Source organism: Peromyscus maniculatus, chromosome 1, assembly GCF_049852395.1.
Source record: "Peromyscus maniculatus bairdii isolate BWxNUB_F1_BW_parent chromosome 1, HU_Pman_BW_mat_3.1, whole genome shotgun sequence".
NCBI lineage: Eukaryota > Metazoa > Chordata > Mammalia > Rodentia > Cricetidae > Peromyscus > Peromyscus maniculatus.
In genome coordinates, this window is record NC_134852.1 from 170,557,958 (window position 1) to 170,625,989 (window position 68,032).

The 68,032-nt window shown below is 40.8% G+C and overlaps 2 protein-coding genes across 4 annotated transcripts; both read left to right on the forward strand.

Annotated features, from left to right (window-relative positions):
- The first annotated feature begins 8,886 nt into the window (after window positions 1–8,886).
- Window positions 8,887–44,003, forward strand: Carnmt1 (carnosine N-methyltransferase 1). 3 transcript variants are annotated; one of them, XM_016003886.3, is made up of 8 exons: window positions 8,887–9,263; window positions 16,422–16,617; window positions 17,566–17,729; window positions 28,374–28,514; window positions 29,570–29,748; window positions 31,598–31,711; window positions 40,400–40,503; window positions 41,211–44,003. In XM_016003886.3, exons 1-8 carry the CDS (start codon window positions 9,061–9,063, stop codon window positions 41,310–41,312), a joined length of 1,203 nt encoding a protein of 400 aa, XP_015859372.2. In that variant the 5' UTR covers window positions 8,887–9,060; the 3' UTR covers window positions 41,313–44,003. The 3 variants fall into 3 exon arrangements, with proteins under 3 accessions (XP_015859372.2, XP_015859371.1, XP_076417104.1); XM_016003885.3 differs by lacking the exon at window positions 8,887–9,263 and adding an exon at window positions 9,315–9,489; XM_076560989.1 differs by lacking the exon at window positions 8,887–9,263 and adding an exon at window positions 14,181–14,205.
- A 10,160-nt stretch (window positions 44,004–54,163) lies between these two features.
- Window positions 54,164–59,491, forward strand: C1H9orf40 (chromosome 1 C9orf40 homolog). The gene is made up of 2 exons (XM_006985417.4): window positions 54,164–54,645; window positions 58,284–59,491. Exons 1-2 carry the CDS (start codon window positions 54,298–54,300, stop codon window positions 58,437–58,439), a joined length of 504 nt encoding a protein of 167 aa, XP_006985479.2. The 5' UTR covers window positions 54,164–54,297; the 3' UTR covers window positions 58,440–59,491.
- Window positions 59,492–68,032: the final 8,541 nt, after the last annotated feature.

Here is a 68,032-nt window from a genome sequence, read left to right on the forward strand (position 1 = left end):
GGAATCAACAACATACCCACTCCTAAAATCCCAGCCCCACCCCAACTTTACAAGATGACTGGGCTTTGATTGCTAAGCTTTGGGTAATTTGCCATGCAGCAAACTAATAACACAACCTACTCCAGATTGCCAGCTGAAGCTGCTTTGAGTTCCTGCCTCCCTCAGCCAAAGAAATTCTGAAGAACATATGAACAGTATTCAGATCACTGGGGATGGGTCTTGTGCCTTAATACAGTTCAAAAGCCCAACAGTTGATAACAGTATGCAGCCAGTTACAGACCTCTGCTTCAACTGGGACTGTGGATATTTATCATGTAATTATACACCACACTTCATTCTGAGGGTTAAGACCAGCCTTCAAGGATAGAAGCTAAGTCAGAGTTTTCCCACACTAGGAAACCAATCTGTGTCCCTTCTACCTCTCTAAGAGAGAGACAGCCAAGAAAGATTACCTTGCTGTTCAGTTTCTGTCTTGGCCTTATTGTCCTATGACAGACGGAGGTGTTTGCTGTGGATGTGTCATTGGCCATGGGAACAATTGACTACTTCCACCATGCTCTACTGCCATGATTAGACTGAAGGCTAACTGATGACTCGGTCATGATAAATTCTTTCAAGAACTGTGCAACAGTGTTTTCCAAGTGTCTGTAAAGGTTCCTTTGTGTGCAGAGGAAACAAGGAAGATAGTGTCATGCTTGGCTCTATCTGATCCTTGTCAGCCCACACACATGGTCCAGAGACACTGAATGTGCAACACTGAAGCTAGGAAACAACTTGGCAGAAGGCAGAGCATCTTTTTCTGCCTCTCTTTCTTATCTTTTCCATGAACAGGCAAGTAGCTTCATGTAGCAGTTACACTATAACACACTAATACTGGTTTTTAATCTTATTGCAAAGATCCTGACTGCCAGTTGGTAATGGAATCTATCTAATATCCCAATTCCCTAGTAATTCTCTTCAGTTTCTGTGTCTCTTCACAAACAGAACCTCAACCAAATCCTTGTATTTTTACCTTAAAAGTCTCATCATATTCCAACTTTCACACTTGACCTCCGCCTTTGACCAGGTAACCATCCTATATCTCATCCCTTACCTAATCAGTATCAGCAGCCTCTTAACAAATAGTTCCATTGGTAATCTTCTGCCAGGTCAGTCCTAGCTGCAAGATTTTTGTTACTACATTGTAGGGTGCTTTGTGCTTCTTGCTTGATTGGAAGCCTGCCATTGCTGGCAACACACCGCTCCTCTCCTCTCCTCACTGGGAAGGTTGTCACTTCTGTAGTGCAGTTGCTGAAAATGGATACCTTCGGTCTAATCCTGAAACGACCTCAGATAAACTCAAACTACTGGCATCCCATGAAACAGACTAGTCCTCTTCCAGAGTGTCATAACCATTAAAGAAAAAGAAAGGCTGGTGCTGTGGAATGCTCTGTATGGCAAATGTGTTGCTCTGATTGGTTAGTAAATAAAACACTGATTGGCCAGTAGGCAGGCAGGAGGAAGCATAGGCGGGACAAGGAGGAGATGAATTCTGGGAAGTGGAAGGCTGAATCAGAGTCACTGCCAGCCACCACCAGGACAAGCAGCATATGAAGATGCCGGTAAGCCACGAGCCACATGGCAAGGTATAGATTTATGGAAATGGATTAATTTAAGCTATAAGAACAGTTAGCAAGAAGCCTGCCACGGCCATACAGTTTATAAGCAATATAAGTCTCTGTGTTTACTTGGTTGGGGCTGATTGGCTGTGGGACTGGCGGGTGACAGAGATTTGTCCTGACTATGGGCCAGGCAGGAAAACTCTAGCTACAGGCTGGGGACCTGTCCCTGACTGGAGAACACTAGAGAGACATGGCAACTATATACAATGCCAGGGAAAATAGCTTGACTGGAAATAAGCTTTGTAGCTTAGTTTAGTGTACAAGTTTCTTGTTTTGATAATTGTGCTATGATCATGCTCTGTGTTAGTATTAGAGGGTACTGGGTGAAAACTGCCATTGCATGTTGGACATATGTAATGTGTTTCTTGATTATAAGGGATCACAATTAAAAACCTGTTGAGTCTCAGAAGAGACTTTAGACTTTTGAATAGTGTTGGGGATGTTAAAGGCTGTGGGGGCTTTGGAAATTGGAACAGTTCATTTTGCATTATGAGATAGTCATGAGGTTATAAGGTCCACGGGCAAAATGTTGTGATTTGAATGTGAAATGTACCTTCCACAAGCTCACGTGTTTGAAAACTGGGTCCCCAGATGGTGATGTTCTTTTGGGAGGTTGAGGACCCGTAGGTGGAGCCTTGCTAGAGGAAGTAGAACATTGGAGGTGGGCCTTTACATTTTAGAGCTGGGCTCCACTTCCTGTTCACTCTCTGCTTCCTGACTTCCTTGCAGTGTGACCATCTGCTCCTCCCCCTCCTGCCATGATGCACTGCACCTCGCTGGAACTGTAAGCCAAAATAACCCCAGCACACCACGAAAAGAAGGCACTAGGTGGAAAGTCAGGAGAACTCCGTGCTACGTACTCTTTCAACTTTTCTCAAGTTGAGTTCTTTCAAAGTGTGGATGGAAAAAGCAGATGACAACAGATACAACTGCCTCAAATGCTAATCGGGTGTATTGGCTTAGTGCCAAGAGAAAGGGAGAGAAGGGAGGAGAGAGAAACAGAATTAGCCTGGTAGCTGCCATGAGATGAGAAGACAATACTTCCATCAGCCCCAAGGTACACGAATCATACCAGTATCTTGAGGCACTGAGGTAAGGTTTGGCTCAGAAAATTCCTTATAGATACTTAGATACTTTCTGTTTTTTCATTTTGTTTTGTTTTTTTTAGTTTTAGTTTTTTTATTTTATTAAGAATTTTTTTTTATTCATTTTACATGCCAATCACAGACACCCCTCTCTTCCCACTTCCCGCCCCTCCCTACCTACCCCCTCCTCACAACCCACTCTCCATTCCCTCCTCCAAAAAGGTAAGGCCTCCCATGGGAGTCAGCAGAGCCTGGCACATTCAGTAGAGGCACGTCCAAGCCCTTCCTCCCTGCATCAAAGCTGTGCAAGGTGTCCCACCATAGGCAATGGGCTTCAGAAAGCCAGCTTATGCACCAGGGATGGATCCTCATCCTACTGCCAGGGGATACTTTCTCTGTTGCTCAGGTGGGAAAACAGTGATGTGTTCCAACCCTACAAGGAAATGGCTGATTTATTGCTGGGAACATAATTTCCATCTGTGACACCTTCAACTACAGAAATCCTAGTTTTCCAGATTGGAACATTGGATGTCCAGTTTCCTAAAATGAAGAAGAATCTGCCCCTCTGAGGAACAACCAAGAAAAGGAAACAGCAGGAAGATGACTCTACCTGGTGCTAGCCTCCCCCAACAGTGTGTACCTTCCCATCTTCCTGCTTTTCTTCCCTACTTACACATAATTGACACCCATATCCTGTTGTTCTACTTCCTAAGATTAGACACACTTGCTTTTCTTTGTTTCACTTTGACACCATGGCTTGTATGTACACAGTTGTGTCTGGGTACTGGTTTCTTGTAAGACTATAATCATCTACTTAAGGTCCATATGATTATTTCCTGGAGACCTATCCACAGTCCCACAGTGTATTCTCATTATTTTAAGGCCCAAGTATGACATCCTCAGCATAGAGCCCATGACTAAAATGAAGAACTATGTGCAAAGCCAGCTAGCTGCAAGTCAAAGACAGCACACAGAGTCTACCAAAAGGCACACTTGAGCTGCCTATCTTAGCTACATCCCCTGCTCTTAGTCCTTCACACTCACAACCATGGACCACTCTTAATATGTTTACCAGCTGTGCCACTTTGTCATTCAAAAGCATGAATACAACATACAGTATGTTGTATTGAAGATTTTTATTTTTGAGGGGTTGGGAATTTAACGCAGTTGTAGAGCGCTTGTCTAGCAAGCACACAGCTCTGGGTTTGGTCCTCAGCTCTGAAAAAAACCTTTTTTTTTTTTTATTCCCTATCTTGCAACATGTGCCAGTTGGCCTTGAAAGCAGCATTCTCCTATCTCAGCCTCCTGAATGCTGGGCAATATGTATAACCATGCCTGCTCATAAGGTTCCAGAAAAGAACAGACATTCTATTGGGAATTGAGCTAAAGGCCATTTGTGTTATATTCTGGCAAACAATCTGACTTCGTTCCACACATTCTAAAAATTTGAGTGAGGCAGAATGAAAGAAAAAAAAACAAACAAACCAGAAAACCAAAGCCAAAACAAAACAAAGGGCTAGGCCGTTTATCAGAGGAAATCTGAACACACTATAACACCCAGGGTGCAGTATGTTTACTGCAAATTGTCTTGAAAGAAAAACAACTCAGAATAGTTTCTTTGTGCTTTACCCATTTATTATGTTTGCTTTCATCTGCTGAAGAACATTTGGCTTCTTTTTGGCTCCTGGCTTTAGATTTGTTACATACAGGTCTAAGTAAATATAGCATATTGTACTGACATTACACATGCTTTTGTGAACACATGTGTTTTCATTCTCCAGTGTTTTCATTCTCCAGGATGAGCATCTATGCACATGAACACTGGGCTGCATGGTAAGTGTGTGTTTGGTTTTGTAAGAAATTACTAGAGCCTTTGCTGAACAGTTCTCCACACAGCCTTAGACGGACTAGGTCCCACCCCTTTCTTAATTGTATTTCTTTTCTAAAAATAAATATTTTATGTATATGTGCCTGAGTGTATATGTGTCAGAGATCAGACAAGGTCATTGGATTCCCTGTAACTGAGGTTACAGACAGTTGTAAGCACCGCGGGTTCTGGGAACTAAACTCAGATCCTCGGCAAGAGCAGAATATGCTCTTAACTACCGAGCCATCTCTCCAATCCTTCCCTGTCATTCTTATGACTAATGAGCCTTCTGGGAAGTCAGCATCCTCAAATAAGTCTCATCTCTGTTCCTGCTCCCTAGAAACAAGATGGTCTTCAGTAGTTTAGCCCGGTGTGTCATATGGCCCAGGATATAAAAGCCCGGTGGTCTGTTTTCCATGGCTCTCAGCTGTGATGTAGATGACACATGCACAAATGAGACTCCAGCATCCCTGAGCCTTGGCAGGACCAGCTCATAATGAATTCCAGGCTTCCACTGACCCTTGCTGCCCATCTGTACCTAATGAATCTGCTTCATGTAGCTAATAGATGCAAGTTTTCTGTCTCAGTAGATGCAGGGTTTGGAAACCATCACACATCACACTTCTCTGCCCCTTCTCAGAGCAGGCAGGCCCTGTCACTCCACATTCTCTTCAGCAACAGACACATGAAGGCGCTTTAAATGCTTACTGACCAGCTCTGTCCAACAATGGAGGAAGGGAGCATAGCTGATTTTCGGTTGTTCCTGGACATGACCTTGACTGTGCATTTTTTTTGGTTGTTGTTGTTCCTGGACATGACCTTCTGATGGAAACATTCCATAGCCCTCAGCCCTCATGGTTGGTTTCATGTTTTGAGAAGATGTTCACAGTGGAAAAATCATTGCAAACAAGTTATCTTAAGGAAGTCTTAAGGGGAAATTTTTTTTTCAGCTTGTTGTAAGCCACCATGTGGGTTCTGGGAACTAAATTCAGGTCCTCAGCAAGAGCAGAAAATACTCTTAACCACTGAGCCATCTCTTCAGTCCTCCATTACCCGTGGTTCTTATGAATGATGATACTACTGGGAACTCAACATCTGGAAATAAGTCTGGTTGCTTTAGCTGGAAAGAAAAGTCTTTTTAAAGAAAGTTGAAGATGTATTCTAAAAAGCTCTGAGAAGAGGTAAGAAAACACATTTATTGAGATAATAGGTCAAGCTTGTCTCAATCTAGCTCATTCATTTATCCCAGCGACACTAAAAAAGATAGTGTCCATTCTACAAATAATTCAAGTGAAGTAAATTTTCAAACTAGCTGTAGAATTAAGTGACAACATGAAAAGGAGAAACCCTACTTCCAGCAGCTCCTGGTGGCCTTCAGCTCAAAAGTGTAAAAAACAGGAGACAATCAACACAGTCAGGAAAAAGACAGAAAGAAAGGGAATAAGAGAAGAATCTCAGACTTGAGGTTTATGTGTCCAGAGCAGGAAAATGGATCCGTCTGAATCTGTTTCTTTACCTGTCAAGGGAAGGTAATGGCACCTCCTTCACAAAACTGAAATAATGAAATAGGAGGAAACTGTTTGAAAAATGGTAAGTGTTAGATTATATCATGTTCTAATCTAAGTACAGTCAGAGTCATAAGGAGGACTGACAATATGTAGGCATGCATCTCGGGTAAGTAAGACAGTGCCAGGAAGTTGCTGGTATGGCTCCATGCTGATCCCTAGGTTTCCTTATGTGCAAATTACTGCTGTTTTTACACTCCTGCACCTTAGTAATACAGATCCTTAAACATTGTATGTAGCAGGAATCTTAAAAGATCTTATTAATTAAATCAAACCTAAGGCCAGTTTTTGGGGTGAATGCTGGAAGATCAGAGAAGCAGAACAAGCCACAGCTACCTCACCTCCAGTTCCTCAGCTGATTCTGTTTCCTCAGACTGGAAGCCTCTGTGTCCTCATCCAAATGGGTCTCAGCTGAACTGCTGCTCCAAAGCCTAAAAGCTTAACCAGCCAAATGCTTCTAGTTTCTGGTCCTCACGCCTTATAATTGTATTTTAACAGAGAGTAGATATCCTTTACATAAAGAATTTCAAAATGTTCACTATATTTCCCAAGATATTGAAAAGTAGGTAAGTGATTGTCTTTACCAATGACATTCTGGACCGTGTCAATTAGGCCGTTCTGGCCTATGTCAATATTATGATATATGTTATTTGTGTGTGTGTGTGTGTGTGTGTGTGTGTGTGTGTGTGTGCTCGTGCACGCACACACATGCAGAATTAGCAATGTCTAATAGTATAAGGAGTTACACATAATTTCCAAACACCAGTGTTTAAGAAAAATGGGAATTAGATAGAAATCTGGAAGAAGGAGCAAGGAATTGGTGGATTGTGTCTGGAGAAGGTGACTGGGATAAAGACATGGTATTTGTACTCCTTTGCATTCTTCATTAGAAGTTGGAGCCATACCTTAGTGTGTTACTCTTAAGAAACACACTGAAGACAGGGTGTGGTGGTTCAGGTCTGTCATCCCAGCACATAGGAGGCAGCAGCAGGTGGATCTTTGAGGGCTTCTGTTTGTTTGTTTTTAGTTTTTCCAGATAGGGTTTCTTTGTGTATCATTGACTGTCATGGAACTGGCTCTGTAGACCAGGCTGGCCTTGAACTCACAGAGATCTTTTTGCCTCTGCCTCCTGGGGACTGGGATTAAAGGCGTGCGCCACCGTTCTCACATCACTTCCTTATGGTTACATATGACCATGACCTAGTGGAGACCAGCTAAGATACAGTGAGCTGTATGCATTCTGGGCAAGACTCAGGCTCTCCTAGATTACAAGTTTGAGCTGGTATATGCCAAGCATGCCTTTGTATGTGGGTGAGGGCATGGAGGAAGAAGAGCTTTCTGGAGCCCAAGATAATACAACTGCCCCAGAGAAGGGTTAAAAGGCTGGAAGATAGTGCAGAAGGAGAGGATGCAGGTGAAGGGTATCAGCTCATGTGCTGAAATTTTACACTTCATGTTTGGGAATTTGTTTCCCCTATTTTTAGAGAATTGTCTCTGGTAATCCTAAACTGTCAATAGAGGTAATGTTTTCATTAAAAAAAAAATAGAGGGATGGAGAGATGGCTCAGCAGTTAATAGTGCTTCCTGTTCTCCCAGAGGTGGTAGTTTGGTTCCCAGTACTCACATCTGCTTGTAACTCGAGCTCCAGGGCAGTTCAGAGGCCTCTTCTGGCCTCTGTAAGCACTCTTGCACATGTGGCATTACGCCTACCCCACATACATATAAAACTAAAATCACATATTTTAAAATACACTAAAATTTTAGAGAATTCTCATGTAAACTGTAAGCTTAACATACAAATAAAACTTTTAGCATTGCTTTCATTCCAATTAAATCATGAAAATACGAAGCTAGTTAATTTTCAATGTATCTTTTCAACAAAGTTTGAGATTGTTGAGCGTGCTTAACTTCTGAATAAAGTATTTTCTTTTTACTATTATTTTGTAAAACTGATTTGTTATATGATGTACCTAATTCACCAGAAAGAATTATTTTCTAAGAATAACATTAAGTGCAGGTAGGGGCAGCTGTTTTAATCCCGAGTCCAGAGAGAAATGAAGCGGAAAGCAAATAAAGGAAAGTTAAACAAAAGAGAGGAAGCGATCAGACCCAGGGCGGCCAAGGGTCACTGCTGGATCCCGGACTGTTAATGGTTTCCACAAACATCTGCAGCCATCGAAAAGCGATGAGGGCCTTTTGTATTTATATGTTTCGTGTTTTGGGTCTTGTTATAGTGCTACACAGGCGGCCTCGGCTTCCAGAGTAGCCGAGATTACAGAAGGTTGCCTCTATACCAGACTGCGGTTAGGACTTGTCATAGGTCGCTAACCACAGATGTGTGTGTGCCTCCTAGCATCATGAGTTTAAAAGAGGATCGCAAGACCTTTTTGAGTTTCTGAAGTTAAGACATTCGAAATCAATTTAAGGAAGTCTTTTTCTTTCTCTTTCTGGTCCCTTCTAGCCTCCGAGTCCGCCCTACTCCATCCAGCCAGTCAGGCTCGTAGCCCCCACCCGCCCGGACCTCACAGGTGCCCGCCGCTCGAGCCCCGCCCCACCGAGGAGCTCCTCCTCCACCTGGCCCTAAGCCCCGCCCTCCGAGCGTCACCGTACGTCAGCGCGTCGTAGCGGAAGCCCGGCAGCGAATGAGCGCGGGCGGCCGCGGCCTTGGCCTCGTTGTCAGCGCGTGCGCGCCGAGTGCGCGAGTCCCCGAAACCCTGGCGGAGCGCAGCGCGAATGGAGGCCTGAGGGCGGCGGGGGCGGGGCGCGCCGCGAGCGGGGGCCGTGGCCGCGGCGGGCGCCGTCTAGAGGAGGCCCGGCCGTCCGCCGCCACGCACTCGGGCGCGGGGAGACGCAGGCGGGTCAGACCGTGGGCCGCGGCGGCGATGCAGCGACGGCGGCGCGCTCCGCCCGCGTCTCCGCCGGCCCAGGACGGCGGGCGCGGCGAGGAGGTGGAGGTGCAGTTCTCCGCCGGGCGTTTGGGCTCGCCCGCGCCTGCCGGGGCCCCCGCGCGCGCCACCGCCGAGGACGAGGAGCGGCTGGAGCGCGAGCACTTCTGGAAGGTCATCAACGCGTTCCGCTACTACGGGTAAGGCGCGCCCTCAGCCCGCCCGCCCGCAGGCAGCCAGCCTCGTGGCGGCTTCGCGGAGCCCACGGTCACCTGCGCGCAGTCCTAGGGCACGGCTCCCCCACTTTCCCCGGAGCCGCCGGGAAGAGCGTGCACTTTCTGTAGAGAACTGAACGGTGCTGCCGAGCGGCTCTCACCGGATGGGGAAGGGGAGAAGTGGTCCCGGAATCCCAAAATGTGCCGCTTGGTAAGGGAAAGAGAGCAGGCACCGGACGTAGTCTGCGAGTAAGTGTGGAATTCCTTTCGTGGGCTAGGCATGGTTGGAGAACCCTTAAGTGTGCTCCCCAGTCGTAATTCAACTTCCTAACTTTAATGTTTCGTCTAGATAGGTGTTTAGATAGCCTAATCAGAGTGTGTAAATGCAGGTCTATATGGGTTTTAGTGCACTTGGGTTTTCGGGGAAAGAGAATACGTTTATTCGGATAAGTGATAGAGTCCACTGGTAGCAATATTCTGAACCTGTAGTTGGAACCAGAGAGACAGACATGACCCCTTGTCCAGGTCAAACCATCGTAGACGGGACCCTCGTGCTATTAGTATTATAGTTATTTGTATATGTAATTCTTTGCCCAGCTGTGACCCCCTTCAAGGGCAGGGAGTGAGTCTTATTTTTATGTCACAGCACTTGGCAATATTGTTGAAGCTCTATTTTTAACGAATAAAACATTGTAGCAAAAAAAGGAGACTCCTATGCAGCCCTCACCAGTTTTGGCCAGTGGTCACATTACTTTGTTACTTGTTTGAATTGAGTAGGAGCTGATGGTTACATTGTGGCTGGTGTGACAGGAGCCTGAAACCCAAGGTCTCAAGCGTTCCCATTGGGAGCACTACTGCTTAGCTACACTTCTAGACTCAGGACAGACTTGGTTCTTGGATCAAAGATTTTGATGAAATAATTTACTAATTAAACTGAGAAGGAGGTGGTTATATTGTCATAGTGACATATTTTACTATTGAAAAATGTAGAGAGTTTGGGAAACACCTCGGCATATAGTAGACTCATTTAACTTAAGTAATTGTATTCAGTTTCAATATATTGGAGCCAAGAATTGGTGCTTATTACTAGGTATTGGAGGGGTCCTTAGCCTGAGGGAGAGAGGACCTTTGACCTGGAATGAGTGTTGCAATATAGAAAAGAATGCTGTGTGCATCTTCTAATTGTAACATGGTTCCCCACCCTTTCATCTCTCTTTAGCAGTTGAATGTGGGATTGGGGGAATTTTCATTAAAGTCCCCCCCCCCACACACACACACAGGGTTTCTCTGTGTAGTTTTGGTGCCTGTCCTGGATTTTGCTCTGTAGACCAGGCTGGCCTCGACCTCACAGAGATCCCCCTGCCTCTGCCTCCCGAGTGCTGGGATTATAGGTGTGAGTCACCACTGCCTGGCTTAAAGTTTTTCCTTATTTGTATGTACTGTCTGTGTGAAACACTTCAAATATCTGTAAAAGTAGTGTAGCATAAGTATATGGTTTTTAAAATGTCACTTAGAGGTGTGGGGTAATAAGCCAGCATTGTGTTGCTTTCCAGCATTTTTTGACAGTCTGGCTTTGGAGTGTCTATACTGCAGCCACTACTCACATCTGATAGATATAAACATAAATTAATTAAAAGTTAGAATTGAGCTGGGCGGTGGTGGTGCACATTCTTAATCCGAGCACTTGGGAGGCAGAGGCAGGTGGATCTCAGTGAGTTTGAGGCCAGCCTGGGCTACATAGTGAATTCTAGGACAGCCAGGACTGTTACACAGAGAAAGCCTGTCTCAAAAAGTCAAGGAGAAAAAAAAAGTTAGAATTGAGTTGCTCAGTCTCACTAGCCATAATATCAAGTGCTCCACTACCTGTTGCTAGTGTACCATATTAGAGTGTATGGGTAGTAGTCTTTTCTTCATCAGAGAGTTCTGACAGCCAGTCCTGTTCTAGACTCCTAGCACATTTTGGAGGGCTTACTTTTACCACTGTTATAGTGAATAGAAAACTTAGATTAAAGGTCACAGGGCAAGAAATGCCCTTTGGCTCCTGAGTATACCAAAGAATCTGGTGTTTGAAGACATTCTTTAAAAGCAGAGTGCCATTAAAGTTTCTGCATTTGGCCAAAGAGGTCTTTACAGATGTTCAATTTTGCACACATGAGCAGTATGTGAACCAAGGGGCTGGGATGGCTGCTCTAGAAGGCTACAAAATGACCAAATAGCTAGTGGGCCTTAGCTTATAGTTTCCATGATAGCTAAGTTACCCCAATTGTAGCATCATAGGATCAGACTGCTTTCAGCTCTGGCAAAATACCCGCCCCCATGTTTTCTTTTGTTTGTTTGTTTCTTTTCTAATTTTGTGTGTGTGAGGGCATTTCTAGGGTTTGTACATAAATATAGGCTGTACCTCATGAAGCTACACACCCTCAGCCCAAACCCATTAAGAATTTCCCAAAGTGGCTTGTTTCTGGCAGCTCTGAAGACAGCTAGATCACTGGGGTTAAGGAATGTGCTTCTTTTTATCCAGCTCTGTGCAGTTACCTGAGCTGTCTGAGTAAACACAGCTTACTAATAACTAATAAGTAAATATAGCTCACCTCCCTGCTGCCAAGGTGATATATAGTCTATGAAAAACCAAAAGCAACAGCATGCCTAGCATTGGTTTTTGTCGTTGTTCTTACTGAAATGTGGAGATTTGGAAGTGGCAAAGATGGAAGTTATACCTAGAAGAATTGCTAACAGGGGGAGGGTTGGGGAGACCTGAGGGGGAGATAGCATACATCTAGCAGCAATATTCCTCAGTAGTGAGCCCTTCAGTACTCTTTAGCCATAATGGGGCCTGTGCTCTGTGGGGCTGAGAAAAGTCATTTGGAGATGATAATTTCTTATTTGAATGTTAGCTTTTAAGAAAGGGGACACATGCTACCAAAACTGGTTTGGTGTTTTTGGTTGTGGGTTTTGAGGTGTGGTGTAAGATGACGGGACAGCCATTGCCTAGGAATACTAGGAAGAAAGTTTGAGCTGCTCACAGTGAATTTTAAATTGTTGCCACGCTGCTATTTGCCTGACTTTATGCTAAGGCAACTTTAGAACTATATAGATAGTGATAAAAAAAATCTTCCTGAACATCATTTTGTAGCATGAATCTTAAAGAGTCTTATTAATAAAATCAAACCTGAGCCAGGTATTGGGGTGAATGCTGGAAGATCAGAGAAGCAGAACAAGCCACAGCTACCTCGCCTCACCAGTTCCTCAGCTGGTCCTGTTTCCTCAGATTGGAAGCCTCTGAGTCCTCATCCAGAATGAATCTCAGCTGAACTGTGCTGCTCAAAGCCTGAAAGCTTAACCAGCCAAATGCTTCTAGTTTCTGGTCTTCACGCCTTATATATCTTTTTGCTTTCTGCCATCACTCCCTGGGATTAAAGGCTCACTTCTTGGGATTAAAGGTGTGTGTCACCATGCCTGGCTGTTTCTAATGTGGCCTTGAACTCACAGATCCAGAAGGATTTCTACCTCTGGAATGCTAGGATTAAAGGTATGAGTGCCACCATTTTCTAGTCTTTGTATCTAGTGGCTGTTCTGTCTCTGACCCTATATTTTGGGGAACACAATACCACCACATCATTTTGTACTTATCCCTTCAGATCTGATAATACTGCTTTGGGAAATTTATACCCACCTTTTTTTTTTCCCCCCTAAACAATCTATTGCCATAAGTGAATCTCCCAAGTTAAGCAATTTACTTGCAAGGACTAAAAACTAAAAAGAGTGGGAAGTTCAAGGGTATGAATCACATTTGATGAAGTCCTTCTTGCTAGTGGAGAATCCATAGATCCTTGAGGCAGTATAGGACATCACATGGTAGAAGAAACTGGGCATCCTCAGGGTCTCCTTTCTTTTTCTTCTAAAGCCACACTCCCGTCAGATTAGGGTGCTACCCTTCAGGTACTATTTAATTATTTCCCAGAAGTCCTACCTTCAGATACTGTAGTTGGCTTACATTTCCAACCACTTTATACCTCACAATGAGGATTAAATTTTAATGTGCATTTTTTTTGTGGCTACTTGCAAACCATAGTAAATACAGACAGTTGAGAACACAAAAGTGTTCATTACTCAATGCCCAGAAGTTAGGAAATAGTTTAGTAAATTTTGGTTGCATAAAGTAGAATGAATGTTAAACAGTCGTTTTATATTTGAGAACATATATCCAACCTGACAAAAATACTTTCTGTAAGGGCAAAGAATTACAAATGCTTCTCAAACTTTGAGGTGTGTCTGAATCATATGTGAGTCTTAGTTAAAAGGCAGATGTCAACTCAGCAGGACATGGGTCTGTCCTGATGTACATTCCTAGCCATTTCCAACAAGAAGTCTGCTGTTACATTTTGAGTAGCTGTTACATGAAAGCAAGCCAGTCGTCAGGCGGGGGTGGCGCACTCCTTTAATCCCAGCACTTGGGAGGCAGAGGTAGATGGATCTCTGTGAGTTCAAGGCCAGCCTGGTCTATGGAGTAAGTTCCAGGACAGGCTCCAAAGCTACACAGAGAAACCCTGTCTCAAAAAATTCCGGGGGTGGGGGTGGGGCAAGCAAGCAAGCCAGGTACAGAAAGGTAGATACCTCATGTTATGTGTGGAATCAAAACAGTCACAGATAGAACAGAATGGTAGTCAACCACCAGATGGGAGTGGAGGAGTGAAAATGTAGGGGTAAATATCACTTTATATTCCATAAATGCATGTAACTAGAATTTGTGAATTCAGTCATGAATGAATTTGTCTTAAACAGCTACAAGATGGGTAATATGTGAAAGGTTAGAAATAGTTCCTTCTAGAAGAGGGATTGCTATTTCTCTTCCCCTGAGCAGTTTTACTTTTCTACGTTTTGCAGGGGAGGGTGATATTTCTACTGTGGATTTGTTAATATGAAGAAAGTAAGTATGCCTGCTATGTTTTGTATGCTGTATTAGTCAGACTTTGTCACTGTGATAAACCCCAGTGTAACCAACTTGAGGGAGGGCAAATGTATTTAGATACACAGGTTTCACCTGGCTGTGCGGAAAGATGACTGAGCAGAGCAGCTGATCTGACAGCCAGCAAGCAGAAAGAATAAGGCTCTGGACAAGATGCCCAAAAGTGTGTGTCCCCTTGCCCCTGTGACCTGTCACATCCAGCTACCTCTTAGAGTTTCTAGAACCTCCCCCAGAAAGTGCTACTAATTAGGAACATAGTTTTCTCTTTTTTAAGGAAAAGAGCTTCATATTCAAATCACAACAAATGCTTATTATATTCACTAAGTTTTCATATCCAGTGAAGGCTAATTGAATGAACAGAGGACTATAAATGATGCCTATCTTGTGGGTTTTGTGGAGATTTATTCTAACCAGTCCATGTTATGTGCATGTTGGGCAGTTACTAAATTTCAATAAATGATACTTCCATGATCGTTATTTTTACCTTGTTTCATCAAGACACTTTGGGTGTAAAAGGATCACATAGTAGTAACAGACTTGAGGACAGTCATACTGTCCCCAGTGTAAAAAAAAAGCCATTGTCAGTGCAACCACTGCCCAGGTGGCCTCTTACATCATCCTCAGGGCCTCCCTACCCGAGTGCCATACATGCTTTTAGAAACTTGACTGTGGCATGTGTGTGCAGCCAGAGCTGCTTCCGTGCTTCATTGCTCTTCACAAAGTATTTACATTTTATTTTACAGAAGTACTTGTTTTATTTGTAAATAATTTTTATAGTATGTGCATACACACACACACACACACACACACACACACACACACACACACACACACCACTTTCTCTCTCTCTGTCCCATTCCTTTTCCTTAGAGGGGGTGTTCCTGAAACTTCATTTCCTTGCATGCTTGCTTGGTTCCTAAACAGTGTGTTTAATGTTATATAAAATGGAGTTGTATAGCATGTGTTCTTTAATTTGCTGTTTCAACAAATATTTATGTTCTTGATTTTTGTCTGTATTATAGTTGTAGCTGTACTTTGTTCATTTCCCGCCATTCCACTGTATAACTATAATTTCTGCATCCTGACCACTGATAATGGGCTTTCTGTGGTTTGTGGAGTTTTACATGTGTTATTTGACAGCTTTGTGGTGAAGATGGCTTGTGTTTCTTGACTATGTGTAGGAGTATAATTTCTAGATCATAGGGCAGATAAAACATTAAGCTTTACAAAGGATGTTATTTTGTAAAGTGGTTGTACTCAATTCTGCATTCACTATTAGTGTATAAATGTTCTGGTTTTTCCACAATTTCACCAACATTTGATCTAGTTGGATTTCTAGATTTTTGCCAGTTTGGTTGATGTAAAATGACACTTAGCTGTGAGTATGTATTTAGCTTCTAAAAATGAGACTCTGCTGAATAAGCAATCTCTGAAGTAACCATTCAGCTTAGGAAACCTTTGGAATGCAAATTGTGAATATTACATTTGAAACTCATTTGCTTAATACTTTCATATTGTATGCTTTATATTTTTCAAAATTCAACTTGACTGGCTTTTAGATTCAAAACATATTTTCTACTCTATATTATTACTATTTTGATTCTGGGGATTTGACCTAGATTCAACCTAGGATTCAAGCATGCTGGGCAAGTACTTTGTTACTGAACTATATACCCAGACCATTTTAATGTACTTTTACAGCAACATGTTACTACTCCATAATATAGGAATCTAAGCCATCCTCCAGTTTTGCCCAAAATGTTTAATTTGAAAATTTAAATTATTAAAAATAATTATAAATTAATCTTTATGTTTCCTCTTAGTGCACATGTCTGCTTTTACCATTTTGTTGTTGTTGATTGCTCTGAGAAGTATTTCTTATGAAGTGAAAACAGAAACTTTTTTTTGTTTGTTTGTCTTTTTGAGACAGGGTTTCTCTGTGTAGTTTTGGTGCCTGTCCTGGATCTCGCTCTGTAGACTAGGCTGGCTTTTTTTTTTTTTTTACCAGAAACTTTATAAGTTTATATCCTTCAAAAATCAAAGGATAGTAAATAAGAGCAGTGTCCCGCATAACTAGGGAATAGTTATGTAGGATGACAGTCTTAAAATGAGGTTGGCCTCTGGTGAGAGAATTCTTTTTGGCTATGAAAATAAAACACTTTTTCTGTTTTATTTAGGACCAGTATGCACGAACGAGTGAACCGAACAGAAAGACAGTTTCGATCACTTCCAGATAACCAGCAGAAACTGCTTCCTCAGTTTCCTCTCCACTTGGACAAGATCCGGAAATGCATTGACCATAATCAGGAGATACTGCTGACCATTGTGAATGATTGCATACATATGTTTGAAAATAAAGAATATGGAGAAGATGTATGTGAACCTTGTTCTGTCTCTTTTCATTTTAGGGTAACCATCTGTATGTCCAGGTCTTGCAGGTCATCCACTTTACTGAGAGGATGTTTTCATGTGATGAAGCTAGAGGAACAGTATGCTAGAGATAGCATTTGTTCACTGTTTTTTTAAGCACCTAGATAATTGTTGATGCTTTCACATGGTGTTTTGCATGTTAGAGTATATAAGAGACTTAAATTCCTTAAGACTTTACTAGCTATATTAAGTTAATTTCCATTGTTGCTTTTTCAGTATCTTCTATTTGTTGATATTCATCTTCCACTTTAAAATAAAAATATTTTCACTTAAATCTCATGTGACTGGCAGTAATAGAAACTGAAGTCTCTTTGTATCCCGTGGTAGATACAATTTGGCCAGTCCAGTGTGAGCCATCCCTGCTGCCCATGAATGAGCTGGAGGGGTTTTCTTCCCTCTCTTGGAGGGTGGAATGTTCTGTCTCCATAAGCAGTTCCGTGCTGGTCCTTTCCCGAGGAAGAACTGCTTCACTTTGTGGTCGTTTTATGATTAGTGGATCTTCCGCTATTGAGGGTAGAAGTGACAGCACCAAACTTTTTTTTTTTTAAGATTTATTTGTTTATTATGTATGGTGTTCTGCTTACATGGATGCCTGCAGGCCAGAAGAGAACACCAGATCTCATTACAGATGGTTGTGAGCCACCATGTGGGTGCTGGGAATTGAACTCAGGACCTCTGTAAGAGCAGTCAGTGCTCTTAACCTCTGAGCCATCTCTCCAGTCCCAAGAGAGCACCAAACTTTTTTCATGTAGGGTCTCAAGCTGCACTTCAGTCCCTTGAGAGGCTAATAATTATCCACTGACTCACCTATATCTTAGTAGATGCATTTAACCATATTCAAAATTGATGCTCAGAAAATAATTCTTTTTTTCCCCCCTTCCTTTTAAACAGGGCAATGGAAAGATTATGCCAGCATCTACATTTGACATGGATAAGTTAAAGTCTACATTGAAACAGTTTGTAAGAGACTGGAGTGAAACTGGGAAAACAGAAAGGGATGCCTGCTATAAGCCAATCATAAAAGAAATTTTAAAAAACTTTCCAAAAGAGAGATGGTAAATACTACTGCACTTCTAACCCCTTTCTTTAAGGCGTATAAGCACTTAGCTACAACATTTCATTGTGATTCATTTTCATAGCCACTCTGGGCCTGCATGTTTTTGCGTGTGTGAGAGATCTATTTGTTCCTGGATGTTTCAGTTGTGTGAGGTTGGAGTTTTTATGTTCAGTAACATTTGCTCTAGTAATTACGAGAAATTTGAAACTAAAATTAGAACAAATATTCATAGTCCATAATACACACTGCTTTATAAGTTTTTTTTTTTTTATTTTTATAACAAAGCAATAGTGATAGATTTTACTTTATCTCAATGAGGGATCTATCCCATAGAGAAGTCATTAACCTTTTTGAATGTAGAACCTTTGGGTATTCTGAAGCTCAGGGTCTGATTTTCAGACTAACATTTATAAATAAATAAATGCATAGGGCTATAAAGAACCAGTTATTTTGAAGCAGTTACTGAAGTCTTTAAAAAGCAAACTTGTGGAGGGATGGGGTGGTGCATGTTACACTACATGAGGGCCTGTGCAGGCTCTTTATAGACTCTGAGCTGGGAGACCCTGTCCTGTCTCAAAAATAAGGTGGGAAGCAACTGAGGAAGACAGATAAATTTTTAGTGCAACACACACACACATACACACAGAGACAGACAGACAGACAGTCATATAAACAAAATAAATAATGTATCTTAATTAAAGCAAACACTGTGTTGTTGCATACTTTTTATAATGTATTGATTAGATACAGCCTGGCAGTGGGTATAAGTACTATATTATGAAAATGCTAAATAGCTTGTACATTATTTTGATAAAAATGTGATTCCTATTGGTGATAAAGTCACAGATATTCCTACACCTACTATTGCTCATTGCCTGCATTTTGTAATTGAGGACAAATATCAATTAACGATTATTGCAGTTAGAATCTGTTGGGGGCTGGAGAGATGGTTCAGCAGTTAGAACGTGTACTTAATGCTCTTATAGAGGACTCAAGTTGAGTTTCCAGCTGAACGTTATCAGGCAGCTCACAATCACCTGTAATTCCAGCTCCGAAGGATCTAATCGATGCCCTCCCTGGACCCTGTGGGTGTCACATGCTCATCTCCACACACAGACACAAACATATACATATAATTTAAAGTAAACCATTTAAAAAAAATAACAGAGTAAAATCTAATTCTCATGCTCATAAGTCCAGTGAATTTTGTCCTCAGACCCTGAGATTCTTAGGTCCCTGTGTTCAGAACTCCTCAGTTTGATATATCCTTTGAGGAATGTCAGTACCCGTGTTTCTTCTTTCTTTCTTTGAACTTTTAATTTTGGAATAACTTCAAAATTATGGTTCATGAATTGTACAACCGCCTTCCATATACTCTTTTCCAAAATTCATCAAGTTTTGGCATTTTACATCGCTGTATCATTCCCACCTTCTCTTCCTCCATCTTCCAGCACATGGATGTCTAAAACCATACTCTTAAAATCATTGTGAATCCATTTGAGACTTCAGTTAGTACTTGCCGTGTTTTCTTACTGCTTAAAAATTCAGTTTTAGTCTTCAGGGTCTCACTGTGTAGCCCTGGGTGGCCTAGAACTTTTGGCTGACCTGGATCACTGAGATTCATCTGCATCTGCTCCTGAGTCTGGGATTAAAAGTGTGTGCCACCACACAGGTGTAGAGTTTATTCTTAAGTCTGTTCCCTTTCAGTTACCAGATTCAGGAAATTGACCCTTGAACACATTATGGAGCCGAATAGTATATACTCAGATTTCATAATTGCCCTGGTAGTCTCCTTATAACATTTCCAGTCCATTCTAGAATCCAGTGCACTGGTGGTTCTTATGTGAAGCATCTGTGAAGTGATGGTCTTTCTAACCTTCACAGTTGGAGACTGCTTTCCACTAAAAAGAAGACACTTCTTCTCTCTCCTCTGCATATATTTATTCAATGAGTATTGTATTCAGTAAACTATAATCTGTTACTGTTGTTTTAATTTTATTGTTCAAATTCCTTTATCCTTTGGGGATTTTTCTTTTTTAAAATTACAAAGATGCATCTTTTTATTTTTTATTAAAAATTTTTTTTATTCATTTTACATACCAACCACAGATCCCCTTCTCATCCTTCCTCTTGCTCCCCCCACCCCCACCTTTCCCCACAGTGACCCACCCCCCATCCCCTCCTCCTAAAGGGTAAGTCCTCCCATGGGGGAACAGCAAAGACTGGTACATTCAGATGAGGCAGGGCCAAACCCTCCCCCCTGCATCAAGGGTGAGCAAGGTGTCCTATCATAGGTAATGGGATCCAGAAAGCCAGCTCATGCACCAGGGATAGATCCTCCTCTCACTACCAGAGGCCCCGCAAATAGACCCAGCTATACAATTGCCTCCCGTGCAGAGGGTCTAGTCCAGTCCATTTGTGAAAAATATAAAGTATTTAGGACCCATGTTGTAGTTTCCTGTGAGGGTGTGGCTATTTCTCCGAAGATTTGTTTTCTTGTTATATGGAATGCTATACAGAACTTCAAAGTAGACATGAGGTCTGTTTATTGTTACTCGATGTCATTTGCTTTTGGGCATTCTACTGCACAGACATAAACACATACACACTCATACTCAGTGCTGAATTCCTTCTTTGTATACATGGCCTATCTCTTCAGTTAGATGCTTTAACTTTATGCTTTTCTGAGGCAGGGTCTCATTGTAGCTCATAAGCTCATGCTGGCCTTGAATTTAAAATGCTCCTGTCTAGATCTATCTCCAAAGTGCTAGGACTATGGGCATGTGCTGCTACATCTCAGCTTGATATAGTTTACAGTGATTTTTTTTTTCTTTTTGATTGTTTTTGTTTTTTTATTCCTGTTTCAATAATCCCAACATCGGTGTTTGAGGGTTTGTTTTGAAAACTCCCTTTATTTTCTTGAGTTTTTGCATTACCAGTTTTGTTTTAGTGGGACATTTTATGTTAAAAATAAAAGTCTAAATGAGTGTAAATAAATTAATCAAAAATAAATGATATTTTGCTTTTTCTGTCAGGACACTAGTATAGAGGACATGTTAAATAATTTGTTTTAAATTTTTGAAATACTTGCAAGTATTTGTTGCTTCAGACAATCTCTTAGGAAAATTTTCTATAAACCTTGTATCAAGAAATATGGGATTATTGCTTCTTTCTAGAAAATTAACTGGTTTATAAGGTTTTGCCTGCATTTCATCTTCTATTTTGTACACATTGTCTTTAGCATCTTCCTGAGACGAAGTAATAGGAGAAATTTTGCAACAGTAAGTAGTTACTGGCCTTTTGCATAAAAACTACTTCTTCAATAGTAAATCAACTACTGTGTACACTGGAAATCATTGGCTTATTGATGTCATCTGCAAAGGCTAGGAGCAAGATACTGTGTTGTTGAGTCAACTTTAACACAGAATATTTGACTATCTCACCTTGTTTAGACCCCCCCCCCACTGTGTGTGTGTGTGTGTGTGTGTGTGTGTGTGTGTGTGTGTGTGTGTGTGTTTGGTTTTTCGAGACAGGGTTTCTCTTTGTGGTTTCGGTGCCAGTCCTGGATCTTGCTCTGTAGACCAGGCTGGCCTCGAACTCATAGAGAACCTCCTGGCTCTGTCACTTCCCCATTGTGTCATGTTGTTTATTTTCAGAAGAAGAAACATAAAAGTCATGGTGTAAATGCTTGTGACTTTTTGACATTTTGGATTGTACTTTCTGAATAGCGTCTAGCTTTCTTGTAGTTTTTTGGGGGGTGATTTTCATATATACTATCATGCAAAAAATCTTTGTTCCCAACTTGAATGCCTTTTAACCCTTGTTTTTTGTTGTTAGGGGAAAAGCTTTCTCTTTTTCCCCACTGAGTATAATATTAACTGTGAGGTTTTTATAATTCCTTTTTTCTTGTTGAACAATTTCTATCTTTCTTAGAAAGGATGTTGGATATTGTTAAATATGTTTGGATTCTATTGAGCAACCTTGTTGAGGTTCCCCTGTCCCATTTTATTAAAGTCTCATTTTCTCGTGTTAAACCACCTTTGCCTTCTTGGGAGAAGTCACATTTGGTTATAGTAAATAGTTTCCTAAGCTTGTTATTGGGTTAGACTTGCTAACATTTTATTTGAGATTTCTATACTCATGCAATTGTAAGGGATAGTGGCTATAGTTTTCTTTTTCTTTTGCTAGTAAGCCTTGCCGTGTACCTGTGGGACATTGAGGTGATGACAGCTTGTTTTTTGTTCTTCTCTGGAAAATAGGAAGCAATTTTCAGTACTTGGAGTTGAAATACTACAAACTTCAGTCCTTAAAGGCTGCTGTATTCAGTCACAGCGCTACTACACATCTGTTTTTATGTGCTGCCCATGGACCCTAGAGCCCTGTGCTAAGGTTCTTCTCAATGGCAGTTCATGAAAGATTCCATAGCTATTAGAATAATGAGCTAATTTCTTATATTAACTTTTTATAAATGCTTTAAGTTTATAAACTTTTATGAACATCATTACTTCTTTTTTGTTTGTTTGGTTTTTTGTTTGTTTGTTTGTTTTTTGAGACAGGTTTTCTCAGTGTAGTTTTGGTGCCTGTCCTGGATCTTGCTCTGTACACCAGACTTGTCTTAAACTCACAGAGATCCTCCTGCCTCTGCCTCTGCCTCTGCCTCTCTGCCTCTCTGCCTCTCTGCCTCTCTGCCTCTCTGCCTCTCTGCCTCTCTGCCTCTCTGCCTCTCTGCCTCTCTGCCTCTCTGCCTCTCTGCCTCTCTGCCTCTCTGCCTCTGCCTCTGCCTCTGCCTCTGCCTCTGCGTGCTGGAATTAAGAGCGTGCATCACCACCGCCTGGCAAATATCATTACTTCTGTAGGGATATTATTTATTTTAAAGTTTCTAGTTTTTATTCTCTCTGAATGTCATTGGTCCTTTGCTCAATAAAGTACTAGATAATGGCTTCTTTAAAGTGTATGTATCCCTGAAAATTCAAAGTATCTTTGTTTCTGAAAGTAGATTGCAAAGTGAGGCTCTTTAACATTGAGTATACCAAATTTTGAATGAATTCCAAAGGCTAAAAGGTCAGATGCTTATGTCAACATAATTTCAGGTATTTATAATTTTATTCATATTCTTGAATAATATATGCCATTGTGTTTAATCAGCCTTTCAATACTAGCCTATCCAAAAAAAGCATGTCATTATTAAAGGCACTTGGTGAGCTTGCACAATCACTGCTGTTTTACAGTTACTTTTCTGCTGTGATAGTGTAAGTAGGTAAATGGTTCTCGTAAATTACTTTACAAGTAAAAGAATAATAAAAGGCATTTTTCAGTAGGTGAAGATTTCAGCGTTGAGGATTCAGAAGGATGTGACTCTCCTGTCACTGCTCTCTAGTCACCCACTTTCCATTTCTGAAAATAGCGAATGTCACAGGCGGGATAAGGACACACACACACTCATAAACCTTAAATGAAATATACACGGCGGGGGTGTTTATTCCCCCAGTCTTAGAGCTGATGGGAAAATTAGATATTTCCTTCTATATTATTTTGTCTTGTTTTATTTAGATTAGTTGCCTTACTATAGATAAAGAAAGTTAAACAGTAAGGTCACACATATATCGAAGTCCTAGCTTTCCCATAAAATGTAAACTCCCAGAGGGCCGAGGCAGGATTATGGTAAATCTGAGGCCGGCTTGTGTTGCATAGCAATACCCTGTCTCAGAGGAAGAAAAGGGCCTGCATGAGGCACATTAGTTATAGCCCAGAATTAGTTCTAGAGAAAGCCTTGTCTGGGTCTCAGATGGTACCACAGCAGGCATAGGAACTTAACGTCCTTATTTATACTTGAACTGGATTTGACACAGTTTCAAATGCTTGTCCTTACTGAGATTTCAGTGATGGCCATTCTGAGATGTCTATGAAAGATAGCATATTTAACAAGTATGCATAGAACTATCTGGACTCGATCATTAAAATGTTCTATTGTAAATATGTTTATTTTACCTGTTTGTCCATGTTTGGAAATAATGTGCTTGAGTTTTTAAGTACAAAATTTGAAGGTACAGATTGGCTTCTGCAAGGGTCTGTTTGCTGATGAGGAAACGTTTTCTACATTTTCCCAAATGCCAGATCACTGGTCTCTGCTTTGGTTTTAACCTATGGTGCTATTGTGAACAGTTGAACATTGAAGTTAGCAAACAGCACTCTTTGTTTTTGTTTTATTTACATTTAAAATCCAAGCTTAGCCTGGCATTGGTGGCACATACCTTTAATCCTAGCACTTGGGGAGGCAGAGGCAGGTGGATATCTGTGAGTTTGAGGCCAGCCTGGTCTACAGAGTGAGGTCCAGGACATCCAGGGCTACACAGAGAAACACTGTCTTAAAAAAACAAAACAGCCGGGCAGTGGTGGCACACGCCTTTAATCCCAGCACTCCGGAGGCAGAGGCAGGTAGATCTCTGTGAGTTCGAGGCCAGCCTGGTCTACAGATCAAGATCCAGGAAAGGCGCAAAGCTACACAGAGAAACCCTAACTCGAAAAAACCAAAAAAAAAAAAAAAACCAAAAAAAAAAAAACCAACCAAGCAAAAAACAAACAAATCCAAGCCTAGCTGAATATGGTGGCTCTTACAATCAGCAATCCAGGTATTCAGGAGGGAGAGGCAGGAGGAGCACCAAGTTCAAGGCCACTGTGTGACTCAAGTGAGCTTGAGGTCTGAACTGTTTTCTTAAATATGAGCACAAGGATAGTGTAATGCTTAACATTTGATAGAATAGTATGTATTGAAATTTTCATCCAAATAAACAAACAAACAATAAAGGAAGAAGAACAAAACAGATCTTCAATTTCCCTGAGTGTCTGCTGGTTCAGTGCTATAAAGTACAGAGATATTGAAGGAAAGAGACATTTGAGCCTGTCTTAAAGGCTCCCAGTTTTTATCATAAGAACAATTAAGTTGCTTTTGTTACTGTTTTAAGTTTTTAATTGATTAGCCTATTTTAAGACAATTTGGGGTGATGTTTGTTTAGAGTATGTTGGTACTCACTATACTCCAAAAAGACGTTGACAGGCAGAGTTGAAAATGAATCTTTCTCATAATTTTTAGGAAAAATACTGTTTTAAAGAAGCATTTTTCTATTTATAGTAAAATAAAGGTTTTAATTATATTTATGAAGGGATTTGTTAGCTTAAGGGAATCCATTTTAAAGAGGAAATATAGAATGCCAGATGCAGTTGTGTAGAGCGAAGAACATTTTCTCTTATTCTGAAAACAGGTATGTGTTTTAGACTTCATTCAGATCAGAATTTCAAATGTTTATACCTCAATGGTAAGCTGTCCAAGATTAATAATTCAAAAGAAAATGGCATAAAAGGAATATAAGACAATCTTACAAGAAAATCAAATCTAAAAATCTGTTAAGAAGCCATTTTTCATACAATGTACTGCAAAATTTAAAAATTAGGGACCAGTGAAGATGTGGAGAAACATGTTTCTCATGTAAGAAAAAAAATTAGTAAAAATATTACGGAGAAAAAATTTTTTATGGAGGACAATTTTGTAGTTTTTGTCAAAATATTTCTTAGAGTTCAATTTTGTTGAATCTTATTTACAGATATACTTCTGAATGTGGAAATTATTCTAATATTGTAATACTAAAATATTAGAAGTAATGTAGATGCCTGTAATTGGGTTATTTATTTATTTATTTATTTAGGTTTTTCCAGACAGGGTTTCTCTGTGTAGCCTTGACTGTCCTGGTCCTGGTATAATGTGTCTTAATGATTAATTTGTATAGACCACTGTTCAGAATTTTTGGACATATGCAGGCTGTAAATATAAGGTCCATATGTAATTTTAAATGCTTTGAAGAATAGTGGAAATAAGGAAACTATAAACTAAATTTCTAGAATATTTCTACCACCAGGGGTCAGCCAAGTGTCACTCTGATGATACCACAAAACAAAGTATAGTGTGTTAGAGTTTGCTGATTGGTAAAGGAAAGGTCCAATTAATGAAAGCTCTGTCACAAACATTTACTGTCAGTAAAAAAGTAGCCTAGTTTGCTTGTGTCTGTTTAGTCTTGTCCTTATAAGTCCACCTCTTCTTCACTCCTGTCTTGAATGAACTGCTGAGACTTTTTCCTCCTGTGTTAGGGTCACATTTGTAGTAAATGCACCTTACTAACTTGGTCAACTTGCTACTTTTTTGCTGAGAATCTCAAGCTGGCAACATTTGATTATGTGGCCACATTTTATATATCTATCTGTTCCTAGTTTTTAAAGTTTTAAAATCACCACGTCTGTATTTTAAATTTGTTTCTCTTCTCCATGAAAATAAAAAATGCTCGAGACTTCTTAAAGATTTAAATCAGCATGTATACCTTTGGAGGAAACATCTAGTTAATATTACACATTTAGGAAATGTGTAATATTTGTTTTGTTCTTGATCAGTCATATTTTTATTCTACCAACTTTGTGTTAAAGCCCTTTGAAAACACCTTTTTGTCATAATACAAATAGTGTGAAGACCTGGAATATCTGCTAACTTGTGAGGTAGGGGCTTGATGTACCCCTGTGTTTTGTGTCTTGGTACCTTTTAATAGTAGTATACACACTTAAAATGCACTAAGTTCATAGTTCTGGTTAGGAAAATTTTGATAAAAGCAATCATAAAGCTAATCTTCCATAAATTACCAAATTGTTCTTGTTGGGTTTTATTTTGTTTCTTTAAAGATAGAGTTTTCATTGTGTAGTTCTGGTTGGCTTGGAACTTGCTGCATAGCCAAGGGTGGCCTCGAATTCACAGCAATCTGCCTGCCTCTGTCTCCTGAGTGCTGGGATTGAAGTTGTGTGCCCATTCCTGGCAAGTGTATTAGTCAAACATATGTTCCCTAAATTGATATATAAAACCAAATTACCTTGGGCTGCTTCCTTTGGGACTACATTTGTAGAGTGAATTTTCAAATGTCTATAAATTTATGTATGTGTATATGTACATGTATGTGGGTACACGTGTGTGGAGGCCAGAGGGAACATTGGATGTCTTGCTCAGTTGTTCTTCATTTTACTTCTTTAGATAGGGTCTCTCACTGGACCCGGAGCTCACTAATTCAGCTAGGTAGCTTGGCCAACAAGCCCTAGGGATCCTCTTGTCTCTGCCTTCCTGGGCTGGGATTACCTGGCTGTTTGGAGATGCAATTCAAGTCCTCAGGCTTGCATGGCAAGCACTTTACAGACTGAGCCATTTCCCTGGCCCCCACTTTCTTTTTTTGTTTTAAAATGGAGTATGTAAAGATTGCTTTATAGAATACAATGCTAGCAAAAATGCCCTATTGCTTTCTGAGAGTGCAAGACCTCAGGGAACAGGTAGTTTATAAGATTTGAATGGTTTGAAATAGAATTGGATTTGTGAACCAAATTTTGGAAACATAATAGTTAAATTCTTTTTTTTATAAAAACAATACTAACTGGTTACACACATTTTCCTTTGGTTCCCTATACAAATGTCATTTTCCCCACATTTAAAAAAAAGTTATGTGTATGTGCATGTGTGTTCCCATGTGTATACCAATGCATGCACATGGGCGCATATGTGGAGGTCAGGGGATAGCCCAAAAGGGTTGACTCTCTCCTACTGTGTTGGTCCCAGGGATTGAGCTCAAGTTGTCAGCCTTAGTCACAGCTGCTTTTACCCACTGAGCAATCTTGCTGACCCTATAATTTGACTTGTCAGGGTTCCTGAGAAAAGTTCCCTGCTGCCTGCTTTTTTTCCCCCCTAAAACTTATTGCAATTTAAAAGCAGACTAGCAGAACTTAGAGAAAAGGAGCATGTAACGGCAGTGTGATGGGATAAATAGGACCCCTGGTCTGGTGCCATATATTTGTCATGAATGCTTGTCTAGAAGTACTTGAAATGGGAGCTGTGTTTGAGGCCAGTCTGGGGCAACTTAATGAAACCCTTTTGAAAAGAAGGCAGCTGCCCATTTTCTCCAAGAGAATATCCATCCCTCTACTCCTTCCTCTCTCTCTTGGGAGAGAGGTAGGGGCAACGGAAACAGTTGTCTCCCAAGCTGCTCTGGAATTTACAGTGAGGACCAGCTAGTCTCAAACTCAGTGGCAGTCCTTTGAGCCTCCCAGTCATGGAATTGCAGGTATGAGTTACTGTGCCCAGAACTGCTTTTTCTTTTTTGTACCTGAGATCTATAAAATTTTAGAGATAGGCTTTATACGTTAAAATCTAAATATAGTTCATTTATTTGGTTCTGTAAATCATTGTGTTATATGAGCTTAGAAGTGTCTTCTGCCTCATGACAAACTAATTGTTCAAATGTCCCATATGTAATTTGGGGATCACTTTGGGAAAATTATCTTCCCAGAAACGGGAATGACTGTAAGTCTTTAGATACAGTGTGATTCTATTTTTTTTAAAGTTTTTTTTTTTTTTTTTGGTCACTTGATAATGTGATAATTCCTTCTATCTCTTGTTTTTATTGACATTTAGAAATACTTCAGTTTTAAGAAGTCAAGAGTCTAAGTTAGCTTATGCTTATTGAATAATTCAGTACATTTTTAGTTAATGTGGATTTTGTCTTTTTTTCTTTCTTAATTTTTTTTTCCTCTTTGAGGGGCTGGATATAATTGCCTTGTTTCATTTCAGGGATCCTTCTAAAGTAAATATTCTGGTACCTGGTGCTGGACTAGGAAGATTGGCCTGGGAAATAGCTATGCTAGGTTATGCTTGTCAAGGAAATGAATGGAGTTTTTTTATGCTCTTTTCTTCCAACTTTGTACTCAACAGGTATTTAATTTACTTTTTGCTGGAAATAGTAAATTCTCAAAATCAAATTGCTTTACCTATTTTTGAACAATTCTGAATTAGAAGAAAAGTATATAGTACTTGACTGATACAGATCATATTTACATTAAATTCATAATGTTTATACCGATTGCCACTGTAGCCAGTGTTAATTAACTAACAGTGTTGACACAGGGCAAGCAAATAGCCATTTAAAAAGTAATTGGGCATTCCATGAATATAGGAAAGGGTTTTTTCTCATTGTTTTTTTAAGCTTTTTCACCTTTTGTTTCTTGGTGAAGAGTTTATGGTAGCAATTGTAACTATTTTCCCTGACTTTGCAGTAAGTGGCCATACATGTTCATATGACTGATTTGGAATGAGACCTGAGAACTTGTGTCCTCTACCAGAAAAAAAGAGTGACTATTTTTTAAGTCAGGAGGTACAGGGGACAGTGTGTTAGAGACAGAGAATTAGCTGCCTGTTTCAATAGCACGTCACTGGTAACGTATTCAGTTCTTCAGTGCAGTGCTGTCATTGGTGGCAGTATGAGTTGCTGGTGAGATGGGGGAAGAAGAAGGCTACGTGTAGAATGGTAAAAGTAGGCAACAAGTCTAGTTTCCTTGTTTTTACTCAAATGTGAGGTTCAGGAATACATTTTTGCTGGATGTGGTGGCACAGGCCTCTTATCTCAGCTTTTGTGGGGTGAAAATAGGAGGATCAAGAATTCAATGTCATCCTCAGTTACACAGTGAGTTCAAGGCCAGGCTGGGCTACATAAGACCCTGTCTCAAAAACCAACAAAATTTTAGTAATTTTTTATAAATCCAAATGAATAGCACATGTGAGTCTCTGAATTTGTTTCTTTTAATCCACAGTTGTTCATCTACATGTATACACAGCTTCAGATAACTGAATTTGCAGTATAGATTGACACTTTTCAAGTCTAATAAGTTACATGTGAAAACCTTCAATCAATAGATATTTTAGTGCTTAAAGTAGGTTCTTTTTTGGTAAAATGTGTAGTTAACATTGAACCTTATGCTCATATTTTACAGATGTTCTGAAATTAACAAATATAAACTTTATCCCTGGATCCATCAGTTTAGCAATAATCGGAGATCAGCTGATCAGATTCGACCCATTTTTTTCCCTGATGTTGACCCCCACAGTCTTCCTCCAGGTTCTAACTTTTCGATGACAGCAGGAGACTTTCAGGAGATTTACTCAGAATGCAGTAAGTTCAAAGCAAGTATTTAAAGTTCTTATCTGTTATTCTAAATGATGACCCAGTGTTATAACCGTTTGTTTCAATGACAGAATATAAGGTGTGCAGTGTCAGTGACAACAGAGTATTTTCAAGGTTGTGTAAAAGGCAGTGACAGGAAATGTAAAGAAATATATGTACATTCAAGAGATGTTGGCTCTGTTACTAAAAGATAACTTTTAAAGAGTTCAAATATGTGCCGATTGCAGTAAGGACGGAAATAAAATAGTGTGGGAATGCAGCTTTCTTGTAAAGAGGATGTGACTTGATGGACAGAGACGAATAGTTATTTGAGGTACAAAGACACCAAAGAATAAGGTCATCGCGGACTGCAGCAGGGTCAGATTGGCAAGGAAAGAAGTTTTATGGGAGATATGTCTTAAAAAGTAAGTTAGCTTTGGTTGTAGAAGACTTGTGTCAGGTTGGAAGTTAGATTTAAGATTTTTAGAGACATTGGAGGGAGGCAGTAATGGACAAGGGAGGAGTGTAAATGGGCAGTAACAGGAAGAAGGAAAACAACTCTGCACAGCAGCAAGAGCATTCTTTCAAGAAAGATCTGTTTGCTGCCTGTTAAATGCCAAGTGCATTCTAGAAATTCAAAACACAGCAGTTAGTGGGACAAAGTCCCTAGGCACAGGGGACTTATAACTCTGGAAGAGACAGAGAGGCCATAACATACAGAATTGTTTGGAAGAAAATAAAGTCCAAGAGTAGAAACTAAGAAGGAAATTGTCACATGTTTAGGGATGGCAAGGGGGTTAGGAAGAGCGCTTGGCTGTGTTCAGCAGGGGCTGTGGTGAAGTGAGTAAGGGGATGGGGGAGATAAAAGGGCATAGGGTTGGTTGGTTAGGCCAACTCAAAGCAAGAAGTTTGAATTGTACTCTGAGAGGACAGGAAGCCTCCGGAAGACAGCTTGGAGCAAGGGTAGCAACAAAGAAAGATGTATCAACCTGCATTCTGAAGTTAGAAAGGAACAACTGGGAGAGGTTAAGCTGTTGGGTAAATAAATGTTAAGGAACAAGATCTCAGACCAGTGAAATAGTGGAAAGCATCATGATGCAACTAAGAATCATTTTCCTCTGACTGGGACTAGAAGAGGACGCAGGTGATCCCTTTTGGGCCAGGCACTTTTACCACATCAGGATTAGAGTAGACACTACATCTTGAATCTGGTCCCTACCTCTGCCTGGCAACAGCTTCCAAGAGCTAAACAGTTTTTTTGGGGGTGGGGTGGGGGGCACCTTTGCCTGTGTTTTCTCCAGCCAACTTCTCCCTGATGATTATCAAGTAATAGTAGGTATTTGGGTATTTTAATGTCATCATTTCTCAAATTGGCAAGAAAGGCCTACCTAAAACCTGCCAGAACCAGTCGTTAATACTGGTTTGAATCGGAACTCAAAAATTAAGGTGACTATTTTGTTTTTAACAGATTTTAGATGAGAACTAGGTTAGCCCAGTCACAGCACTTTCCTAGCTCAAGACCCTAGGTTTAGTTTCAAGCATCACAGAAGTAAACATAGTAAACTAAAGGCTAGCAGTTGAGGAGATGCTAAGCAACTCGTTAACAGTATCATTTGTTAATACGTATTGATGTGTTAATAACGAATGATTTCCAAATTGACTACTGTATTTACTATACTATTATCATCTTGATTATAGTGTTGATCAGAATAGTACAGTGTCTGCATCCTTTCAGTTAAATGAAATCTTAATATTCTGTAAGAGTTAGTTGGCAAGCTTAATAGATAGGTAAAAGAAAAAAAAAAAAAAACCCAAAAAACAAAAGAACCGATGCAGTGGTCTGATTTCTGTTGATTAGATACCTGGGACTGTATTGCCACATGCTTCTTCATAGATACAGCTCACAATGTAATTGATTATATCGATACCATATGGAGAATACTCAAGCCAGGTGGAATTTGGATAAACCTTGGTAAGTGCTTTAATGTTCATTAACATTTTATACATCAGTCTGAGGATTAGAGTTCTTTTCCATTTGGTAGTGGCACAGTACCAGATGCTTGTGAACGTAGAATTATGCTGTATTATCTGTTAGACCACATTCAAGTGGGTGGTAACTCCTGAAAGCAGAGGCAGTCCAAGCATTGGGATGTCCCTCTTAGGGCAGCCTATGGGTCTTAACTGGGGCTCATACTAAGTTTAACCTGCTGATTCGGTACTTAGTCCCTTGTACTCTTCCCCAACTCCGTGCATGCAGTGGCATTTCATTCTGTTAAGAGAAGAGTGTTTTCAGAGACTGAAGAAGCAAGCATGGGGCCTGCACGGGTCTGCACCAGGTTTTGCGGATATGTCATGGCTGTTAGCTTGATATTCTTATGCGAGTCCTAACAGTGGGAACGTGTGTATCTCTGACTGTTTTGCCTGCTCTTGAGACTCTTTTCCTCCTATTGGGTTGCTTTGTCGAGCCTCAATATGGGGGCTTTCATCTTGTCTTATTGTATCTTGTTTTGTCCTGTTTTCCTGTCATCTCTTGGAGAGGGACAGAGGAAATGGAGGGGGAGTAGATCTGGGGGGAGGGTAAAAGTGGGGGGAGCTAGGAGGAGTGGAGGGAAGGGAAACTGGTTGGGATGTATTGTATGAGAGAAGAATCTATCAAAGGAAAAAAACGTTCACAAGGAAAAGAAGAGAATGTTTTTATTGTTTTAAATCTTTGGAGGGGGGATTTTACCTTCGTCATGGAATTTTCCTCTCCAGTAGATGAGATAGTTTTTCTAACTACCATGAGTTTAAGAAGCAATAGAAATACAATTTTATATATGCAAAAAATCCTTTGTACTTTGAGCCTATTGCTTGATACTAGAAATAAAACTGTGAGTATGACTTGTTCCTTTATCAAGAATCTAAAGGGAATTGCCTATTTTATCATCTTAAAGGTAGAGGGAATATGGTGAAATGTCCATTTAAGTGTGCCCTATGTTTAGAACATTAACCATGCTTAGAAGATGAGACTTTCATGATGAAGACTCTACCACAGAAGAGGACCGATACATAAAGACCTAGTTTATTGCTGAGCTTCTGTCAATTACTATGTAATGATTTTATTTTTACTGGAAATTGTTTTATCAGGACCAAGACTAGAAGTAGTAAGTCTTCCCATTCTCTCTCCAGAATTTTGTAAGATTAGATGAGAACAGCTGTAAAATGCCATCATCTTAAGAATCAAATATCTCAAACCTTAGGACTTTAAAAGTAAATGCTTTGGGAAAGTTGGCTCAAGGAATGATTGAAGGACACTACTGAGAATCTATGTGTTCCCTGTGATTTAGGGCATCCTTATAAATACTTTAAATTTATAACAGCCCTATCCTGTTTGTGGTCCTAGGGGTCATAGTAGGGTCTTGTGCATCTAGACAAGTGCTCTTTCCACTGAGCTACTTCGTCAGCCTCTCAGGGCAATCCTAATGAAAAGGCTCTATTTACTAATAGTGGAAGAACATGAGTCCTGGTTAAATAACTACCAGAAAGGTCCTGGAGTGTACTTGTGGTGAGAAACAGGCTCATAGCCTGACATAGTCACTTTGTGCTTAGCATTAACATGACACTATATATACAAAATTGAAGGTTTGGACACTAGTTAATGAGTTAGGATAAGGTTTGTTGTCCTTGTAAGGTACTTTATTTAACTGATAAAAGCAACTTTGTGCATGAACACTTGTTTTATTAATATTTTATTAAGTTATATAACAAATGCCTGAAACAAAGTTGGCTCTTCTAAGCAGGGAGGCTGTTAGCTAAAAGTAGTTATGCTACAGTATGTCTTCAGTGTCATGGACGACAGATGTCATGGATCAGGTAGCTTACAAGGACAGTTAGACCTGCCAGTCATCTAGCCACAGGCTTTCCAAACAATCGGAGGAATTACAATAATGGAAAAACCTACCTTAGCTGAATACTTCATAAATAGAGTGTTTTGCATGTATAAGTTAAAGAATATTAAAAATAATAATCGGGGCTGGAAAAATGGCTCTGCAGTTCAGAGTGCATGCTATTCTTGCAGAGGATCAGAGTTCATTTCCCAGCACTCACATTAGGTGGCTACCTGTAACAACACCTGTAACCCCAGCTCCAGATGCCTCTAGCCTCCATAGGCACCAGCATTCAGGCACCAGCATCCACATACCTGTACATGTACACATAATTAAAGGCAAAATCTTTAAAAATAATAATCTAATTTTCCTTAAATATGGGTGTATCCTTGATAAAATCAGTGTTCTTTACTTTTTGTACCATGTGCTGTTTCTTTACTCTGTTCGTTCCTTCTACCCAATTGCATGTTTCCCCTATTGCTTTTAATTCTCTGTCAGTATTTCTGATTCAAATAATGCTCTTGTGTTCCAAGCCAGTTTTGTCTTTCATGGATTAAAAAAAAATTTAGATATCTCAAGATGATTCTGGTGCCTCCCTGATACCTTTCTAGACCTGGATCTGCTCAAACTCCCTCACCAAATATTGGGAGAAAGTCTTTGATCTTTTGATTAGGCTGGGCTGCTAAAACAATGCCTAACAGATTGTATAAACAGCAGACATTTATTCTGTCATAGTTGTGGAGATGGTATTCCAAGGATAAGGGGTCAGCCAGGTTGATGTCTGGAGAAGGCTCTCTTGTGTTGCAGTCATAGATTGCACATAGCTGCTGTCCCAATTAGAGTTTCTACTGCTATGATGAAACACTATGACCAAAAGCAAATGGGAAAAAGGGCCTTATTTAGCTTTATATTTCTATATTGCCGTTCATCATTGGAGGAAGTCAGGGCAGGAGCTGATGCAGAGGCAATGGAGGGGTGATGCTTACTGGCTTGCTTTCTTATAGAACCCAGGACCACCAGCCCAGGGATGGCACTACTCTCAATGTGCTGGTCCTTCCCCCATCAATCACTAATTAAGAAAATGCCCAACAGCAGTGGTTCCCAACCTTCCTAATGCTGCTATCCTTTTATACAGTTCCTCATGTTGTGGTGACCCCCAGCCATTAAGTTATTTTTGTTGCTACTTCATAATTGTAATTTTGCTGCTGAATGGTGTCTCTGGTCCTAAGACTTCAGAAATCTGTGTTTTCCCATGGTGGTGACCCACAGGTTGAGAACCACTGCTCTACAGGCTTGCATACAGCTGGATCTTAGAGGCATTTTCTCAGTTGAGGCTCCCTCCTTTTTGGTGACTATGGCTTGTGTCAAGTTGACATAAAATTAGCTAGCACAGCTGCTTTCTTGATGCTGTGCATTTACCTGACTCTGGTAAGTAAGGCTGTGGGGCTGAGAGGAGAGAGCCAGAGGACAAGCATTTGACAAGGTGTTTTACATGAAGAGACTAATTCTGCCAGGTCTTGACCCCATTTTTATGCTCTTATTAACCATAATTGTTTCCTGTTTCCTGATAGACCCCAACTTGAAATGCAGCTGAACTCAACACTAAGGCTGTCACACACCAACTGGGAAGGGGAGACATGGGGCCCAGACATTCAGTCCACATCTCCACCTCCTCCCTCTTCAGAGTTGAGCTGAAAGCTGAACTTCTTAAAGTTCCTTAGTACCTCTGACTTTATCCTTGTTTCTTAACTGTGGCCCTACTATCATTTGGGGTAGGGTTATTTATTCTTCAGGGATGGTGGCAGGGGGTCTGCTCTATATATTACAGGGTTGTTAATGGCATCCTTGGCTTTTGCTTACCAGATTCCAGTAGTATCCCCCCAGTATGCTAAGTAAAAATCATCCTCAGACATTGAAAATGTTCCTTAGCAAGGCAGAATTGTTCCCAGTTGAGAACCATTGCTATAACTTCATCATTGCTTCCCTGGAGTAAGATGTAGTAGTCCTTAGGGTATCTGAAACTTCATCTCCCTTTCATCCCCCATCAGCAGGGTTACCTTTTCGACATGCAGATCTGTGCCCTTCAGTCTCCTTACATAAAATTGTATAGCTTTTTTTTTTTTTTTTTTTGGTTTTTCGAGACAGGGTTTCTCTGTGTAGCTTTGCGCCTTTCCTGGAGCTCACTTGGTTAGCTTTTTTGATTATTTGAACCTCTTCAAGGTTATATGCAGTGCCTCTAGTGATCTGGCTTCTTAATGGCTTTGCATCCTCCCCCAGTTCCTGCCCCTTTCCCCTTTTTTCCATCTCTGAGTTGTATGACAATAAGGCTCTAATGCCTCCTAGTCACTGAGTGTGGACCCTGGCAAATAGTGGGTCTTGACTGACTGCCATGTTTGTGGATGAATGTATTCAAGATTTGCAAGAAGGGACAAAGTCAGACAGGGAGATTGGCTGCCTACAGACTCGATACGATGGCATCTGTACGAGTAAAAGACATCCCTATGGTTTGGATGTCAGCCATATGGATCTAGAGGCTTAGTTTTCTTTGTGCACTAAGAATGTATCAGCCCCCTTAGTGGGTTTTACTATGTGATCATAGAGACTAGAATCAATATTTTCATGTGTAAGAGTTGCAACTGCCAGCAATCTTCTGGTTCTGACATTGAAGCAAAATTAGTGAACAGCTCCCCAAATTGCGTCAAGTCAGAGTTGTAAGGATCTGTAACTTACAAAACCCTTAAAGGGAAAGTTAAGACACTTTTTATAACCCTCCTTAGGTTAGGGAAAGCCAGTGACTTGTTACTATAACTGTTAAGTCTATGTTAAATGTAGCCTTTATCCAGTTTTTCTGGCCCTATCATCTATGAATGCTTTGTATTTTCTTAAAAGGCAAGGGGGAAAAATATGAGTAAGTGATAGATATGGGGAGTATATGTGGCCCACAAAGCCTAAAGTATTTGCTAATATTATATATTTGTTAAATTATATTTTCTATCAGAGAAAAATAATTAGATAAGGGCTAACACTAAAAGTCAGTTAATGAACAGGTATGCCCAATAATTTTAGACTGGACCTGTCTCCTAACAGCAAGAAATGGATAAGTAGTTTTAAGACTTCCACAGTAAGTACATTCCTTAGAAAGACGCTAAAGTGTATATGTAATTCTTGTTACCGTGTGTCAAGGAAACCCTCAAGGAGATACAGTACACTAGTGAGAGTCTGTGGATGGATTAGAGGTGCTTTCACTTTCTTTTGATGCTGCTTCATGTTGCCTTATCTTTCTATTATGAGCTTACTCTATATTTTATGACCAAGGAAAATACATCTTTGTTTTTTCTCTTAATATGAAGAGAGATGATAATTGAAAACAAACAAAACAAAACAAAACAAAACAAAACAAAAAACCTGGCAACTGCTGTCTGGGGTTCTGTAACTCCAGTTTCCCCTATATGATATTCCCAGAATATCATATAAACAGAACCATACAGTGTAGTACTTTATGTATCTGGCTTCCATTGTCTAGCATGATGCTTTAAGACTCACTTAGGTTGCTGCATAACCAGTGTGATGTTCCCTTTTATTGCTGAGTCATACGTCACTGGATGGGTGGGTGATATTTTATCAGTTCTCAATGGATGGACATTTGATTTTTTTTGCCAGACTATGCTGGTTAGGAATAAAGTTGCTATGGATACTTGGCACAGAATCTTAAATGTGGCTACAAGATTTCATTTCTCTTGGGTTAGCACCCAGTAAAGAAATTTCTTAGTTATATATGATGAGTGCAGAGCAAATTTTGCCAGAAACTACTGATCTGTTTTTCAGAGTGACAGTACCATTCATCTCACCCCGATAAAGTTTTGAGACAATACTCTTCATGCAGTTATGAGTGAAAATCTATACAGATCTTTCCTAACTTGAAAGTCTAAATTGCTCAAAAATCTAAAATCTTGATATGCTAAGTAGCAAGTTCAATATATGATCTCATCCAATAGATCACAGGGTGTGTACATGCACTAAAAATACTGTGCAAAATTAGTGTGTTAGAGTTTAGGGTTATAGCCCATTGGTAGAGCCTTACTATAAGCAAAGCTCTTGGTAATCCATACTGTCCAGACAGACTATTAGGTTATGTGATTAAGTATATATCAAACAAACTAGTGTTGTGGTTTGACTCAGTCCCCTTTTCTGTCTCCTTTTGTATATGTAAATATTCTAAAATCTAAAGCACCTGAACTCAAGCACTTAGGATACGGGATCTTCCATCTCTAACTCTTTTGGCAATTTGAACCAAGTCAGTAAAAATATTTGTTGTCTCAAATGTCTTTGTGTAAGGGAAGATCTGAAATATGTGGAGATATCTGTCAAAGCACAATTTATAACAAAAGGCTACAGAGCGTATTCACACCACAGTTCTTGTCTTGACTGGTAATGTTATAAACATTTAAGTTAGACAGTTAGCATTTACTAGTCATTTTGGTAGACTTAAACTTAAAGACATCTTTGGGCTAGTGAGATGGTTATGTGGACAGGAATGCTTCCTATGCAAGCATGAGAACCTGAATTTGATTCCTAGCACCCACCTACAAAGTCAGATATTCAGCCTGGAGACATAGCTTAACGGTTAAGAGCACTTGCTGCTCTTCTGGTGAACCATAGTACATTTCTCAGACCCATGTTACATGGCTCACAACAGCCTGTAATTCAAGCACTGGGTGAATCTGATGCCTTCTTCAGGCCTCTGCAGGTAACTATACAAACGTGGCATACACTCAACACAGACACATAAATAAAATAAAAACAAATCTTATAAAATGAAAAGCCAGATGTTGCCATGAATATGCCTGAAACCCCAGCACTGTTGGAGACAGAGATAAGAGAGAGGATCACTGGGGCTTGCTGGCATACATGGTGCCAGGTTCAGTGAGAGACCTTGTCTCAAAGAAATAAGGTGAAGAATGATAGAGAGGGATATCTAGTGTCATCCTCTGACCTTTACACGCGTGTGCATATACTACACTCATATGTGTCATATTGCTTGATGCTTAGTTTGCAGATATGAGGATGCTGACATTTACCTGAAAGTAGTGTGTGATGCAACACTACAGTAAATAAGTTCTAAAGGACGTTGTACTATGAAGGGTTTATAGTCATTCACACAGGGAAGCCAAGGCAGTTCCTTATATACCTTTCTCCACCCAGCCATTACTTTCTTCTTAGTGCTGGGATCAAAGGTGTGTATGCTTCCCAATCAAAAGCATGAGATTTCAAGTGCTGGGATTAAAGGCATATGATTCCCAAGTATTAAGATTAAAGGTGTCTGCCACCACTGCCTGGCTCTGTTTCTCTCCTAGACTGAGTCAATCTCATGTAGTCCAGGGTGGCTTTGAACTCAGAGATCCAGATGGATCTCTGCCTCCCGAGTGCTAGGATTAAAGGTGTGTGCCACCACTGCCTGGCCTCTATGTTTAGTCTAGTGGCTTGTTCTGTTCTCTGAATCTGCAGGCAAGTTATATTAGGGTACATAATATATCAGCATAGCTAAAGTTTGAGTTTGAGGGATAGGGCTTTATAGGCTTTTGAGATCAAACATGGAAGTGGAAAGACAATTACATATGACTTATTGGGAGGAGTGTATACCTACAAAATTGATTTTCAGATGCTCTTAAAACAATAGAGCAAAGGGGTTGTAGAGATGGCACAGTGGTTAAGAGAATTTGCTGCTCTTGCAGAGGACCCAGATTTAGTACCAGCACCCACACAGTGGTGGCTCACAACCTTCTGTAACTACAGTTCCAGGAGGTCTTGATGTCAACTTCTGCCTTCCACATGGTACATACACATACTTGCAGGTGAAACATTCATGCACATAAAATAAACATTTATATAAAAGTGGAACAAGCATAAAATAAGCTTCAAAGGCTGTAAAGATTGCTCTGAGGCTCTGCACTCTATACAAAGGCTTTGATATAGTTTAGGACTGAACAGATGGCCAGAAACTGGCCAGTAAGAGTAGGGTTTTTGTTTGGTTTTTTGGTGTTTTCGAGACAGGGTTTCTCTGTGTAGCTTTGTGCCTTTCCTGGATCTCGCTCTGTAGACCAGGCTGGCCTCAAACTCACAGAGGTCCACCTGCCTCTGCCTCCCAAGTGCTGGGATTAAAGGCGTGTGCCACCACCACCCGGCAAGAGTAGGTTTTTAAAGAAGAACACTGTTATTTTGAAGGGTATGCTAACATATAAACTATATTCATGGTCATTTACTTTAGTGGTTTAGGTAGGGTAAAAATAAAAGAGGGGCCAGCATGACTAGATTCCTGGCATTTAAGAAGTTGAGGCAGGAAGATTTAAGTGTTCAAAACCTCCTGGGCTACATTGAAAAACCCTACCTAGAAACTAAAAGAGAAGAAAATGTTTACCCACAGGGTCACAGGATGGCAAAGCCTCTTAGGAGCCAAAACTGTCTCAGCTGTTACTTTTATCTCTCTTCTTGCCTTTTTTCATCATCTCAGTTTGTTGTCTGCGGAGTGTAAATGGCTGGCTCTATGTAGGATTGATGGTGAGCTCAGTCAAAGGTAGAGACGAGACTATAAGAGGAGTCTGAGGGTACAGCTGTGATGTGATGTTGTCTTGGCTGAAACTGCAGAAGTCTGGATGACTGCCCTCAGCAAATGTAGTAGACCTTTTCATTTTTCCCTTATTTCCTACTCAACTAGTACATCTAGTACATGCAGTGTCCGAAGCTGTCAGTGTATGCTTGTGTTCATGTAACTCACTCATAGTATCTTCAAACCATAGGTCCTCTACTGTACCATTTTGAAAATCTGGCCAATGAACTGTCTATAGAATTGAGCTATGAGGATATTAAAAATGTTGTTCTTCAGTATGGATTCCAGCTGGAGGTAAGAATGGAAAGAAACAGGGCCAGAGTTTAGCTTGCAAAGCCTTTCAACAGGAATACAGGCATTATAGCAGTTACTAACTTTACTTATTCACTTTTCTTTTTCTCAATTCAGATAGAAAAGGTATTATTACACAGCTTTCTTAATTGTAAAATTTGGAACAATATGTATGTAAAGGGAAAACTATAATTTTTGTTGAAATAGACCTTCAATAAATGGTAGCTGATAATGGCCTGGGTAATCTCTTACTGACTGGTACTGAGTAGACTAGGCTCTGGAGAAGGCAGATGATGGGAAGGCAGGCATCAAAGAAACAGTTCTCTCTTGTTTTCTACCTCCTGGCCTTTCTCCTCTCTCCACCCCCTTATTAAATAAGACTTTACGGTACTTTGGCTGTTGAGTTGGTTATTTATTTATTTAGGACTGTTCCACTCATTTACAAAAGAATGGATTTATTCTTAAGAGTAAAGACAAGCAATGCATTTATAGCTCTTCATAGTTAAGATTGCCTGAATTTGAATCCATTTTTAACCAAGTGTTAGTGGTGTGATACTGAACTTACATAACCTGTTACTTTGTAAGTGGGATGATGGCTGTTATCAGTCTATTGTTTAAATATAATTAGGATAGTGCCTGCCATTACTAACTTCTTATTTGTTAATAGTGTTGCCATCATGATCTTATTTTGATTTTTGTTTGTATTACAGGTGGAAAAAGAATCTGTATTGTCAACATATACTGTGAATGATCTCTCTATGATGAAATACTACTATGAATGTGTTTTGTTCGTGGTCCGGAAACCACAGTAATGGTCTTGAGTGATATTACCTAGAAAAAAGTTTAATATGAACAAATGCTGAAATAAACAACTCACAGTCAACTATCAGTGACAACAGGACACAACCTCAAATCAGTGGTGCCTTCTTATTCCTAACAAAATTTAGAAATAGTGTCTATTTTCTTAATATCTATTGCCTTTTTCAGAAATATACTATACCATGCAGATTCATACTGCACAAGAAAAAAAAAATGGAGAAAATATCTCCCATGCAGATATATAATGGAGGAAATATCTTCAAGTACTTTTTTCTTTGAAGCCCAGAATTGTCTTTCTTTAAGAAAATAAACCTAAACTCCAGTCTTCGTGAAGCTGTTGCAAGTCTGACATATTAATGACTGATAATGCTAAAGTCCATACTAATCTCCTTTTTGGGTTTTACATTACCTGTGTTATTTTTAGAAGAGTCTAAGGATCCTCTGTCATATTAAGCATCTGGAACTGGAACTTTGTTCTCATTGGACCTACGTAATCTATACTTAAAGAATTTTGAAACTGTTCTTTCAATAGTTTGATTCAAATTTGGGACTTTTTTTTTTCCTTACCTCAGCTGAATTTAGAGAGGCATCAGATATGTCTTCTATGGAGTATTTATTCAGTTGTATCACAGGTGAAAATTCAATGAAATACATCAACAGAGAAATTCAGTCTTTATCCATGCTAAACTGAATCTTATAGAAACTCCTGGATCCCTTTAAAATGTATAAGATATAAACATTCAGAGACACAAAAGTTTTTTCTTTCTTTCTTTTTTTTTAAGCAGTGTTAAGTAACTGAGAAAATAAGAATAAAATCTGCCCATCTGAAACATAACTTCAAATTAGAAATGAGTTATAAAGTTTGTCAGTGTAATGTTTACTATGATGTCTTTTATTAAGTATGTGGCTTATGAAAGCGAGCACTTTTTTTTTTTTTTTAGTTAAAGTGTACTTTAGTAAAAACTGTCATGATAGAATTAACATGAGAAGTTTGAGTGTGAAATTCAGGGATAAGTTAATGCCCATGGTCTGTGTCTTCAATATCCTAGGCAGCAGCTATTCATGGAATTTCAGATTAATAACAGTTTTGTCCCCCGATAGAGTTGGAGTTTAAACAGTGTGTGTGCTGCTTTAATTTTCTACCTCTAGGGAGGCCTGTTTGGGAGGGAGTTGTTGCTGTTAATTTTAACGTTGGTTATTCCGTTTCCATTAGCTAGGAAAGCAAAGATGATTGATACTTTAATTTCTACAAGAAAAGAAAGCTCTTGCTGAATATTTCACAGATGGTTGTGACCTCTGTGACATTTGGATTAGATGGATTTAATATATGCTGGTGGTTGAACTGCCATGTTGCCATGCTTTAATAGGAAGCCTTACTGTATGTCTTCAGGCCTTTGTGTTGCTTAGGTTGGGGAGTCTGTAGGATCTGCTCTTTCTGGTTGGGGGAGTTCTACACAGTATGGGATCTTTTCTCATCTGCCCTCCCCGATGCAGTACATGACTCCATGGAGTGAATTTTACTTCGGCTATGTAAATACAGTCTACTTACCTTTTAAAATTATTTTTTGTTCTTCCAGTGTTCAGTACTTCATAAGTGTTCATTTGGTAAAGAAATTCTCATCATTACTTACTATTTGCAAAGGTGAAAAAATCTCCGAGAATTATTTTTTCTTTTTTTTGGTTTTTTCGAGACAGGGTTTCTCTGCGTAGCTTTGCGCCTTTCCTGGAGCTCACTTGGTAGCCCAGGCTGGCCTCGAACTCACAGAGATCCGCCTGGCTCTGCCTCCCGAGTGCTGGGATTAAAGGCGTGCGCCACCACTGCCCGGCGAGAATTATTTTTTTAACGAAAAAAAATTTAAAGAAATGTATTTTAAAAGACATTGAAGAGCAAGGAATGCATGTTTTTGTTTTTGTTTTTGTTTTTGTTGTTATTTAGGAATGCTTTTTATTCATTTTGTAGTATTTTTTTATAGCCTGGTTTTGTTTTTCTTACAAAGACAAGAACGGACTGACACCACTGGGTTGGTTTTGTTACCTAAAGTTTTTTCTTTTCTATCATGTTTTACTCTTTAATAATGCTACTTACATTTCTAAATTATATATTTTACCTAACTCTCAAATCAGTTATTTCATTTATTTTTAGTTTTTCTCATATCATGAATGTTTTAAAAATATTCCTTATAAATTTGCATCGTTCTTTTCTCTTGTGGCTTTTGAAGTTAATATATTCTAAATGTGGAAATGTGGTATAAATCAATAATAGAAGTGTCACTGGAGGAGCTTAGTTTTGTATTTTTTTATATTTAGGTCTACTGAAGTGTGTAAGCCTTAAGTTTTAAGTTCTTTTTCTTAAATTCGCTCTATACACAAATGTTTTCATCTTCATAAGGTGATCATGTGCTTGCTGTTTTTAAATTTCGACTTTCTGAGGTGGTGCAAATTTAGGTTCTGATCAATGAGCAAGATAGGGCATATAAAATATACAGGGAAGCTGCAGAAATCACAGTATGAAATAATCAAGTTTGAGAACTGTAAAGTATATGGTATTTATATGTAATTCACATTCTAAACATTGCCAGAAGGTTGAATTGGAAGCTTCATGTCTGCATGAAATTTCCTATATTTTTAATGTGTATATGGACTTAATTTTTCTTAAATATTAAAGTCTGCCAATTGCTATAACAGTTTTTGTTGGTTGTTTCCCTCTGTGTAATGATGGCTGTAGTGGAAATATTATTTAATCACATTCTTTTCAACTCTTTGTTATCCTAATTTTTGTATGCTTTTAGAAAGTTAGTAATAGTGAGTATTTGACCTTTGAGTTTGCCAAGGTGAGTAGTAGTTACTTTCTTCACGTTGTTTCATTCATGTTTGCTATAATGAACTGTGAATCCCCCAAGGAAAAGGATTAGTCTTGACAAAGGCTAATTGCAAAAAAAAAAAGTTCCAGGATGAGCATTTTTATCATCTGGGTTCATTTTCCTGAACTCTTCCTTATCGGATGGGGGTGGGGGGGGTGGGGAGCAGTCTCTGAGGACTTTTGGCAGAGGCCTCCACAGGTGCCTTAGCAGAAGCCTACTGGGGAGGACTTCACACTTTATTGTGACTTGGTATTTTCTCCACTCCTGGTCCTTTCTGTCCTCTGTACTATCAATTTTCTGTTACTATGACAACATGCCTTTAAAAAGGATGGTGGGTTTATTGTTTTGTCTCACAGTTTCTCTCCATGCTTACTTCACTGTTTGTTTGTTTGTTTGTTTGTTTTTTGTTTTTGTGTGTGCCGGGGAGTAAGGAGCAGAGTGGAGTGAAGCTGCTCACCACATGGCAGCTGAGAAGCAGAGGAAGCATGAGATTAGAAGGGCCAGGGAGAGAAATAGTCCCAGAGGCATGCTCTGATAGAGGTATATCCACCTCATAGATTTCATCTCCTAATACTCCATCCAAGTATGAAGTCATCAAAGAAATAATCCATTCGTGAGGTCAGAGCCTTCACTGCTAAACAATCATCAAGGATCAAGCCTTTAACATATGTGCTACTGAGGGACCTTTTATTCTCCATCCCTACAGCATTTGCCCATCCACAATATTGCAGATGTCTTTTCAGGGCTCCCTGAGTGGTGAAGACCTATCTGTTAATGTACCTGACCTCGGTGCACTGTTTCAGGAGGGTGGAAAGAGAAATTGATCCCTTTTCTGGCTTAGTATATGTATGATGGTTCTCTAGAGTCACAGAACTTACAGCATGAATACATATATTTATTCACCCAGGAGGCTGGGTGTCTCAGCTTGTCTTCTGTATATGCTGAAATCATGAAGTAGGCTCCAGTGCCAGTGAAGGAATGGATATTCTGATAAGGTGAGGGCAAACAGGCAAAAGAATGAATAACCTTACTTCTTCCATTGTCCTTAGGCTTCCAGCAGAAGGTGTGGCTTAGATTAAAGATGTGCCTTCCCACCTCAAGGTCTGGATCTCAGGTGTGCCCTCCATTTCTGGGCTGTAATTCCTTCCAGATACAGTCAAGTTGACAGTCAAGAATAGCCATCCCAGTCTCTTACTCCATTTCAGCCTGTAATTGAAACCTTGACAGCTACTGTCTTAGGGTTTGTGTTGCTGTGCAAAAACAGAACAAAAGCAGCTTGAGGAGGAAAGGGTTTATTTCAGCTTACAGAGTCCAACAGCACAGTAGATCACTGCAGGAAGTCAGGGCAGGAACTCAAACAGGGCAGGAACCTGGTAGCAGGATCTGATGCAGGTGCCTTGGAGGACTGATCTTACTTGGCTTGCTCCTTACAGCTTGCTCAGCCTGCTTGCCTGTACATCACAGGACCACCTGCCCATGGGTGGCACAGCCCACAGTGGGCTGGGCCCTCCCACATCAAGAAAATGCACCACAGGCATAGTGGGGAAGGGGTGGGGTGTGTGCTCATTGATGTTCCCTCTTTCAGAAATGACTTAGCTTGTGATACAACTGCCTGGCATGGTTACTTTCATTTTTGCTTCTTGTTTAAATCTGCTGTTCTAACACTGGTAAGCTCGTCTCTGGCCCTAGTTCCGATCCTCCAGGACCCTTTGCTTTCTGTCCACACACATGCCATCCTGTTTCACATAGGATCAAACTGTGACTGTTGTAACAGCCTTTCAGAGAAAGAATATTTATAGAAATAACAAAAATATCTAATACCCAGCAAATAAAGTTCCCAATATGTGGCCAATCAAAAATTGTTAAGAGCACATACTATTCTTGGAGAGGACCCAAGTTCAATTCCAAGCGCCCATGTCAGGCTCCCTGTAAGTCTAGATCCAGGGGATTTGACAGCACTTACGGGCTCACAGGTGCACATAGCCACACACAGACCAATGCATATACATAATTAGAAGGAATCTTTTTAATTGCTATGTGGGTCAGAGTAGGAAATGGACCAAGAGCAGTGAAATGAGACCAGCCCCAAACTAACACTGATTATAAAATTAGCAGAGAACAGTTAAAACTGCAATCATATATGTTCAGACATTATCAGATACATGAGAAGAATAACAATGGTCCAACTTGAATTTGTAAAGGTGAAAAGTGTGTATTATGGGATGGAAAACAGGCCCTCCGAAACCGTGGCAGTGAGGAGAGAAAGCTATAGTGGCTTTTCAGGTAGGCGGGTTTATGTTCTCTTTGACCTTGGGGATGTTTCACACTTGCTGTGACTTCTGCTGAGGATCACTCCCACTCATGTGACTTTCCCTTCACTCTCCTTGGGCCTTTACCAATCAAAATAGAGGTCCTTTTTGCCCACTAACTCCTCTCTGCCTTTATTTTCAATCACCTTTATTTGACAGCCTTATTTAATACCTCTCTCCCTCAATACAAGCTTCACTGAGAGGTGAAGGGCAGGTGTAGGCGAAATTCTAAACAGTCTTAGTAAGAAACACAGAGCCAAATACAGAGGAAATAGCCAAAGAGATCAGAGCAGTAGCCACGGCTAGCTTTAGCTTACCACCAGAAGTAGCTTCCCCAGAGAGAGAGACCTCTTCCTGCCTGACTTGTGTTTTTAATTGCCTTTCTGTTCTGCCTTCTCATTGGCTCTAAACCCAACCACACGACTTCCTCATCACTGCCTGTCTATACAGACCTCCAGGTACTGGGATTAAAGGTTCGTGTTTAAAAAAAAAAAAAAAAAGGTTCGTGTTACCACACTTGGCTGTGTTGGCTGTGTCCTTGACCACACGGGGACTCTGCCTGCCATGTGATCGGATTAAGGGCATGTGCTACCACCACTGCCTGACTCTGCTTATGGCTCACTTTGACCTCTGATCTCCAGGCAACTTTGTTAACATACAAATAAAATCACATTTCAGCACAAATAAAATATCACCATATATAAATTAAATATCTACACTGAGTGGCTGCGGGCCCGAGTGGGACTGGAGATAACTCTAGCAACAGGCAGGGGTTATTTAACATGGTCCATAGCAGAGTGAACTGTGAATAAATACAAGATTATGAGGACATACAGCTATACTTCTGGTATGAGTCCTGGGGGGATGAATGATAGTATTTAGGAAACAGTGGAATGCAGTAATGACATGCCCATGAAACAACTAAGTAGAAATGATGGTCACTATTTCAACAAATTCTAACCACCCAATATATGCCACACACTTGATTATATCAGTGAAAATACAAGGAGCCTGATGCCACAGAAGCTATATATCCATGAAGTCTCATGAACATAACTGCCTAAACATGAACTGAACAAGAACAACACCACGACATGTTAACATGGGAGGGGGAAAGTTCACAAGGCCTCAACCCTAAAAAAAAAAAAAAAAAAAAACTACAGGCAACTAAGGAATGTTGAGATCAGGAAAATAGTCTTCCCCGGGGAAGAACACACCAGTTGGTTACACAATACCAAATGATACTGTACAAGCATACATACATACATGTATAAATAACATACAGGCTGAGCAGATTTACTTATATATTTAGGAATATACACAGACATAAAACAGCCATGAATTTGAAAGACTAAGGGGAAAGAGGACAAGAAAGAGAGGAAGTAATATAATTTCAAAAACTAAAAACACCACAACTCTTTTAAAGAGCCCTAATTACCAGAAACTCATTTCTAGTGTGGGAGACAGGAGTAGCAAGTGTGAGCTGCACTTTTCAATATGGTGACCAGAGTTGGATACATTGAGAAGTTGACCAGGATTCGATGCTCAGGGGAGGATTACCTGTTCAATTGGTAATGGGTTTCAACATCTTAAAAACGGGTATTTGTACAAGGTCTGCAAAACAAAACATAAAAGCCAACCATTTAAAACTACTTTGTAAGGTTCTTGGAAGTCTGCAACAGACATGCTTAATGATAAGCAGAATCAAGCCATGTGCAGAGGCTCCTGCTGTTAGCTCCAGCAGTGGGAAAAGCAGAGGTAGAAGGACTAATCGCCTGAATCCAGGGCCTGGCGGACAGTCTGCATGAAATAGTGAAACTCGCAAACAAAACAAAACAAAAAAATTCTTAAGAATGTATTCCTTCTTTACCAATAAAACGAGGGAGAGGGGTTATTAAAAACCAACGTCTGGTTCATTACTGAAAAGATAAACCAGGATACATTTTATTTTTGTTACATCTGTTCACTGTGTGTAAACTTGCCAGCCACACTGTGGAGCTCAGTGTCAGGGGACTACTTCTCAGTGGGTTTTTCCTACCATATACAGGCCCAAGGCCTGAACTCAGGTTGCCAGTGGTGGCATGCACCGTAACCTGCTGAGCTACCTGGCCAGCCCCAGACTGCATTTTATACCAAACTATGGGAGAGGCAGAATTGGTAGAAGACACTATTGGGCCAGTACAAAAACAGGCTGTGCGTGGGTTTATGTTATACACAAGCAATACAAAGTTTAAACGCAGACTCTGAAAATCAGTTCAAGATGAATATTAACCTTAGGGGAACCATTGAATATTAATGCAGAGAGGTGCAGCTAAAGTGCCAAGGGGTTGAAATGAAATTAAAAATAGCTTGTTATTTAATATAAGTCAGGAAAAAAATAAAAGAAAAATTCAGAAGCATTTTAAACTTCAAGAACAATGAAAACAACATACCAGAAATTGCAGACTGTAGCTGAAGCAGGAGAACTGGGAGAATTGCAGCTTGAATGTTAGTATTGGAAAAAAAAAACAGCTGAGCCTGTTGTGTGCCACAATCCTAGCACCTGCTTTACAATACTAAGGTGACCCTGGGTACAAGAACGAGAACATGTCTCAAAAGCCCAAATAAACAATTGGAGAGACTATACTCAATTTTAGGCTCCACCAGCACTAAGAAAGCATTATGACAACTTGGATTAAGTGGACTCATTCCTTGACTAAGAAGATTGGTCCAACTGAGGGCAAAATGACAGCAAGTACTACTTGCAAGGTCTTGTAAAGATGTTAGTTATGGGCAACAAAGATATTATGCCAAAGTTATAAAGTTAAACCTGGTCAAAAGGTAGAAGCTTTCTATCATGGTAACTACAACATTTTAATGAAGGGCATTTAAAAATCTAACTAGAGCTTGAATACTTCTGAGTAGGAGTAGGCTTGATATTGTAAAGATAAAAATTTCCCCCAAACTGATCTATAATTCACTGTAATTCAAAAGCCCCCAAAGGGAAATGCTATAGGTGATTTAATATGGAAGAGCCAGGGGCTGATTGTCCTACAGGCAATCCAGAAAGTAGTCAAGGATTGCTCTATTGCTGTCAAAATCTCTTAATAAATAGACACAACACCAATGTGTGTGTGTGTGTGTGTGTGTGTGTGTGCGCGCGCGCGCGCGCACGCGCATGAACTTGCACACTTGGAATGGATCAGAGAACACCTTGCTGAAGTCAGTTGTCTTTCCACCATATGTGTTACAGGGATTGAACTCAGGTTTAGGCTTGGAAGTAAACATTTTTATCCATTAAGATGTTTTGCTGGCCCTGTCAAACCTGCATATAAAGCTGTAAACATGTAGATACCATTTATTGAGACACATCTGCAAATAGAATAGTTGAGCTGAATAGTACCCAATGCTGTAAGTTTAGGGAAGAATGGAGTAGGAACCACAGAACAGTGAACAGTGACAACTGTCTCATATGAGAACAGAATGTACTGAGTCCCCAGCATAAACACACACACACACACACACACACACACACACACACACACACAATTGACACAAGTGAATGAAAGTCTTAAGTATGGAAAGAAAAACAAGACACTGTAAAATGTTTAGACAAAACAATATACAAACTAAAACAGCCGTGGCAGATCTATTTTTGCCACAATAAAATTAAGCCATGGCAGGGCCAACGAGATGGCTCCATGGGTTAAGGCACTTGCCGCTAGTCCTGACCATCTTAAATTTATTCCTGGGACCCACAAGATGGAAGGAGAGAACTGACTTTCAGATTGTTCTCTGACCACCACTTGTGTGTTCTGACATGTGCAAACACAATAAATGTAATGAATGCAACATAACAATAGAATTAAGATTGGAATTGGTAATACACACCTTTAATCCCAGTTCGCATGAGGCAAAGGTAGATGGATCTATGAATTTGAGGCTAGCCTGGTCTATTTAGAGAGCTCAAGGCCAGCCAGGGATACATATTGAAACCCTGTCTCAAAAATAAATTAGAAGTAATATACCTTACAATGAAAAAATAAGACACAAATTGGTAGAAGTCAGTATTTTTAACACCAGCTATTACCATAGGGGATATTTTCTAGAGTACTAAATAAAAAGGTTCTCACAAACCAGAAAAAAGGACACCCAGTCTAGTTTTTAAAGAGGACTAAAGAGGCAACACAGCTTTAACCAACATCTAGCCGTCCACACTGGGCCAAGCAGGTACTCGAGTTCAAGCGTAGGTTTTGAGGCAGAGGTGGCAGAAGGACCGACCCCTTACAGCAGACCAAAACCAACAGGAAAAACAGTGCTGCAGGCCGCAGGAATATATCGTAAGAACTCAGCTGGTTATGGCAAAGTCACTACCTGGAGGGATCAGGGAATTCCTCCAGAGGAAGGCAAATCCCAAGGAGTTTTTGGTGTTACTTGGCTTGTTATATATCAGCTGTATTCTGTTATAAAAATCATGTGTGCCTTCATAGTTTTCCCAATTGATTTTTCCCTAAGAAGGGCTAACAATGTGGACTGATCACTCTCTGGACATACACATTCCAGGTTATTTGGAGAACAGCCTCAGGAAAGGCTTTCTCTGGAATCAGATATCTCCCCTAGCCACTTTCAAGGACTAAAGGAGACACCGCCCAGGTGGTCGCCCAACTTCCGAGGACTAACAGTGATAACAACCTACAGGCGAGTCTCCTGACTTAAGGTAAATTCCACAAGGAGACACCGCCTAGGAGAGGTGGACGTTAAGTAATAGCTTTACACAACTTAGCTCGGACCCTCCCTTTATATACTGGGACTTCCAGGGCACAGGACGGAGAAGAAGAAAGAGAATAGAAGAACTAGACAGGTAAGAACTTGAGAGGAACAAACTGAGATGGGGAAGAACTAGGTTGTAGAGCTAGAAGAGAGTACTAGAGGAATGAGATGGAAGATGAGGAAGAGCCAGATGGGGAAGTATTAGCTAGGTAAGAACAAGAAGAAAAGGACCTAGATGAGGCAGAGTTAAGACAAGAGAATTAAGATAGAACTTAGAGGAATCTAAATATAAATATAAAGTAGATAAATATAAAGAGAAATCAGGCAAGAAAGGAGCTAGACATGAGAACAGAACTGAAGTTTTGTATAAAGGATGTTATGCCAGAGGAATTAAAGCAAGTGGACTATAGAGTTCGGTGTGCTCAGATTCTGTTTCCTGAAAATAGTCCTCGCCATTAGTAGTTCTCTCTCCTAAGCCCCTGGGATGTATAATATTAAGGCTGGTCCCGCTAATATTATACAAGAAAACAGGACTCATCATTCTGATCCACATTTAAGTCGGAATTTGTTTAGCAAAGAACACCATTAAATATAACATGGGTTTCTGCAACCAAAAAAGAAAATCTGTAAATACAAAAAAAGATGTCCAACTATACTGAGTAAGATGCAAATTGAGGTCACATGAGATCCATTTCAGATCCACCAGGTCAGCCATGTTTGCTGGTGAGGATGTAAAGAAAATAAAATAATAAACAACAGCCTTCCCATGCTAAAACAAACAAACTTTAAACTGCAGAAAACACTTTTTAAGAATCAGCCTTTGTCAATACAAAGTTTTTTTTCACCAATGTTCTTAGCAGCTTTACACATAATAACTTTCACTGAAAGTAATTAACCCATCCACAAATGAATAAACATTCTCATGCAGTGGAATACTAGTTGTCAATAAAAAGTAAAGAACACATAACATGGATCATAAAATACTTATGTGAAGGGGGAAAAGACAAAAGTATATATTGCATTATTTCATTTATATAAAATAGAGACTATGCCAAGTAGATGATAGAAAGCAAATCTGATACTTAGGGGATGTACAGGGGGTCACGTGGGAGAGATTACAGAAAGGCAAGGTAAAGATGTATAAGGTGATGGATATGTGCACTATCATGTGTGTTCTCACAGGCACATGTAGTGGCAAAATGTCACGTTTCAAATATAAGCAGTTTACTATGTCAGTTAGACCTCAATAAATCTTAAAATATCAGCAAAACCAAAAACGTTTTACAAATATATATATATATATATGAGTGGCTAGATAGGGAAATAATGTAGAAGTAATAAATATCTCAAAGGCTGAAACAAGACTACTTGAGCACAGAAAAGAGGAGGTGGCAGTGGGGAGGCATACAAGATGCTCTTTAGCTCTTCTGGTACTGTGCTGTTTCTGAAACTGGGCTAGGCAACTCGCATGTTTTTGCGGTTTAGCCAAGTGTGTTCTTTCTACTACCTTGTGTACATATGCTAATTCTCACAATTTGGGGGGCAAGGCACGAGCCACTTGCCCACGCTGCTCTACCGTTTTGGAGCAGGGTCTACGCAGAATAAATCATCATCGGAAGGACTGAATTCTTTGGTAATGATTCGGCACTCAAGCCTTGGCAGGTAGAGCCAAGGCGCCCTGAGGCAGGTGTGACACACCATGCAGACGAGGCGTCAGAGTACTCGTATCTTTCATGTGTGCTCTGTGTCATTAGTTTGAAAATGGCTAACTTTTCATTTGTTCCAAGGGGAAGAATTATCAACTGCAAACAGCAATTGGAGAGATCAATCAGAAAAGCTATGGTTAAACTTCCTGATACACTACTGTCTGTGCTTGTTAATACTTGCAGTCCTCCCACAACCTTCTAGAGTACACCTCTAAACACAGATGGTTAAGCATGCACGTGCTACACATACATAAATACACCCATACACATTTCCTTCTTTTATTTTATTTTTATTTATTTATTTATTTTGGTTTTTTGAGACAGGGTTTCTCTGTGTAGCTTTGCGCCTTTCCTGGAACTCACTTGGTAGCCCAGGCTGGCCTCGAACTCAGAGATCCGCCTGCCTCTGCCTCCCGAGTGCTGGGATTAAAGACGTGCGCCACCACCACCCGGCCTTCTTTTAAAGTAGTTAATATTCTCAGTACCTAGGAGCTAAAACAGAATCTTCCTGGCATGTTTTTTTGCTCTGGAAGATTGTTCCTTCGGGGTACAGATGGCTTTATTTTCCTTAGTTTTGTTTGGTTACTACTTTCCCCCCTTTCCTCTCCTTACGGCATTAGGGATTATTGAACCTACAGCCTTGGGCATGGTAGGCAAGCACTCTACCATTGAGTTATGGCCCTGGCCCCTAACTGCTTTTATCAAACGGCTAAAATACAAGCTGAAGCAAACCCATCATGGTTTGCATTTCTCTCCGCCAGACACCACTCACTGGTCTTGGAATCCGCCGGGCTACTACAGGGTAAGCAGGGAGGGTAGTGGGGGCTTGAGCTAAGCAGACACCTCGGCTGCACTGGATTCAAAAAGTGAAAGGGCCCCAGCTCGCTTCCCAGCTGGACTTCTGAGGCCGCCGCGGGGTTTCTCAGCCGCTCCTGCCCGTGTCCTTGCCTCCGGGACCGTTTAGGAACAGGGGAGCGGCTTCGAGAATGCGAATATCAGTGCAGGTGCAGACGGGGCCGCCAGGGTACAGCAGGCGAGGCCACGCCCCGCCCACGCCCCGCCCCGCTTACCAGCCACACCCCCCTACGCCCCGCCTCCTCGAGCCGCGCACTTCCGGCCGCAAGGGCGCTCGGGAACGCAAGCCGTGAGCCTACACCAACCAGCGGCCTCGTTGGACCGGCACGATTGCGCGCGCATTGAGGCGCAGGTTCGAATCTCGGGCGCCTCGCTGCGTCTCCCCCCCCCAACGTCCCGGCCGCCCTCGGGGCGCCCTAGCCCGCAGCTCCGCTCCGCTCCGCTCCGCCCCGCCCTCCGCCCTCCCGTAGCCACCCGCGTGCCGCTCCTCCCCGGCCCATGGCCAAGCGGCGTGCGGCCGAGCCGCTCACGTTCCGCGTGCCTTGGAAGCGGCTCTTGCTCAGCGACTTCCCCGAGGAGCCGCCGCTCTGGGTCCCGCCGTCGGGGTCGGTGCGGCCCCGCAAACGCCAGGGGGACGCGGGGACCATGGCGGAGCCGGCGGCTGCGCCCCGCAAACGACGCGGGGGCGGGGACGGCGGCCAGGAGCGGCAGGGCCGCGGCCTGGAGCCGGGGGAGCCACCTCCGGGCGAGCAGGAGGAACCCCGGGTCAGCCGAGCTTCGGGCGGCGGCGGCGGCGGCGACGGGGTGGGGAGCGCGGGCAGCGCAGCCGACGGGGTGCACGCCCAGGTAGGTCCGCCCCGCACAAGCCGGGAGCCGGGTCCCGGGCTGCGGAAGTCCGGCCCACTCGAGGGGCTGGACCGAGTGGTAAAGCCCGTGCTTGCCCTCTAGAGGGTCAGCTCAGTGGCAAATGGGAGAGGAGCGTTTAGTGTAACGGCGCTTATTGTCGAACTCGTAGTTTTCCAGTAGATCCATCAATTCATCGAGCATGGTGCTGGTCTTGGCAGGAGGGAAGGGCTGTCGTCCGGTCTTAGGAGGGCCCGTTAACTCAATGTTCAGTCCTATGAGAGAGGGTCGTTGGGAATCACTTTGCTCCCCGCGGTCTGTTTTGGCAGCCGCTAGCCATGTGATCCAGAAAAAAAAAAAATACTAGAAATGCAACTTATCCAAATTGATATATTGTAAGTGTAAAAGAGTAGGCTTTTAAAATTTGGTTTAAGATAAAGGCTCAGGGTTGCCCAGCGGTGGTGGTGGTGCACACTTTTAATCCCAGAATTCCGGAGGCAGAGGCATTCGGATCTCTTGAGTTCGAGGCCAGCCTGGTCTACAGGAGTTCCAGGACAGCCAAGGCTGCAAAGAGTTTATAACCCATATTGTATATGTACCGCCCAGCCTTGACCTGACTTAGGAACTCCCGAGCCTTCTTTAAAGCAGTTCTGGTATAAATTGATGGAGCTTGGGGTGATTGGCAAGTGTAACCCTCAGACCTTGGCAAACCCACCTCAACCACCTTGGAAGGCATCTTCCCTATGTCTTTCTCTGGTCTGGTGTCTTAAGCATTTTATGACAAAATCATGCCAAAAATAAATAAATAATCGAGGTTTTTTTTTTTTTTTTTTTTTTTTTGCCACTGTTTCTTGTGAGAAAGACAGGGTTTCTCTGTTTAGTCCTTGTCGTCCTGGACCAGGCTAGCCTCTAACTCAGAGATCTGCCTGTCTCTGCCTCCCGAGTGCTGGGGTTAAAAGTGTGGGGAGAGATTATCTTTCAATGCTGTGGTGACTGTTTCTAGGTGAAGTTGCAAATTGTAAATACATAATTTAACATGACCTTATTTAGGCTTTGGTTAGATTGCTGGTAGAAATTCAAAACCCGCTTCCTTAAAACAGTCATCGTCTTCCAGGTAGTCTTCCACGACTGTTGGATAGAGACAGGTGCTGCCTGGGGTGAAACCTTCCTCTCCAGACCACCTTTGGCAAGCTGGCCATATGCAGATTTTCTTTCCTACCTGAATATACTGTGTGCAGTGTGGGTGCAGTCTGTCTCTATGTCCGACTCATGAGGGATAGAGAGTGAAGAGTTGGCCAAGGGGAGCTTTTAACAAGCTGACACAGCACCTTCTTTAACTCTGATAGACACAATTGGGTCTTGCCTCACACACTGGCTGGATTTGGCAGGTTTTACCCTGTGAAGCCCAGGAATGTTCTGGTAGGTAGGTCTGCTCTTAAGTTCCTTCTCTTCTATAGATGTATGAGAAGATACAAATTCTCAATCTCTCTTGCCTCCAAAGACAAGGTTTTGTTTTAAGAGCTTATCATCCAGGAGAAAATGATATAACATAAAGTACACTGACATCAGTGTCGGCCTGATGTCTTCTTGCTCAGATTAGGTGTTAAATCCTTGCCCTTACCTTGTCGTCTCAGGTAGGAAATGCTAGCACAGATGCATTGTTTCCAGGCACAGTAATAGTATCTACTTTGTGTTGCCAAGCTTTAGGATACACAACTTAGATGGGTATATAGAGAGGGGATAGTTTAATGCACATGTGTACTTAAGACGAAGCCAAGAGTGCATATATGTTATATATAAAATATATCTTTAATAACTGTAATTTTACTCAGATCAGTTGCTTAGCCAAGATTGCATAGTACTGTCCAGTAACAGAAATGTTTTACTAGTGAGAGTTAATGACATTCATTTGAAGATATGTGATACCTAGCAATAATGAGCATTTACTATGCTAATTTTTAATTCTCACAAAGATCCTAATTCCTGTTTCTAATGAGAACTAGAGGGTAACTGTTTTGACCCCATTTGCTTATTATTAAAGTGGATTTTTTTTTTTTTGGATACAGCCTTTTAAAAGTTTTTTTGTGTTTGTGAGGCACAAACCCACATGTATTGGGTTATCTGCTGAGCCATCTCACCAGCCCTATGTCTTGACTTTATTGTGTCTTTAGCCCAATATTAAGAAATTCCCAAAAGACTAATTCTTTCTGCCTTCCAGTCTAAGAGGGTGACCACAATGTGACTGCTTCCCCTGTCTCCTGTCATGTGGCCCCGAGCATCGACGTGTGGCCACTTTTGTATAGTACTACAAGTGTACGGTGCATTCTTCCTTTTGAAAAGAATGTATACACCACTAAGTTTTGAAATGTTGAACACATGCTGAAACAGTAGTTTAGTTACATTGGGTTAAGTAAGATCAAAGTTAATTTCACTTGTTTTTCTTTTTTTTTTAAAAATTGGAACAGTAAGTACATGTGATTGTCATTCCCAGTGGATGGAGTTGCTGTAGTGTGTGAGGCATTGATCTGGTAAGGGCATTCAGGTTAGAATTGTTACCCGTCAGCCTGTGGGACTCCAGTGCTGCCCTCTTTGCATGGAGTATTTTGAAGATGCTGTGCCACTTTTAACCTTACTAATTAAAGTAATTTTGTAATTATTTGTGGTAAACTGCTTAATGTTTAAGGGATCACCACTCATCTGGCTTGGTAGATAGATCTGTTTGTCAGTCATACCAATTGTCAATTCTGTGTTCTTCTCTTTATCAGGTTTATATCCTAAACTTCACAGGAGTCCTGAAATATTTTGGCCTCTATGTTAGTCTCAGTACTAAACGTCAGGGAAAAAAAAAACAAAAGTGGGTTATAAAGGTGTATATATATTTTAAGTCGCTTATTTCTCGTTGAAACTTAACACTGGCTGCTTTTCCAGAGGACCAGGGTGTAATTCCTCAAACCCACATCATGGCTCACAACAGTCTGTAACTCCAGTCTCGGGATCTGGTGCCCTCTTCTGGCTTCCTCAGGCACTGCATTCTTGGTGCACAGCCATACATATAAATATCCATACATATAAATAAAAATTTTAAAGCATTACATTTCTTTGAAAAGATGCTATTGAAGGAAATTTTTTTAAATTAAACTATTAGCAGATACAAACCCACAGATTTGATTTGGGTATGTGAAGTGGTTTATCAAAAATTAAAACTTTTTGTTGAAAACGAAAAAGAGTGTATAAAATATATTTGGGGTTATTTTTCAAACAAGGAATTTAAAAAGTAGTTATTGGATTGGCAAGATGTCTTAGCAGGTAAAGGCACTTGCTGCCAAGCCTGAGGACTTGAGTACTGTCTCCTGAAAGTTGTCCTCTGATTGCTATCATGGTATGTGCCATCCCTAAATAAATGAGTGTAAACAAAAAAACACATAACTATCTTTTTGTTCTTGAGGGTAGTCCAGGATCACCTTAAATGTACAGTTCTCCACTCAGGCTTCTCAGTGCTGTGATTCTGGGCATGTCAGCCTGCCCGACTGAAAGAAGGCAATTTTTTTTCTGTGTGTGTGTTCAGTTATTTCCTAAGGGGTATGTGTGTGGTGGTGTTTTCTAAGTCGGTGATACATTTTCTCTTTTTCTTTTCCTTAAAGCCCAGTGAAGAGTTTTGGCAGTATAATACATTCCAGTACTGGAGAAACCCTCTACCACCTATTGATGTGGCCGCTCTTGAAGATGTGATTGCAGACAGCCTGACGGAAACGCTTCAGGACAAGAATGAAGTAGTTGAGATTGACATGGAGTCCTGACAGGAGGAGCTGAAGAAGCAGGATTCTTTGAATTAGAGGAGAACTAAAGGAAATGGGTTTTTTCCATACTTGACATGCTACTGTTGTCAAACCTGGAAAATGAGGAAGAGTTTTCAGTCTAAATACTTGTAATTACTACTGAATATCCTAATGGAGATTTGTTAAGGATATAGTATAACTGAAGGCAACATACTTCATGTGTGCATTTTTAATGAAAAGAGTTTTGTTCACACTCTACCTTTGAAGATGCTTTTCTTGGAAAAGGGGGCATTGGCAGCTTGAGAGGAAGCACTCAGCCCTCCTCTCTTGCTCTGTCAAATGTTCCTCTGCACTAGAAAGCTTATTTGTGGTACATGGAATGGTTACGTTTATATAACCGATCCTAATAAAATACTTTCTAGTACATCTTATTGGCTCCTCTTGGTTGAACAAATAGACTTGAGTATCTATGCAAAATTAAAATGTGAGATTGTTTTCATGTTGTTTTAAAAGAGTGTGAAATTTAAACTCGTGAGAATTTCCATTTGGGTAGCTTGTTTTAACTTTGTAAAGTTAAAACAGTATTTGCTGTTTATTAAAATACTAGAGGCAGTGGATGCAGCCGAAAACTGGATAAAGAGCAGTAAGAACTAGATGCCTGCTCCTCCTCTGCTTTTCTGAGATAACAGGAAAGGAATGATCTGGTTAGTGTATTGATTTTTGGTTTGAGGATATTCTTGTTCCTGTCGATTTCTTTAGACCTGCAGTTCTCAACACTGGTAGCACTTTAGCCCTATCCTGGAGAGATGTCAGTCAGTGATTTGAAGTGGGCTTTACACATAGTTTTGTTTTGTTTTGTTTTTGTTTTATTTTATTTTTGGCGCCAAGTCTGTATTCCTGTGCTGTGCAGACCCGGCCAGAACCACTAGCCTAGTAGCTTTTCCTGTTGAAAGGAGATCACTAGTGTGAGCTGAAGCAATGCCTGTTAATTCGCTTTGTTACATTATTGGATTTGTTGCTACTAAGTTATTGTGTTACAATTTTATTGTTAATAAAGTACTGTTTATGCTTGAGTATCAATGACTAATTTTTGTATTACATCCAGAATGCTGGTTTTGTTACTGAATAATTTATGTTTGTGTATTTTTGACATTAAATCCAATTCAAAATCCAGAAAAGATAGTTGGTGTCAATGAGAGGAAAATGAGAAATAATCAATAGTATCTACCTCAGAGTGGCTACTTTTAAAATTTTATGTCTACCTAGCATACGTGACATTTTCATACATGCTTTTGCTGTGGTTGATCCCCACCCCGGTCTGCCTGCCCAGGCTTCCCTGATGCCTATCAGTCCACAGAACTGTTCTTTCAGTCTTTTCACCTTCCTTCCGTGAACCTTTTCTACCTCCTGGGGGCCTTGTCTTAGATTCTTTTCCTGTTGTGATAAAATACTCTGAGAAAAACAACTTAGGGCAGAGAAGGTTTACTTTAGCTGGGTGTTGAGGCTATAGTTCACCACGTGGAGGTCACAGCAGGAGACAGTGAACACTTTACTCTAAGCTAGCCTTTTAAAGGTATACCTTTATTTGTGTATGTGTGTGGACAATTTTGTGCCACTGTGTGGTGGTCCTCTCCACTCTATTTCCTGGGGACCAAACTCAGGGTGTCCGGCTTGGAAGTGAGTACCTTTACTTTCTGAGACAGCTCATGGCCCTTGACTTTTTTCAAGGTTTTGTTTTTTGTTTTTTTTTGCCTTCGCATATGTCTGTGTGAGCATGTCAGATATTCTGAAACTGGAATTGAAGACAATTGTAAGCCTCCTGTGGGTGCTGGGAATAGAACCCAGGTCCTCTAGATGACAGTGCTCTTAAGTGCTGAGCCATCTCTCCAGCCCTGGCCCTCACCTTTTTATATGGTCCAGGATTCCAGCCCAAAGAATGGTTTCACCTACAGTGGCAAGACCTATCTCAATTAAGATCAAACAATTTCTCCCGGGTGATTAGTTCTGTCAAGTTGACAACAGCTGATCACAGACCCTGTCTAGTTTCACGACACATGCCTATGCTCACTCACCCTGTGTAAGTTAGAAGCAGATCTACTTTGAGAACATTTGGCCTTTGTTTTCCTGAACTTGGTTTCTCTCACCTAGTACTTTACACTTTCTACATTTTCCTACAACTTTTTGAATAAAACGTGATTACACATACCACATTTTCTTTGCTGGTAGACATCAAGGCTGATTCCATTTACTCCTGTTGTGACTAGAGCAGGAATAAACATGAATGTGCTCACACACCTTGAGTAGGATATAGGATGCGTACATGTCCAGAAGGGGTATATAGCTGAGTCATAGGGTAGTTCTGTTTTTAGTTTAGGGATTTTCTTTTCTTTCTTTTTGAGAATTTCACACTTACATAGTGGCTGTACTAGTTTAACACACCCACAAACAATAAGGGTTCCTTTTTTATTTACTTGAGAGAAGGTCTTTGTGTAGCCCTGTCTGTCCTGGAACTCCATGTAAATCATGCTGGCCTTGAACTCGGAGATCTCTGCCTCTGCTGGAATTAAAGGTGTGTTCCACTACACCCAGCTTGGCATCTGTTTTCTTGATAGCCATTTTGACTGGGATGAGATGTAATTGTAAGTTTCAATTTGCATTTCTCTGCCTGCCAAAGACATTAAACTCTTAAAAATATGTTTTGGTCACTGTGTTTCTTTTAAGGACTCTGTTTCGTTCATTAGCACATTTATTGGTTGGTTTCGTGTGTGTGTGTGTGTGTGTGTGTGTGTGTGTGTGTGTGACAGTTCTTTGTATACTGGATCTTAGCTCCTTGTCTGAAGTGTAGTGGACAAAGTCTGTGGTGTAGCCCGTCTCTTCACCCTACTGAAGCTTTTGCTTTGCAGGAGCTTTTTAATTTCACAGAATCTTCTGTGTTAATTCTTGAGGCTGCTCTCTCTGATGTTGGAATTGGATTCAGAAAATACTGTCCATACCTGCATTTGAGTGATGTCCCTGTGCTTTCCCCTAGCAGTTTCAGCATTCCATGTGTTAAGTTAAGGTCTTTGGTCCACCTTGAATTTGTTTCTTCAGATTGAGAGCTATAGATCTAATTGATTGTTTTGTAGGTGGGATCCTTTGGTGAGTAAAGATAACCTTGAACTTCTGATCCTTCTGCCTCCACCTCCATGCTGGGATCACAGGTGTGTGACACGACACCTGGTTTATGTGATGCTGGGGATCAAACCTAGGGCTTCCTGTATTCCAGGCAAGTACTCTTTAACAACTGAGTCACACACACGCCACCCCATAAATAGTACATTTAGAGGTTAAAAAAATATATAGAGAATTGGTAGATTTGCTAAGGAGATGACAGGAAAGAACGATTGAGCTTGGTGGTGGATCAAGAGAGATGATCACAGCTCAAAATCAAGAAGAAAGGAGATTACTACAGGGAACAGAATCTCAGCAGCTCATGGTGCAATATAGAACCTCAGAATGTGTCACGAGCCCTAGGAGTCATCGAGCTGGGGACATAGCTTGGCGGTAGAGTGCTTGCTCGATAGGTGTGGTGAGGTCCAGGGTTCAGGACCAAAGGAATACACGGGAGGGGGCTGTTGAGAGTGATATTACATAGACTTTATTTTGAGGAATTAGATCCAGTGGATACATTTCTTTATAGGCATAAACTACTATGGCATCTTCATAAATAAGTAGCCTTAACAGTCTTGTGTCTATTAAAGACAATTCATAGCTTGAAACCTTCCAGCAGTAAAACTCTGGTATCATGTAATTGTGCTGGAAAACTCTTCCAATCATTCAAGGTAGAAATAACACGATTTCCTTCAGAAAAATGAAACACAGAGGAACACTTTTCAGTTCATTTTCCAAGGCCAATATCACTGTGATTCCAAAGCTAGAAAAACATCTCTCACAAGCATAAGCATAAAAGTCCTCTACAAAATGCTGAAAAATAAAAAAATTACACATTAACATAGATATACATACTCTTCTTTGATGTCCTAAGATGAGTTTAATAGCCATTCTTTTATCCCTTTACTTACCTAATTGTTTTTTTCTCTACATATTTCATTTTTCTTTTTAATCCAAGACAGATACTGCAGTCATGATTGATCCTGAACATGTTTTGAATACTCACAGGGATAATGAGTCTTTGGAAACTCCAAGTTGTTGAAGTGACATTGCTCTGTGTATAAATAGCTTAGTATTTCAGCCAGCAACCAGCTTTCAAATATGCTGGCTCACCCTCCAGATGAAAGGTGGAGCTATTGCATGATGTTTATTAAAATTTCAAAACAATAGTTTTACTTATATTAACGTGGCTTTTCTGATGTGAACTCATAAAACTACAGGTGCAAAAGTGTGGGATCATTCATTGTTGCCCAGTTGCATTCCAGCTCTGCTTTATAGGCCTTTTCTGAATATTGAGTTCCAGGTCAGGGTAGCAGCTGGGGACTCTGACAAAGCTGTTTACCTGGTGCTGAGCTCTCTCTGTGCAGAACTAAATCCACCAGCATTTTAATGTGTGCACCCCTTTTCAGATTATGTAAATTGCACGTGCATATTTAGGAAATTTAAAGTGTAAAAGGAAAAGTTGAAATTCCATTTCCCAAAGACAATTCCAGTCAATATTTTGGTTTGTTATTTCTTATCTACAATTATACAAATACATTTGAATCTATCATGGTTTATTTAAGTAATTCATGAACATTCTTTAACACATTTGATTCCCACCCCCCACCCCCAGATTTTGTATTATCATACTTCTACCTTTTGGACTATATATGAGCTTGGAATTTCCAAATTTTCAGTGGGAGAGAGGGAGTGATGAAAGAGGGTGTGGTGGTATATAAACATTCCCAAGACTCAGTATGTGTATGAAATTGTCAAAGAATAATGTGTGTGTGTGTGTGTGTGTGTGTGTGTGTGTGTGTGTGTGTGTGTGTAATGTAAGAACAATATTGTTAAAAGTGCAGTGAAACATGTTAAAAGCTTAAAAGAAAGGGCAACCTAAGTCCCCCATCCCCCAAGCCCAGGAACAGGGAAGAGAAGACTCTTCAGAGCTAGTGGGGAAGATACGTCCATCTTCTCACTGTGTGCCTCGTAATCTTGCCTTTTTGACTTTCAAACTGTCCTTTGTTTAGCAAAATGTGATGAAGAGAGATCTGTGTCTGGCAGAAGACCGACAAGTGTGAGCCTCCACACACTTGTAGTCAAATACTATATGTTCAAACTCTTGGCCCTCAATTCTGATGTGAGCCTTTTAGCTTTGGTGTAAGTAAGTACTTTTAACTACTCTAAAAGAGAGATAAAAATCTAAAAGAAACGTTTATCTGGGAAATAGCACTTTATTTAATTTTATGTCCTTAAATTTGAATAAAACTGTATGTTTAATAATAAATTTCATGTAAAATGGTGTCCATTAATAAAACTATATTTCTTTACCTCTCCTCTTTTACTCCATAATTGTCATTTGTCCAACACAGTGTCCATCAAGAGAGGCTGGGTGGGATGTTCATTCATGTTATTAAGCATTCATTACTTCTAAGTTATATTGGTGTCATTTAAAAACAATCTTTTTGTGTTCAACTCTTGGCTTACATTCTTACAAGTTGCTTCTTTTTAATAGATTGAAAGCATGTGTGTGTGTGAGAGAGAGAGAAAGACAGAGAGACAGAGACAGAGAGAGACAGAGACACAGAGAGAGGTTGATTCAATACAGCCTCAGCTCTCCATGGGAAGAAGGCCCTTCCCTGCTGTAAACGTTACCACAAAGACAAATTAGACCACATCTGTTTTGATTGCTGCCTCCAGCTTTCTTTCACAATATCCAGTTTGCTCCTCAGCTAATCAATTACTTTTACCTGATAGCATTATGAACTCCTGTATAACCTAGTGAAGTGCTAGCTTCTCTGCCCCATCCCTTGTCTTGGAGCTTCCCACACTGGTCTTTCATGGGGCCAATTTCAGGGTCTCTAGCCCAGCCAATATCATCCAGTCTCTCAGGCTTTCCTTTGATAGCTTCCTCCATGGCCAAGTAACTCTGGCATTTTACGTGCCTACAAAACCAACAACATGTAGAGGACGCTAAGGTCTTACACTAGCCTGATCTACCCTACTCAAGCCTGCTCAAACTTCAACTGCCCTGCCCTGAGTCCCAGACAGCTGAACATCAGGGTACACACAGAGACAATTTTCTAAGAGGCACTGAGAACAGGGTTCCTCAGGATTTCTCAAACAAGTCTTTGAAATGAATTCACATTTTAAAAATATCTATCTTATTTTATGTGTATAAGTGTTTTTGCCTGCATTCATGTATGTACATATATGCCATGTTCATGCTTGATGCTCATGAGATCAGAAGAGGGCGTTGGATCCCTGGACCTGGACAGTTGTGAGCCGCTACGTGCGTTCTGGGAGCCGAACCTGGATCCTCTGCAAGAGCAGCAAGTCCTCTTAACTGCTGAGCAATTAAATTCACACTTTTACATCTTTGAGCTTGTGGTGGGTGGGGTCTTTGATTGCCAGGATACCCTCATGGCCCCTTTCCTATTGCCCTCCTGCAAAGTACTTGATTTGTCTGTTTAACTTTTAGAGTTTTGTTTAATTTTTAATTATGTGTAGGTGTGTCTGTGTGTGGGTTATGTGCACATTTGTGCAGGTGCCAGCAGAGGCTGGAGGTGTTGGTTTCCCGGAGCTGGATACAGGTGGCTTTGAGCCACCTGATGTGGGTCCTGAGGATGGACTCCGATCCCCTGCAAGAACAGTGCATTCTCTTACCTGATGGACCATTTCTCCAGTCCCCTTTGATTTCAGTCTAATGGTACTTACCTCTTTAGCCAGGTGCAACTTCCAACATGCTTCTAGTTCGAGCAAATTGGGTATTTTCCAGTTTTTTCTTCTTTCTGTTCTTCATTCCCATTTCTCTGAATAATAATAATAATGGGAAATGGTTACTCTATGTTTTTAGTGAACCACACACAGCAACAAGCCCCAGTTCTCACCGTCATTTTTCTGTGTCAGACACCTTTTCCTCACTGACACAACACCCAGGGAGGACCGACTTAAACAAAAGGTCCATTTTGGCTTGTGGTTTTTGTCCATGGTTGCACTGTGGCTGTGGGTCTGTGGCAAGGCGGGACATGTCAGGAAGGACGTGGTGGACCAAAGATGCTCAACTCGGAACTGAGGAAGCAAAAAGGATAAGAGGAAGGAGCTAGGACCCCAAGAGGAAAGAGCCAGGGCCCCAATACACTCTTTTTTGTTTGTTTGTTTTTTCGAGATAAGGTTTCTCTGTGTAGTTTTAGTGCCTGTCCTGGATCTCGCTCTATAGACCAGGCTGGCCTCGAACTCACAGAGATCCACCTGGCTCTGCCTCCCAAGTGCTGAGATTCAAAGGCATGCACCACCACCGCCGGCCCCAATACACTCTTACAGTCTCGTCTCAGTGTCCTACTTCCTCTAACAAGTCCCACCTCCTGATGTTTCACCAACTCCCAGTGCCCAAATGGGTCAAGCCTTCAGCACACAAACTTTTGGAGAACAGTGAAGACTGGATTGGTAATGGGTTTTCTGTCCTATGTCCTGCTTGAAGCCAGATGGCATTGCTCCTGCCTCCCCAAATGCTGTTAGGACGATCTCGTTGCCTTGTGATTTCTCTGCCTTCCAGCACCAACTCCCCGGTCCGAAGGAGGATGCCAGCACTTGGAATAATACTTCCGGGATATTGCAGCTTATGAAAAGTTAAAGCAAGAAAAGCGAAACTAGTTATGACTATGTAAAAGCAATATAAGCCTGAGGGATTTACGTGTCTTTTTGTATACAGCTAATACCTTATATGGTCATCATTAGCTTACTCCAATTTAGTTGGAAGTGTATAATGATTACCTGTCTCTGTGTGTTCTGTTCTGATGATATTCAGCTTATAATGTTTGGAATAAAAGTATGAACATTGTTACTCAAAATAGTTAATATTGAGCTTTGTCATTTTGTGGACATCATATCACTTTCCCCTGACACCCGCAATCCAGTTCTAGAGTCTATATATAACACATGCTTACCATGGAAGACTAAATATTTTTCTTTTTTTTAAAGCTTTATTCTTTTGTGTCTTTATGTGGATTTTGCCACATATGTACAGATGCCCATGGAGGCCAGAGAGGGTGTTGGTTCCTTTGAAGCTGGAATTACGGAAGATTGTGAGCTTCTCAGCATGGGTTCTGGGAACTGAACTTGGGTCCTCTAGAAGAGCAGCAAGTGTTCCTAACTGCTGAGCAGTCTCTCCAGCCCTCCACATTTTCAGTTCTTCTCTGGAGCAGTGGATTTGGCTTTTTCTGTGTGTCATTGACCCCTTCAGTTAAGGATCTTGTAAATTATAACAATGGTTTTTCTGGAAATATTTACACAACCATAAAGTTTAAATGCAATTTCAGGGGTATTTGCAAGACTCCTGATCTGCTTTGTATTTAGGCAAGGGTCTAGAGTAAGTTCTGAAAAATTTTATTTCTCCAGTGCTTTTACACACTTGTGGACATCAGTCTCTTTGACAACTGGCTAATAATGGAAAATGATTTTGTTCTGTGCTTACAGTGTGGTAGGCACTGTGAGAATGACTAACTACATGGATAATTGTGTGTGTGTGTGTGTGTGTGTGTGTGTGTGTGTGTGTGTGTGTGTAATTATTCTCTCCCAACTTCCTACTTAAATGTAGCTAGGCAAAAAGAAGGAGAGAATGGCAGATGAATCGGAGTACCCACTGCATTTCCTGGCCTTAATGGGACGTTCAAAGCTCACACAGAACCTTTGCGACAGAAATGAAAGCGATACATAGATGAAGGGAGAGGAGCGAGATGAATTCACTTAAGTGTTCAACAGCACTGAAATCACTACAACTTGGTTTGTTTGGGAGGGTGGGGTGGCACGAGGTTAGGAAGATGTCTTTGCATTCCTAGAACTAACTTGGCAGGAAAAAAATGATAAGAACTCTGAGTCATCAATCTCCTCCTAAACAGCAGTGCCAGGGCTATCAGGGAAGTGAAGTTTATAACACAATAAACACAACTGAAGACTAGCTCTTCTGCTCGGCCGCAGCACTGCATTTCAACCCAGGTTTTACTGTCCCTGGACATTTAGCCAGCATCACATGGTCCACTTTACCCTGGTGGAGTGGAGCCCTGCAGGAGAGCCAGAGAGAAGCCTGTACTCACCTCATCTTCATGGGCTCCTGATTTAAAGATATTGCATAGACAGCTAGCCAATAAATCTCTGCCATTTCTCTTATGGGGTGAGTATATTTCCTTTCTTCTTCTAGAAGTGCCTATGAAGGACTGTTGTTGTTATGCATGACAAACCATGTAGGCAGAAAACTTAGGAATCTTTGGGGACTTGTGGGTGCCTGTAAGTTAGGTGTTCCTATTGTTCGTCCTCCCCCTTTTATCTATGACCCAAGTCTCCAGAGAAGTAAGTGCTGACTTACTCAAAAGGCCGCTTGCTTAGAGGTGTCCTTGAGGAGACAAACAAGGCTGCAGGAACACAGAGATTCTGCCACTGTTACTTATAAACCTTTGGAATTTTAAAGAAAAGGGTCAAAGCGATAA

Coding starts and splice junctions, on each gene's coding strand:
- C1H9orf40 (XM_006985417.4), top strand. CDS start 54,298: ATGGCCAAGCGGCGTGCGGCCGAGCCGCTCACGTTCCGCGTGCCTTGG. Junction 54,646..58,283: donor CCGACGGGGTGCACGCCCAG/GTAGGTCCGCCC, acceptor TTTTCCTTAAAG/CCCAGTGAAGAGTTTTGGCA.
- Carnmt1 (XM_016003886.3), top strand. CDS start 9,061: ATGCAGCGACGGCGGCGCGCTCCGCCCGCGTCTCCGCCGGCCCAGGAC. Junction 28,515..29,569: donor TCCAACTTTGTACTCAACAG/GTATTTAATTTA, acceptor CATATTTTACAG/ATGTTCTGAAATTAACAAAT. Junction 29,749..31,597: donor GGAGATTTACTCAGAATGCA/GTAAGTTCAAAG, acceptor TCTGTTGATTAG/ATACCTGGGACTGTATTGCC.